We start from the raw sequence: 72,089 nt of genomic DNA, 5'->3' as shown, positions 1-72,089 counted from the left end.
TTAGTACAACCGCACAAAACACTCTTAAGAAAAAAGTGATTTGTGCAGTTCACCAAAAGGTCGCAATAGCAACGACGTGAAATGGATAGCCCTGTTTGCAAAAAAGAGGTAGAAAGGAAACAATTACTGGCCAATAACAGTTGATGACATATGCGACGACAAAAAAGAAGCATATTCCTTGTCCTAAGGGAAGATAACAACACGGTTGTGTTTGTCTAAAACGGTGTGAGGACGAGAATGCAATATAGAAAGTACGCCGGACGAGCTACGTTTTGGGTAAAGAACTATCGAAGATCCACATGCAGCGATGTGGGAAAACAGGCAGTGGAGCAAGGCCGGAGGGGATACCTGGAGGTCGTCGGGATGTAACTAGGTGAGCAGCGGCGAGCGGAATCTGCGAGCAGGTGGCATAGGCCCTGCCGCGCCGGAGCTTGGTCAGAGAGAACGGCGTGTACCACAGATCGAGACATGCTGCCTCGGCGCCGTCGAACAGAGAAACGATGCACTTCCTCCCTTTCCCCTGGCGTACAGGATGCGGCCGGATCAGTGACCAACGGTGAGAGAGGGAGAGAGGCCACTGCATTCCCTTTCCCCCGGCGGACGGGATGCGGTCGGATCAGTGACCAACGGTGAGAGAGAGAGAGAGGCCACCACACTCCCTTTCTCCCGGCGGACGGGATGCGCCCGGATCAGTGACCAACGGTGAGAGAGAGAGAGAGGCCACCAGAGCCTTATGTGAGATACTCTTAAGAGCGGACTACCTTTTCCTCCATAAAAATCGTTTTATATTCTGTGTACGTGCCATTGAGCGCTATAACTTTATTTAAAAATAACACGGCAACGTGTCAAGTCGAACTTTGTTTCGTGCACGCGTGGTACATGACCTCCCTAGGTAAACAACCGCTACAGGCGTTCAAATTAGCACGTGGGCTCCATTTCATAAAGAAATGAGCTCCACCGTGTACCCGCGCGGGTGTGGCTGGGCACGAAGCGTGAGTACATGCACGGTGCACCTATTCTCTTCTTGTATATGTACACCACCTGCGTGGGGTTGTGTGAGAGAGATACAAACCTAGAGAGATATAGTGTGTGGGTTCTTGAGAGTTTTTTTTTGTGGGGGGGTCAATCAAAATTTTTAACATATGCAATGTGTGTGAAATAGAGTCCTGGATATAACATATATATAGAGGGGGCGATCCACGAGAAGAGAGTGGAGGTATCATCGGCTTGAGGTGTCCATAGAATCGAAGAGAGGGATGATGTGTGTGTGTGCGCGCGATCGATAAAGAGTGCCATCGAATTTGTGTGTGCCCACGTCAAAGATATAGAGTGGTTGGCCTACTGGAACGTGAGATGGGACATGTGCAGTTTGTCTCTGTGGCATGGATACCTACCTGCAGCGCTCGACTATTGGTGTGTGGTGGGGGAAGAGGGAGGCCCAATTAACTATAGAGGTACAATGGCTGGTATATGTGTGGAGGAGGAGAGAGGCCTACCTCATGTATTAAGGAGATTGATCTGCCTCATGTATTAAGGGAAATCGATCGGCATCCATGCATATGTGCAGGAGATGAATAAGGTTGGGAGAGAGATAGAGCTAGAGTGTCGGAGGGGGTGGTAGTGGATTTGCTTCTAACAAATGGTGGGATAGGCTTGCTAGACAAACTGAGGGCACGCCCGCAATATCAATAAGAGAGGAGAAGGCTGCTTGTTGTCTGTGCACGTGCGTGTGAGAGACGGGTCAGGAGGCATGCATGAATGATGAGGGGGGACGATGTGGTTGTGGTAAGCAGACGTAACTACATAGGAAGATCAATCGCCCTTTGTAAGAGAAAGGACACACTGCAAGAATCTTGTTAATCCATGACGGATTCAGTCTGTCATGGACCAGTACAAAACCGTCGTGGAGGGGGGGCCGTGACGGATTTAGAATCCGTCATGTATATCGCGTCATAATTTGACAATTGCACCACCATGACGGATCCTGGCCGTCACCGATCTGTCCCAGGCCCGCCCCAGGCCCGGTCCTCTATGACAGACTAGTCCGTCATGAATTGACAAGACTGTACCAAATATGGACCTCACATGGCATCTATATGGCGCCAGCATGGATCTTACATGGCATCCCCAAAGTAGCCTTCGGCCCAATTATTTGTGGTAGTTTAGCCCATTTATTTTAATCCAGCCCATGATATTCATCCAAACAGCTATGGCACGACCCATTACAGATAATCAAACATGCTTTCACAATTTCCATTGAATAGACCATATTTTGTTCCATTTCACAAATTTCTATTCAATTGTTTCATTGAGTAAAGGCCTTTTAAAATGCGTCGAAGAACTCATCCAACATCAATTCACCTGACCTCAATAACAACTACACCAGATTACATCAACAAGTATACAACATTGCACAGGCCCTCTTAATCATCAACTTCACCTCTACAACTCAAACTTCCTTTGCGGCTCTCACCACCAAGGCAACCTGTACATAACAATATGCTTCTGTTACAAAATGGCAAGTTTATTACAACAACAGCAATAATAGTTATTATCATCTGAACCATCATTTTTATTTGATATGATTTGAACATCACTCATGAGGCATAGGTAAACCTATATACTACAATATCAAGAATAGCCAGGTGGACACTATATTACAAATATATATATATATATATATATATATCTTACAATGAATCGGATGAAACTAATTCTATGGTATAGATGTTCCTATAAACTTAGTCAAATTCAGTTAATTTGGAACTAAGGAAGCAAATTATAAATGGTAGAGAAAACAATAATTAAATGAATATTCAAGCTGGAGAAAATTTCAAAGTTATACTGCACTTAAAATAGTTTAATGAACTAGAACCACTACCACTCAATTTTGATAACAGATCCTGTAGTGTGAGCATGCAGTACTGACTGCCGTTTTTGCCGAAGGTCCTGAAGAATTGACACTCCAAGTTCTTCTATCTCCAGCATAGTTCTTTGGCTCTATAATTCTATCAGTGGACTGATTCAATTTGTCATCATCAACCTTCCTCACTAATCAGTGGATACCTGAGAAAGGAAATAATTCCCAAGTACATAACTGAGAAAGGAAATAATCTCCAAGTACATAACTGAGAAAGGAAATAATCTCCAAGCACAGCATGAGTACTAGAAACAACAAACATCAAGAATTTTGAGACACCGCTTAAGAAATCGGAACAAACATAACAATACTGTATTAATATATACACTTTGCATCAATAAAGAAATATGTCCGACAAGGAACACTGTTTTCGCAATACAGAAAGACAAAATGCTACCGTGGAACTTAAATCGACATCCAGTAATACATAAAAGTGCAACTCACTTTTCCTGATATATCAAGAAACCTTTTGGAAGTGATTAAAACAGTACTACATTCCCTTTTATTAGGCAGTAAGAAGAGGTACAATTCTCTTTTTCTCTTTTGGTTCTGGAAAGATACAGAAATGCACATCAGATATGATTTTGCACTCTGGAGTATATGCGCCAACAAAATGGTATCATAACAAACAATATCCATGATGCGAAGAACTAAAAATTTAATTTATTACATGGCTCATGTAATTACTTAATGGTTATTAAGGTACACGCCAAATCAACACACTTGGACACCAGGAGATGGTTGAATCAACACACATAAGCAAATAGAACCATTATATTCATTATTCAACATATCAATTGTTATCCAAAGACTTGGAAAACAAAATTTGAGGTTAATATAGCAACCTATCACTTAGAAATGTTACATGCGCCAAAAAAGTGCCTGTCCATCGGCTACAGAACTGAAACCTGAGAAATGACAAAGTTTTAGGCAACAATACATGTATGCAGATTTATGATGAAAGTAACACAATATATCATAAATCCACGATGCATTTGTAAGGCTAACACGGGCCACCGATCCGGTATAGTAAAATAGTAGATCGTGAAAACAGTGAGATTATCTTTTAGATAAACCACACAACTAACATTTAAAGCATGCCATTCTCTCTGCCCTCCAAACAAAAATACTGCTTTTCTGATGGAAACTAGGAGACAGACCTCTGTATCAATGTGCCCGTCATTCCATAGTTTGTACAAAGTTGAATGAACAATCTGCTTGTCAAGAATTGTTGCCTCAGTAATCTGCACATTTGCAACCAAGGTTTAGTATTGTGCACTGCAATTTGTAACAGGAAGCCATGTCCTCAAATGAACAATCATAAAACAGGATCACACAACTAAATTTACTGCATAACTGAAGCTTTCTTAACCCGAAGAGATTGACAATAATAACAAAGTATAGTTCTAGAATGTCCTCAATGTACAAGAGTGGTTACTTGATCTGTCTCAACTACACAACCTTGTACAACCAATAGCATAAAGATTGTAAAAGCCTCTTGCCAAATATTTCTTTTTCACAAGCGACTCTATCTATAATGCACACATAAAAAGATATGTGCATGTTAACTGTTAGTACGTAAAGGATAGGGGAGTGTCTTTTAACTCAAATAAACTTTGAAACAGTAACACAATCTGGCAGCGTGGCACCTCCTCATTTCTACATGCTTCAACCATTTTGCATAAATCTACAGAAAAACAGTATCACTGTCATGAGAATCTTACAAAAAGAACTAATGATGTACACCCAAAGGCTGACAAACTAAATTTGAACATGGACATGTTTATATGATATCCTTCTAGTCGGTTTTTGGTCCCCCTTTCCATAGTTGTTATCCAAAATGAATGATTGGGTCAATCTGCATTTAGGTCTAGAACGCGAATTCAGGCCTTCTGTGACTGTAGATCATGCACAATTTGCAGAGCTAGTAAGCTTTGCCCTGTGCCCACAGCTTCAGGTATCTATAAAATTTCAAATTTATGTTCACCATTCTTGTGTTAACACTACAATATCATCTCTGCTTGTTTCCCCCTTCTGTTATGTGTTGTGTGTTTGTGTCTGGGTTCAGTTAGCAGCAGTTCAGCACTCACTGCTAGCTGTTTGAAAACAACCCAAAAGGTCAACCAGGAACGGCCAGACTCACTGAGTGCTTCATTTGCACAATCTACAGGCAAGCGATTTGGATCAAAAACCGGAGGCGAAGACTCACCATAGAGGTCAACGAAGGACTAGACACACCAGGGCCGGAAGTGGCCGGAGGCCTGGAGCACGGTGACCTCGACGACGTACGACGGGCCACGCCTGTTTGCCCTGTCGACCTGCTGCCTCACCCTATCCATCCAGGGCAGCGCTGGCAGGGCCGTCGTTGATGAGCCGGACAACAAGCAGAGCAGCAGGACTAGCGGTAGGCGGGAGAGCTCAATGGCTGATGCTGGAAGAGGGAGTCCGGGTCATTGCCGTCCAGCCCAACGCACGCGAGTGCACCGAGCTAGGGGGTGCCATCCAAGAGGGGGAGAGGGCGCGAGGAGGAGTGATGCACGACGGAGAGGAGCCACTGGAGACGCGACAACGACGGACATGACGCCACGGCTGAAACCCTAGCCATGGGCTAGGGGTTGCGGGCGAGCGTCGGGGGCTGGGAGCGGCGGATCCAGCCGGACTTGAGGGCGGAGGGGTTGGAGACGAGCTCGTGAACGTGCTGCACGGTGGCGGACGTCGCCGGAATCGGCAGACGTTGGTGGCGGTGCGACGATTCGCAGGAGAGAGATGGGTCGCGATAGAGATGGATTAGTGGGGGTTGCGGCAGATCTATAAGTTGTCGGAGTAGCGAGGTGAGAGGAGGGGAAGGGCCGGCGACGAGCTGCGGGAGGAGCGAGGCGAAGTGGTGGTTGGTGGCGGCGATGTTGTGTGAGAAGATGGGGGAATTGAGTGGGGGCTGCGAAGAAGGGAGAGAGAGGAGGGACTTAGGGTTAGCACTTTATACGCGAATGGTTAGGCGGGCTTCGGCGGGCTTCAGCGGGCTTGCGGGGCTGTACTAGCACATTCATGACAGTTTTCGAAGACGTCATCCGAAATCTGTCATGAATTACCAAGTTTTTTGTAGTGACAGACATAACTTGTGAGGTACGTCGATCGATGGGGGGGTAGTTAAAGTCGATCTAGGTATATGTTGGGAGATCGATCGGTATACATGCGTGTGTGTTAGAAGCAAATGAGGCACGAGGAGAAGGATAGAGAGAGAGGGATGCATGTAGGAGGTGGTACGAGTATACTATATCGAGGGGGAGGAGTGTGCAAGTACGAGAATGATGAAAAGAGCGGTGGGAGTGAGGCATGGACGGTGACAAGAGAAGAGGGGAAGCTTGTGTTTGTGCTAGGCACACCTGGCTAGAGAGGCATATCGATCGATGTGTGCCATAAAGAAGGAGCTGGGGGGGCTACACACACCGTGGGTGAACGACCTAAAGTGAAAAGACGAATTTGCGCGATGGAGCTAGAGAATGCTGAGGGAGGGTGAGAGGGATGCGGGCGTGTGCATGCACAAGAGAAAGTTAGCGCTAGCTACAAAGATAAGAGGGTTGTGTGGGTGTAAAAGACGAATAGAGATCATATATACTTCATTATAAAAAGCGAATTCGGATATTTGAAGAATTTATCATAGTGTTTCAAACCGACGGATGTGTGAATATATATAACGGTGATACACATGGTGTGGTTATGAACATGGTATACTACATTTAATATATTTTATCTCTACTCTTATAAAAAATGGAGTTGTTGATGATGGTGTGCCTGCCATCCTGCATTATAGGCCGTCTGATTTATATCTGGCGGATAGCAAGGAAACTATGATGGTTGAAGTTGGCAACAATCATGATTGTAGATTCTTATTGAAATAGAGAAACAAATTCAAATTTAGTTCGAATTGCAGCGGTAGTATAGACATTTGGAATGCACTAAAATGTTGGTATGAGTAGGTTACATGCATTATACAGCAAGCGAAAAAATTTAATCGGACATAACATGGATTCATACTCCCTCCTTCCATCTCTATAGGGCGTAATGAGATTTTTAAGACCGCCTTTGACTATTGACAAGATTAATAGTACATGACATGCACAATGTGAAAATTATATCATTGAAAGAACCTTTCACAGACGAATTTAATGATGTGCTTTGTGTAAGTTGCATGTCATATATCATTGCTCTAATATTTGGTCAAAGTTAGCATCAAAAAACACATTAGGCCCTATTTAGATGGAAGGAGGGAGTAGCTTTGAATAGCATTTGTATAGTAAAACGGGGCAAGACTCTCTCTTTGTGTGGTGTGAATAGTTTTATTTTTTTCATTTTCTTTTTGGTTGAGGGAAGTGCGAATTGATTTGGTACGTGCAAGTACAATATTACTACACATTAGGCTTGTCCCTAAAATTCAACCCGCGTCTCGTTATATCCCGAAAATTCAGATATCGTGCTCCCAAAACTGGCGCCTTCACAACCCGCGCCTTGCTATCCCGAAATTACAACGCGCGCGAAAACTCCCTCCAGCTGCCAAATCCCGACATGCGAAATCCCCCTTCTAACCCTAAGCCGAAATGGCCGCTAGTTCAAATCGATGGGGGGTACTTTTGTAACACACCCTACATTTTGGACAAGCGCGTTCCTAAGTCATGCTTCACTCCCTCCCATCGCCCCTTTTCGCCATTCGAAATCCCAGGCCGCCATAACCTCTCCGCTCCAGCCACGAAACCCCACCCTCCTCCGTCCGCCACGTCACCGCTGCCCAGCCGGAGCCTCTTCCCCGACGACGTCGTCCACCGCAACAGCTCGATGTCCCTCGTCCATGTTCCCAGATGAGGATCCGTCGTCCATCTCGCCGTCCCACCGGTTCAGCTGCCCCGTCCTCCACTTCCAAGGAGCTACTCCGACGATCACCTCATCTATCGTGGCTGCTCCATCCCCACAGCGTCGCCTTAACCTGCTCCACCGGAACCGCAACATCCTCGCCGACTCCTCGGACGAAGCCGAGGCCTACTCGGCGCCACCAAAGAGGTTGTACACTCATCGCATCACACCTTCTCCTTAACTCAACCTCCCGGCGCCGACGATGCTCCATCCCGCACCCCCATGGAGTGGCTACCTTGAAGCCGGCACCGCGGGCGACATCTCCACGGCGGCTCTCCTCCAGTGCGAGGCCCCTTCGGCGGCGGCGTCCATACCAGCCGGATCTGCTGCTGCTGCTCCGGCTCTCGCTCGCTCGCCCAGCTGCTGCTGCTGCTCTCCCCCTCGCTCGTGCTGCTGCTCTGCTCCGATTAAGCCACACTTCAGTCGACTGAATCGACTTTTGGGTCAGTCGATTTTCAGGGGTTGGGGGGCTCACCGAAGTTAAGGAAGAACCACCCAGAGCAGGGATGGGGGCTCGCCGGAGAGGTACCCCACTATCTATCTTAGGGTTCAGGGTGGGGGCGAGGGGCCTAGAGGGCTGGCCGGGGCGGCGGTGGCGAGTTGTTTCGTGGCGGCGAGGCGGCGCTGGGGCCGGTGGTGGCTGGCGGCTCAGGGGGGTGTGCAGGTTGAAGATGAACTGCAGGCCCTCCCTAAAATACATGTCAAGTGCCTCTCTGCTACCATTGCGTTAAGTTTCGGCAGTAGCATTCAGATTCGACAGGAAATTTCAGTTTTGACAGTTAAGTTCAGAGTCAACAGTTTTTACCTCATCTGTTGTAGTCAGGTGGTTTTTGGTGATGTTAATTTTACATCCATTTTACATCATCTATTGGAGATGTTATTAGAATCCCACTTGAGATTGACGATGCCTGTCTTGTGCTGCTTCAGCCTTGACGTCTTACGGCTCACCGGAGCTGCTCCAACGACAGAACGATCCATCACAACAAAGCAGTGCCCTAGACGCCGTCTACATCGCCCTCAGATCTTCCTCCACACCTCCGACAGCCACCTCTGCCTCAACTGCTTCAGCGACCAACCCAATGATGCTGAGGTAGACACGGCTATGGCAAAGAGGTTGTACACTTGTTGCATCACTTATTACTATACATTCACGTCGATCCATTAGGGCTATTTTGGTTCAACGGAAAAACATCGATCCACTGGTTGTTACCATCACTCTAATTTCTGCATGCTCTCCTTACATAATCTCACCTTATTTTTTTCGTATGCATGTCAGATATTGTACACAGTCATGCTGAACATGTAGAGAAAAAGAGAAGAGTTTTGTGCGGCAATACAATGTCATGAAGACATCGCTCCATGGTGGGTTCAATGGCAAACCCTCCCCACCCCTCTTCAGATTGTAATCCAAAGGAAGATATCTGTTCTGAGGCGGATTCGGACGTCGCTGACCACTCCTATTTACCCCCCAAGGTGTTTGCTCTACCTTGGCATGATGATGTTAGTCATATCATGCATATGTTGCCTTGCAGTGCCTACTTTTGACATCATATATGTCATCTGCTTAGTTTAGACATGTTCTGTAATGCCACCTGTTTAGTTTCTATATCATATATGGGAATTATGCAGTCTCATGTCTTTTAGCCAGCCATAATATATGTGAAATGTGCAATGCCATCCTGTTTAACCAGGCATCATATATTTGAATGATATCTTGCCCATCCTTTTATTCATTACATTTCCATTTGTCGATAATGTTTGTACATTAAACTACTCTTCCTGTGAATCAGCCATTTGGGTGGGAGATGGAAAAAATCTGGAGTGAAAACAAGGCCTTCAGCGCAGACAATGCTACCTGTCGAAGCAGATCTCTTGTTGGGTCCCGATAGCTCCTCAGAGATGGATTCGGAGACAGATGACCAGTCCTATTCCCCCACTGAGGTGTATGCTCTAACTTGGCACGGTTATACTGCTCATATCATGCATACGGTGTCTTGCATTGCATAGTTTAGACATCATTTACACAATATTCAACACCATGTTCTTAGTTCATACATCATATCGAATGCCCTCTGTTTAGCATATAAATCACATATGTGAATTAAATGATGCGATCTGGATTACTTAGATAACATGTAGGTGAATTATGTCATGCGATCCTGTTTAGTTATTCATCATATCTTTGAATTATGTTATGCTATGCTATCCAGTTTAGATAGAAATCATATATGTGAAATTATGTCATGCTATCCATTTTAGTTAAACAATATACATGTCACCTATTTCATGCCCTCTTTTTTCCACACTATCTATTGCATCTGTCTCTCATACAATGTCTGTACATTCAACTATGTTTCCTGTTTATCAGCCATTTGAATTGGAGCGGGTGATGTCAGTATCTAGTGGACTAAAAACACGGTCTTCAAATAAAACAGTGCTACCTCTTGGTGGAGATAGCACCCCGGTTGTACATGCACAAGAACCAACCCTACCACATATAACCCAAACTCTCGCAGATTGTACCCCTACTATGATGGACAGAGAACTAGCTTCACCCAATCTAACCCCAACCCCAGCCGATAGTAACCCAATTCCTGTTGACACAGCATCATCTCCACCACAGAGCTCCCAAACAAGAGCAGTTAGTAAGGCAGCTCCAGTGCCCAAAGGGCCAGTACTATCACGGCGAACCCCAACTCCACCAGTTAGTACACCTATTCCTGTGGAGGAAGCACAACCAGCTAGTCGTAGTTTAGCATCTATCGCATTTGATGTTGTTAAATCGTATGTGCGTATCTTCCCATCTTGGAAATATTATACTAAAGATGAAGGGAAATGCCAGTTGCAGGTGTTTGTCCAGGAGTTATCTGTAAGTAATGTTATTCATGGCAATTACTTTGCTTCGTCCCATACATCCTACCTCCATGATGGTTATAATATAGCAAATTTTCCCATTTTTCTCTATAGAGAAGGACCGATTTGGAAACTCAGGATGAGGTAACTTGTGCTAATACCTCTGCTATCTTCAAGAATGCTTGGTGGCAGTACCGGAATTACCTGAAGAAAAACTACTTCACTGGCAAAGAAACTCATCAAATTCCCTTACGTTCTCCTGAGACACATTTACTAGACGATGACTGGGAATGCCTTGTTCTGTACTGGTCCCGAATCAAGAATGTGGTAAGGTCTATGAGCTCATTTTATATTTTTAAGTATTATATTCTTGCGTCTTACTGTACTCTGTTGATGTAGAACAAGTGCCTAAACTTGAAGAACAATTGTTCTAATTTAAGATTCCATTGCTACCATAGGACATAGATATATGTTTGTTTGATGCTTTTATTATGTACTAGTACTTGGCAATAGAAGATTTGGTAGTTTAATCCTGTCCACTTTACTAATGAACTGGTTCACCGAAACGAGTTTCATATACTAGTACATGCTAAACTTGTTATGTGTCTGCTTGTTTCTTCTTTTAGAATGCTGACAGAATATTGGGGAAGAGTGCCTTATTAAGCAACGGTAAAGGAAGTAATGCAGATAAGGTTCAGGATAGTGACACATCCTGTCTTGGTTTAGTGTTGGAGTTACTTTCCACTACCGCTTGCACAAGCTATTCAAACTCAATGTCTGAATCAGTTCAGTTTCTTGAGTCTCAACTACAAGCTGAAAGACATCGATCAGCTGTGCTGCGACAAGAAGCGGAAGGACTGCAGAAGTCCCTGGAGCATTCAGATGCATACTTTCTGGTGCAACAGCAAGCGTTGGAGGATTTTAGCGCCAAACAGGACAAAGCTAATCAGCTTGCTAAGCTTATTGCCAGAATGGTGGATACCCATGATAACGTTTCTTGAGCTCTTCTGAAGTTGTTTCAGTTATGCTCTTGTTTTGCTGCCGCGTTTATTTGCACTGGTGGCCAATTTTGACAGCCAGTGTATATGATATGCTGCTTTGTTCCCTATATTTGCACTGGTGGCGAACTTTGATGCCCAGTGAATGTAATATGTGTAATAGCCGTGATAGCCTAGCGTTAATTGCGTGCTTATTTATTTCCTTGTTGTCTTGTTTATTTGTTTGCTTGTAGTCATTGCAGTTCTTTTTCCGCTATTAACTAGTGGCTGCAATAACCTAATTTTTAAAACTAGGCCACAATAACCATGGGCTAATATTTACTGTAGTGACACTGGGCCTCCTACGGGCCGTAGAAACAGTGGGCCTTCTACGTGTCGTATCATCAATGGGCCTTATACGGGCCGTATGATCGATTGGCCAAACATGGGCCAATAACAGGCCGCATTATGGCCGTAAATGGGCTAGAGTTGGAATCGTTCGTTCATGGGCCGACCATAACGGGCCATCGTTAATAGGTCATATTTGATGACGCTATGAAAACGACCCAACGTATTAACGGACCACAAACGGGCTGACTGTAACCATGGGCTGAATTTGGCCCACAAGCAGAAAATGACAGTAACGGGCCGTAAGTAAACGAATGCTGGAAATGAGCCCAAGAATAAATGGGCTCTGAGAATGCCGAAAGATAACATGGGCTGGAAACGGCCCAACGGAATAACGGACCGTTAATGGGTATAAAGTGATACACTATTCATTACGGGCCAGTTTCACCACGGGTCGTTAATGGGTGTAAAGTGATACACTATTCATTACGGGCCAGTTTCACCACGGGTCGTTAATAGGCCAAGAGTTACATAGGGCCTCATATGGGCCGAAAGATGTCACGGGCCATACATGGGCCAGAAGTGAAAATGGGCTGGAATCATATTGGATGGCCCAGATGACGCTACTGGGCCTAATTCGGATAGGGCGTAATGAGCCTTGGGTTAGCGGGTTGTAAATGGGCTATATGCGAACATGCCGTTAACAGGCTTTCCATGGGCCGGCCCACCACCTTTTGACCAAGTCAAACGGGCCGGCCTTTTCACAGGAATGGGCCTCTGTTGGGCCATGCCACGTGTCGACGTATCATAGGCGCCTTCCGTCCAATGAGTGGTTGACATCTGTCCCAACGATGAGCCGACACGTGTTTCCTCCAGCCAATGATGATTTTACACGTGGAAAATCCCCATTGGTCGGGGCTGTTAAAGGGTTATCAGATCCAAAACCCGACCCGATAGCTTAACGGCGTTCCGTTACGGTGGATGCCACGTGTCGGTCACCCTTGACGAAAGCACTTCTGTGACGCGCGATTTATCGTCATGGAAGTGGACACTTCCGTGATGATAATTTTGGTAATGTCATGGAACACTTCTACGACAGCACAGGTATGACTATCTTGATTCTGTCATAAATTTGTCATGGATGTAAATGCATGACAAAAGAAGCGACCTACTGTGACAAACACGTATCATCACGGAAGTGTATTTTTTTTGTAGTGATAGTCATGTAGACTGACTAAATTCCTCTTCTATACCATCCAACAGGCGGTCTAGCCTACAATCCTGTTGAGAATACTTTGCGGCTAATTCTACTTGCCCATAGACTAAGCTAACGGGGATCTCTTTCCCGTCGGGCCCCACAGGTCTGACCTCGGCCATGTGATTTGGGTCAGCCTTGGTATACCGCGTCTTCACCATGGCACAGGCTTCCCTGGCACCTTGACGGCAGGCAGATATCTTCCATAATCGGAAGCACCGCCGTGCTCCCTTGAGCTTCTCCACAAGCTCCCCAGCGCCTTCTGGCAGGGAGACGGATGGCCACAAGGCCTGGGCAATACCTTGCATCACCTGCCGAACTTGTTTGTGCAGTTGTGAGAGCTCGGATAGAAGATCACCCGCAGACCCGGGCATCTCCCCCGCGGGACGACCCGTCAGCATACCTGCAGACATAACTCTGTTAGCCGGCTTCTCCGTCGTCCCCTTTATTAAGGGTTCGTTCAAGCACTTACTAAATATGTCGCGTCGAAGCCACTTATTCTCCTTCTCGGAGTCCGCAAGCTGGGCTCGAACATCTTTCAGTTCCACGCTCAGCTTGGTATTGGCGTCTTGGAGATTGTTTTTCTCCCGCCTGACCTCAGTCAGCACACGTTCGCCAGCCTTTAGCTGTCGTACGGCGTGCTCCTCCTCCGGATTCGTCTGCAACATCTATTATTAGATCTGCAGCCATGCCGCATGCTATATGGTACCTATCATTCTTTGAAAGAAATGTTACCAGTTGGGGACTTTTTAGGTTCCTTCAATGCGGCAACAGCGGCCCGAAGTTGGGTCTTGCATTCCTCCAGCTCCTGTGACAGTCGACTATTCTTCTTTGAAAGAGCCTGCACAATAAGATGATCCTTAAATCAGTTCTGCTAACTGTTTCAAGTCTCAGGGGCTACTGATACATATAATCGTCAGATTTTCTTACCCATACATCCTTTACATACTGGTCTGTGGCTCTGGCTAGACCATTTTGAGCAGCACGGAGGTACGCCTCTCTAGAATTGAAGGCATCAAATGCCTCTGGTGAGAAGCAAGCGTCACGAAGTACGGCCCGGCGACGCCTATGATTCATGGCGCTCTCCACTTCTAAATGTGTAGCGGATAGCCTATCCGCATCCTCTATAGGGGAAGTATCCGACGTCCGCCCCATGTCGGCTTCCGCCTCTATGTCCGGTCCTGGAGCCCGATTGGTGGAAGCGTGATCGGCAGCCTCACCGGACATATTCCGGCGAGCGTTTTTTCTGTTAAAGAAACATGGATGTCATTACATTTCAAGAAAGACAACAACCACGGAGCGGGGTTTCTGTCATACCTCTACGTTGGCGTCTCCGTCCTGACCGCCTTCCTTTTTGGCCTGCCCGGCCTCGGTGCCTCTTGTTGGCAAGTTGCTGTGGGTTCGGCACGGTGTTCCGAATGCCTTCCCTGTAAAACACCATGTGTATATGGTAGGTGAAGTGTCTAAAATGGGATCCTAGTTTTTGGAGTTGGGATTTTTGGTTTTTCTTATGTGCGATGCAGGAAGCAGTCTGGGATAGTCGGCCGTAATGGCCACCATGGCGTCATCACAACTTAATTGATAGAACTGCCGGTCTATCAGCTCCACGAATATGTCCGGATCTTCTTCTAGTCCGGGATTGAGGGCCCGATCAGGGTTCTCTGGTTGTGGAGATGGGCTGCTAACCTCCCTTATGGCTTTTCGCAGTTCCTGCCGCAAAATGGCAAGGTGAGTACCTACGATAAAGAATGCGGGAAGAATGGGAGTAAGGAGATATAACTCACCCAGCTTGGAGGGTTGTACATGGAGAATCCATCCCGTGGCTTGATGCGGATGAACTCCTCTTCCTCTCCCTTGAACAATTCGGACAGATTTTTTTCTAAGGCGGCAACGTTGTCCGGACCCTTATGCCCGCAACGAGTGGCGTCATCTTCCCCGTTAAAACACCACAAGGGGTGCCCTCGATATTGAAGTGGTTGCACTCCCCGCATTATGCATATGGACATAACCTCGGTTACTGTCAATCTTGATTGAGCCAGCGCTTTAATCCGGTTCATCAGGTAAAGGACTTCCCTGTTGTCTTCCGCCTGGGGGCTCCGTGGGCGCCAACTTCAGCGTTTCTTCAGAGGAGCATTGCTGAACTCAGGAAGACCCCGTCGAACAGGGTCCGGAAGGGGGACGTCCTCCATATAAAACCATTCTGAAGGCCTATCTTCGGACTTCTTTGGAGTGCCGGACAGGTATCCGGTTTCGGTGATGCGCCATATTTCGGCTCCGCCCACTTGATAAAGTGACCCCTTCTATGTGCGAGGGACGAGGCAAAATAACCTTTTCCACAACTCAAAATGAGCCTCGCAGCCCAAGAATAACTCGCAGAGGGCAACATAGCCGGTGATGTGTAAAATGGAAGTAGGGGTGAAATTATGCAGTTGGAGGCCGTAAAACTCCAGGAGCCCGCGGAGGAACGGATGTATCGAAAATCCGAGTCCCCTCAATAAATAAGGAACAAGGCATACCCGCGCCCCCGTAGAGGGGCTGGGGAAGCTCTCCGCTTGCTCCCCGCCATTGTAGGTGGCGAGCCTGGCTCGGACGGGCACCATATACGCTGGAGGGAGAAATCCCTTAGTCTGCAGTTCGACTAATCGACTGTGTGGGACTGAACACCTCTCCCAATCATCGGGCTTAGGGCTACGGGGGCGGGAGGAGGAGTTGCGGAGGTCGGCCATGCTGAAGTGGATCTTTCCGAAGCGCGCTTCGATGGATTCTCGCTGGGGAGAATGGTATGGACTGGATCTAAGAATCCCCATCCCTTTAATAGACAATTTATTTATCTGGCTAGGGGGGCGAATGTAAAAATGCCCTGGCGCCTCGCATTCATTCGACGCATGGAAGATAGCCCTTATTGGGCGCAGAAGCCAAGAGGTTCAACATTTATGGGACCGGACACTGCTTAACAAACGTTCGAAATTTGGAGAAGAACCCGCATTGCAATGCCGAAGACAACACTGCGCGCCAGACTCGTCGTCATTGAAGCCTGGTTCGAGGGCTACTGAGGGAGTCCTGGATTAGGGGGTATCCGGACATCCATACTACATCGTGTGGCCGGACTATTGGACCATGAAGATACAAGATTGAAGACTTCGTCCCGTGTCCGGATGGGACTCTACTTGGCGTGGAAGGCAAGCTAGGCCATACGGATATGTATATCTCCTCCTTTGTAACCGACCTTGTGTAACCCTAGCCCCCTCCAGTGTCTATATAAACCGGAGGGTTTTAGTCCGTAGGACAACATACAATCATACCATAGGCTAGCTTTTAGGGTTTAGCCTCTCCGATCTCGTGGTAGATCAACTCTTGTACTACTCATATTATCAAGAATAATCAAGCAGGACGTAGGGTTTTACCTCCATCAAGAGGGCCCGAACCTGGGTAAAACATCGTGTCCCCTGCCTCTTGTTACCACCCGCCTTAGACGCACAGTTTGGGACCCCCTACCCGAGATCCGCCAGTTTTGACACCGACACCCATCAATTGATGTTAATGCAAGGAGTAGGGATTGCCATGCAACGAATGCACTAGAGCTATAAATATATGAAAGCTCAACAAAAGAAACTAAGTGGGTGTGCATCCAACTTGCTTGCTCACGAAGACCTAGGGCATTCGAGGAAGCCCATTGTTGGAATATACAAGCCAAGTTCTATAATGAAAAGTTCCCACTAGTGTATGAAAGTGACAAAACAAAAGACTCTCTATCATGAAGATTATGGTGCTACTTTGAAGCACAAGTGTGGTAAAAAGGATAGTAACATTGTCCCTTCTCTCTTTTTCTCTCATTTTTTTGGGCCTTCTCTTTTTTGGCCTTTCTCCTTTTTTTCCTCACTTGGGACAATGCTCTAGAAAATGATGATCATCACACTTCTATTTATTTACAACTCAATGATTACAACTCAATACTAGAACAAAGTATGACTCTATATGAATGCCTCCGGCGGTGTACCGAGATATGCAATGAACCAAGAGTGACATGTATGAAAGGATTATGAATGGTACAAATAATATGTCAACTACATGATCATGCAAAGCAATATGACAATGATGAACGTGTCATGGTAAACGGAACGGTGGAAAGTTGCATGGAAATATATCTCGGAATGGCTATGGGAATGCCATAATAGGTAGGTATGGTGGCTGTTTTGAGGAAGATATAAGGAGGTTTATGTGTGAAAGAGTGTATCATACCACAGGGTTTGGATGCACCGGTGAAGTTTGTACCAACTCTCAATGTGAGAAAGGGCAATGCACGGTACCGAAGAGGCTAGCAATGATGGAAAGGTGAGAGTGCGTATAATTCATGGACTCAACATTAGTCATAAAGAACTCACATACTTATTGCAAAAATCTACAAGTCATCAAAAACCAAGCACTACGCGCATGCTCCTAGGGGGATAGATTGGTAGGAAAATACCATCGCTCGTCCCCGACCGCCACCCATAAGGAGGACAATCAAAGAACACCTCATGTTTCAAATTTGTTACATAACGTTTACCATACGTGCATGCTACGGGACTTGCAAACTTCAACACAAGTATTTTTCAAATTTACAACTACTCAACTAGCACAACTTTGATATCACTACCTCCATGTCTCAAAACAATCATCAAGCATCAAACTTCTCTTAGTATTCAATACACTCATAAGAAAGTTTTTACTAGTCTTGAATACCTAGCATATTAGGATTATTTAAGTAAATTACCATGCTATTTAAGACTCTCAAAATAATCTAAGTGAAGCATGAGAGAATAATAGTTTCTATAAAACAAAACCACCACCGTGCTCTAAAAGATATAAGTGAAGTACTAGAGCAAAAACTATATATCTCAAAAGATATAACTGAAGCACATAGATTATTCTAATAATTTCCGAATCATATGTGTCTCTCTAAAAAGGTGTGTACAGCAAGGATGACTGTGGTAAACTGAAAAGCAAAGACTCAAATCATACAAGACGCTCCAAGCAAAACACATATCATGTGGTGAATAAAAATATAGCTCCAAGTAAAGTTACCGATGGAAGTAGACGAAAGAGGGGATGCCTTCCGGGACATCCCAAGATTTGGCTTTTAGGTGTCTTTAGATTATCTTGGGGTGCCATGGGCATCCCCAAGCTTAGGCTCTTGCCACTCCTTGTTCCACAATCCATCAAATCTTTCATCCAAAACTTGAAAACTTCACAACACAAAACTTAAAGTAGAAAATCTCATGAGCTCCGTTAGCGAAAGAAAACAAAACACCACTTCAAGATAATGTAATGAACTCCTTATTTATTTATATTGGTGTTAAACCTACTGTATTCCAACTTCTCTGTGGTTTATAAACTATTTTACTAGCCATAGATTCATTAAAATAAGCAAACAACACACGAAAAACAGAATCTGTCAAAAACAGAACAGTCTGTAGTAATCTGTAGCTAACGCAAGATCTGGAACCCCAAAAATTCTAAAATAAATTTATGGACGTGAGGAATTTATCTATTAATCATATTCAAAAAGAATTAACTAAATAGCACTTTCCAAATAAAAATGGAAGCAATTCTCGTGAGCACTAAAGTTTCTGTTTTTTACAGCAAGATTAAAAAGACTTTCCCCAAGTCTTCCCAACGGTTCTATTTGGCACAAACACTAATTGAACACAAAAAAACAAAACCAAAACAGAGGCTAGATAAATTATTTATTACTAAACAGGAGCAAAAAGCAAGGAATAAAAATAAAATTGGGTTGCCTCCCAACAAGCGCTATCGTTTAACGCCCCTAGCTAGGCATAAATAGCAAGGATAAATCTAGGTATTGCCATGTTTGGCTTTTAATTTTTTAGCGGAATCAAGCTCGAATCCGGGAGGTTCTTTATGTTTCCCTTCATATTCAAAAAAATTTATATCTAAAGAATCCAACCGCTTGTTGCAAAGGGTAATCAACATATTCATGCGGTGAATATTTCTGCTAACACTCTGAAGAGGTTCAAGAGACTTTTGTAAAATCTTAGTTACTTCGCAATTTTTTTCAAAAACTTGTGTCTCTTCCTGGGTATGTTGTGGCCCCTTTTGTTGAGGTAGTGTTCCCACTACCCCATCTATGATTTCATGCGCAACACTGGGATCAATTTCAATAAAATTTCCTTTGGCAACACAATCCAATAGTTGTCTATGGGACATATTTAGTCCAACGTAAAAACTGCGAAGCAAAATTCTAAAACTCACCTCTAAGGTGCAATTACGATAAGATTCCATCATCCTATACCATGCATCTTTTAAATTTTCTCCTTGTCGTTGTTTAAAGTGAAGAACTTCAAACTCAGGGGACAAAGGAACAGATAGGGGACTAGCCATAACGACAAGCAAGCGAAAAAGAGGCGAGCGAAAAAGAGAGGGCGAATAAAACGGCAATGGTGAAGTGGGGGAGAGAAAAATGAGAGGCAAATGGCAAATAATGTAATGCGGGAGATAAGGGAATGTGATGGGTACTTGGTGTGTTGACTTTTGCGTAGACCTCCCCGGAAACGGCTCCAGAAATCCTTCTTGCTACCTCTTGAGCACTGCGTTAGATTTCCTTTGAAGAGGAAAGGGTGATGCAGCAAAGTAGCGTAAGTATTTCCCTCAGTTTTTGAGAACCAAGGTATTAATCCAGTAGGAGGCCACGCACGAGTCCCTCGCACCTACACAAACAAATAAATCCTCGCAACCAACGCGATAAGGGGTTGTCAATCCCTACACGGTCACTTACGAGAGTGAGATCTGATAGATATGATAAGATAATATTTTTGGTATTTTTTATGATAAAGATGCAAAGTAAAATAAAAGGCAATAAAAATAACTAAGTGTTGGAAGATTAATATGATGGAAAATAGACTCGGGGGCCATAGGTTTCACTGGTGGCTTCTCTCAAGAGCATAAGTATTCACGGCGGGTAAACAAATTACTGTTGAGCAATTGACAGAATTGAGCATAGTTATGAGAATATCTAGGTATGATCATGTATATAGGCATCACATCCGAGACAAGTAGACTGACTCCTGTCTGCATCTACTACTATTACTCCACACATCGACCGCTAGCCAGCATGCATCTAGAGTATTAAGTTCATAAGAACAGAGTAACGCTTTAAGCAAGATGACATGATGTAGAGAGATAAACTCATGCAATATGATATAAACCCCATCTTGTTATCCTCGATGGCAATAATACAATACATGCCTTGCTGCCCCTACTGTCACTGGGAAAGGACACCGCAAGATTGAACCCAAGCACTTCTCTCATTGCAAGAAAGATCAATCTAGTAGGCCAAACCAAACTGATAATTCGAAGAGACTTGCAAAGATAACCAATCATACATAAAAGAATTCAGAGAAGATTCAAATATTGTTCATAGATAAACTTGATCATAAACCCACAATTCATCGGTCTCAACAAACACACCGCAAAAGAAGATTACATCGAATAGATCTCCACAAGAGAGGGGGAGAACTTTGTATTGAGATCCAAAAAGAGAGAAGAAGCCATCTAGCTAGTAACTATGGACCCGAAGGTCTAAGGTAAACTACTCACACTTTATCGAAGGGGCTATGGTGTTGATTTAGAAGCCCTCCGTGATCGATGCCCCCTCCGGCGGAGCTCTGGAAAAGGCCCCAAGATGGGATCTCATGGATACAGAAAGTTACGGCGGTGGGATTAGGGTTTTGGCTCCATATCTGGTAGTTTGGGGGTACGTAGGTATATATAGGAGGAAGGAGTACGTCGGTGGAGCAACAGGGAGCCCACGAGGGTGGAGGGCACGCCCAGGGGGGTAGGCGCGCCCCTACCTCGTGGCCTCCTGGTTGATGTCTTGACGTAGTGTCCAAGTCCTCTGGATCATGTTCGTTCCGAAAATCACGTTCCCGAAGGTTTCATTCCGTTTGGACTCCGTTTGATATTCTTTTTCTGTGATACTCTGAAATAGGCAAAAAACTAGCAATTCTGGACTGGGCCTCCGGTTAATAGGTTAGTCCCAAAAATAATATAAAAGTGTATAATAAAGCCCAACAATGTCCAAAACAGAATATAATATAGCATGGAACAATCAAAAATTATAGATATGTTGGAGATGTATCAGACACGTGGTGTTGAAAGAAGGAGTTGAGGTTTCTGTACTCCCCTCCCCAATCAGATTGGAGAGCTAAGATTTTGTAATCAAACTTTCTTTCTACTAGTGCTTGAAAGTTGTGGAAAACTTGAAACACATCAGATTTCTTTTTGATGAGATAGATCCAGGTGTACTTGCTATAGTCATCAATAAAAGTTACGTAATAGGTGTGTCTACCAACTGAAGTAGGGGCAGGATCCCAAACATCGGAAAATATGAGCTCAAGAGGTTTAGTGGAAATGCTTGTAGACACAGGGTAAGGTAACTGATGACTCTTAGCACACTGATATGAATCACAAACTATTTCACAATCATGCTCACCAACAAACGGGAGCTTATTCTTTTTAAGCAAATGTTCGACTAAGGAAAAAGATGCATGTCCTAATCTATCATGCCACCGTGTTGAAGAGACTTCGGTGACACCATAGGCTTGTTTATTCAATCTCCTAAGCTCCGGAATCAACGGGTAAAGCCCTCAAACGCATCTACCTCGATACAGGATTTTCTTCGTGACCTGATCCTTGATCAAAAAGAAAAAGGTATGAAACTCAAGGAATACATGGTTGTCAATGGCAATGCGATGAACTGAAAGGAGATTTTTCGAAGCACTAGGAACATGCAAAAAATTTCTTAGACGGGTATTTCTATGGGGAGTTCTAAGCACTGAATGACCAACGTGGCTAATGCTCATACCTTCTCCATTGGCAGTGTGAATTTGGTCTTGCCCGCAATACTTCTCACGAACTGTCACCTTTTCTAGCCCGCTGGTGATGTGGTCAGTTGCGCCACTGTCCACATACCAGTTCGTGTCGATGCCGTAGGAGCCATCGGCTGCGCTGCGCCTGCAACCTTCTCATCTTGAGACGACTCATCGTCGTCTTCGTAGCGGTACCAGCAATCGCGTGCGGTGTGGCCTAGCTTGCCGCAGATTTGGCATCATGGTGTGTCAGGGTTGGCGCGAGGTCTGCCGCCACGGCGGCCCTTGTTGTTGTTGTTGTTGTTGTTGAAGGATCGCTTGCTGCTGCCGCGCCACCATGAGAGGAGTTGTCGCCGCTGCTGTTTCCGCCTGCTGGTGGCTTGCCCTTGCCGCACGGTAGTCCGCGGTAGCGTGAGGAGCCGCCACTGCCGCCGCCGCCACGAGCGACCACGTTTGTAGACGACTTAAAACCCCCGCCCGAGGTGTTGTTGTAGAGGGCGAGGCACTGATCAAAGTTGCTCATCTGAGCATAGAGATCGTCGAGGCTGATGGTGTCGGTGCGGGCGTCGGCGGAGACGAGGGGCTGGTACTCCATGTCGAGGCCGGCGGTGATGTAGGAGATGAGCTCATCGTCATTCCAGCGGCCGCGAGCTCATCTACGAGTGCCCTCATGTGGGCGAAGTAGGCAGCAACAGATTGCGTCCCTTTCTGCGCCATGGAGAGAGCAACTCGGATGTTGTCGACGCGGGCTCGAGATTGCGACGAGAACATGTGGGCAAGAGCTGCCCAGAGCTCGTGCGGCGTGGCGATGGAGGTAACTTGCACGAGGACCTCTTTGGTGAGGGTATTAAGCAAGTATCCGAGTACTTTCTGCCCTTCTCTGAACCAGATTGGATGGAGAGGGTTCGGAGTCTGCTCTTCTTTCCCGTCTTTGTCCTTCGTGGTGAGGATCTTGACAGGTTCCAGCATGGTGCCGTCGGCGTAGCCGAAGAGGCCAGCCCCCCTCAGCTGCGATGTCACCTGCGCACGCCATAGGACGTACTTGGTGTGGGTGAACTCCTCTGCAACCTGCCCAAGGGAAGCCTGGACGATGCTGGAGGAGGACGACATGGCTAGCGATGGGTGGTTTGGCTAGATGTGATGGAATGATGGATAGAGGAGGCTCTTTATACCATATGAAGAAGCGGAGAACGTCGTACCTCTCTCAAGGCGACGGTTCCGTATTAATATAGGTAGGGGCATATCCCTTATAAGCATACAAGTTTGTTGAGATTACATCTTGGGGTTCAAGAAAAGTAGAGATAAGATAAAGATGAAAAGATTACAATCATATACTCTAACAAACCTAGACCGAGACTTATCTCAACATAACCGGTGCGTGGTGCGCCCCTTGGACCTGACCATCATGTTGTTTAACACCGCGTCATCGGTTGAAGCTTTTTGAGTTCCCGTTTGCAGCTTTTGCCAACGCCGGTCACATGCTCACAGCTATTGCTGGTAGCCCAGTAGCCGGCCGCATGTCCCGTCGCCTATTGAAGCTTTTTTCATGGCCAGTTGTAGCTTTCTCTATTGCCGCTTGTAGCTTTCTTCAGTCGCGTACTACTGGTTGCAGCTTCTGTCATCTACAGTTGTAGCTTTTATCATCGCTAGTGGTAGCTTCTACGGTGGCCGGTTGCAGCACAGTCGTCCCCAACGACATACATGCTCTCGAGGTATGCGGTGCAAGGATAACAACGGCAGGGTGGTGGCCGCTCGCAATGTCGCCAGCAACCTTGCCGGTATAGTTTGTTGCGGAGGGTATGGGTATCACGCTTCGTGGCATGCCTTGGTACCTTGGAGCATGGATAAGAGCTTGCAGCGGCGGAGCTATGGGGCGGGGCCAGCTCGTCCGTGCGTAGCCAAGGGGAGGGTGCCGTTCCGCGGCGGTGGCGGCTTGCCGGCGTGGCGTCAGGGGAGGGAGGGGCCTGGTTGCGCGGCGGCTGATTTCATTGGATTCTCGATCTGAAGTCAGGAAGACGAGAGAGAGAGAGAAGCGAGACATAGTCTCAGACGACGCATGATGAGATTGGATCGCACGATGTGGTGTGACCGGCAAATCGTTGGGCCGGCGCACCGTTGTTAAAGGTTTCCCTAGTAAGTTGTGCCCGATCGACATGCATTGCCTGACCGCATGCCGATGAGAAAATAGCGGGTAAAACATCCGAATTCGATTGAGATTTCAGAGCTGGAGGGGGACGCACACGTGCGCTCGCTCAGTCTTATGTCACCCTGGTTAGGTCGCGCTGGGTTTGCCGGCCGTAACATCGTCGAACTGGCCTTGCAAGCTGTCCTCTTACTTTTACGGTTTTGCTATTTTTCAGCCGGATGAAAACAATTGGGGTTCATCCGTTTTTCTGTTCGTCCGATCGCTTTGTTGAGATTTGTGCTATTCCTTTTTTTCCTGATCTCTGTCTGTTTGGTTGCTACCGGGCCCGCATAATTTGTCGGGAGAGACCCGTTAATTGCGCGCGCCCGCCCGCCCTCTACTCGCTGAATGCCTTTTTCATTTCGAATTTTTTCTTTTCGCTTTCTCGCCCCCTCGTCTCTTCCCCTTCCTATTTTTCCAGCGGCGGATACCTCGGTGAGTTAGAGATCTGGAGTCATGGCGATTTTGATTGGGAGTTCTCCTTCGATGCTCGCTTGAGGGCTTGGTGGTCAGGCAGCCGGAGTTCTTCTCTCCCCGTCGCTGCATCTCTCCTCTGTTGCTATTTCCCTTTCGGTTCCCTGTTGCTCAGATCTGTGGGTTGCTCGGGTGTTATGATCTGTAGGGTTATGTGATGTTGTGCTTTGGGGATCGAGTGTTGTGATCTGTGATGTGATGTGTTGGGCTCTTGTGATGTTTCCCCTTTGGTTAGGCGCCCGTGTGTGTTTGCCTGATCGATTCTGTTTGCGTCATAGTGATTCTTCAGTTAGTTCATTTGGATCCTAGTTGTAGCTGCTATTTTTCTTTAGTTGGTATCCTGAGTTTTGTTTAGTTATCTCCGGTAGTAGCTGTTAATTTTTAGATCTAGCATGCTTTGGTACGAGTTGAGTTTGATTTTGGTCTCTGATGTGAGGGGTTGGTCTCCCATAGTACGTTGCGCTGTTGTATTGCTTGGAGAATTATAGGTCCTCATAGTACTTGGCCAGCTCATGCTGTAGTTTTTGCTGCTGGGTAGTAGTACGTGGCGCTGTCGTAATTCTCATTTGTCTCTGTCATGGCATGGTAGAGGGTTCAGTTTCTCCAGTGTAATAGTTGCTTGCCATTTGTTCTCTAATGTACTCCATGTAGGCAGGGGTGGTAGTTCTATGGGAATTTTAGGTGCTTGCCATTTCTTTTAGTATTTACTGAAGCTTTGCCTCTGTAATTTAAGTTGGTTTGCCACTGTATTATATGATGCCTATAACTGTACTAGCCTTGTGATTCTTGCTTGCTAGTCATTCTAATTCAAGTGTATCAGAACTGTAATTCTAGTAGTTTGTTTTTTTAGACCGGCACCGAATCGGTGCCGGACTCTCTTGTTTGGGTAGGAGGGCCTCTGTCTTATTTTGTATGTCACATACACGGCAGGTGGTCTCCTAGATTTAGTTAGGTCCAAATTAAGTGGTTTTATTCAGGTTGGATGTGAGAAAGCCGCATCAATGTTCAGGCTGGGTTCGTTCAGTAGCTAGGTTTGGTTTACTAATTGGCCATTGCGAGTTGCGACTAGAGTTAATCTTATGCTCTGTATGGTCGCTGGATTTCTTGTGCATTTGTTTGTTAGTGTTGGCTTGTTTCATCTCAAATTTGTTGTTTATTACTGAAGATGAAGATTGTTGGACTTGACTGATCTTTTGAGTCCTATTTTTTATCTACTGAAGAAAATGGCATGCTCCCTTTGGTAGGCAAAGCATATAATTGTGGTGTGTGAAGTTGTAAAATGGAATTAACGGGATAATAAGAACGAGAACATGGAACAGTACTAGGTACTTGTATTTGTGATTAAATCGGTTGATGTGTATGTTGATTCAGTATAACATTGTCTGTTTGTGTTGATGCTAGCTATGCCACAATTATATATCATAGGTTATGACTGTTTAGTCCTGATTTCCTAGTTTTTTCCTGGTATGTACTGTAATTTATGTTGTCTGCCATTGTAATTTCAATTGTTCACTTTTGTAAATTTTGATTGCTTTTAATGTAATTCGAGTGATCTAGCTTTGTAATTCCAGTGGTGTTATGAGTGTAGTTCTAGCACTTTTTTTCTTGGTTTCTACTGTAATTTTAGGGGAGTTCCATTGTAAATCGTTTGTAATTTTTTGATTTATTTCCGCAGTGATATCTCTATATTTTGCAGTGGCTTACTAGTGTATTTTTTATCAATTACGACTGTAATTCCAATGGTTATAGGGATCTAGCTCTGTAATTCCAGAGATGTAGCTTTGTAATTCTAGTAGTTTTAGTATTGCTGATGATTGTAATTCCAGTAGTTTTATTCCTGGTTACTACTGTAATTGTAAGTGAGTTCTATTTCTATACCAATGTAATTCTAGAGATGTAGCTCTTTATTTCCAATAGTATATTGTTTTAGAGTGTAGTTTCCAATAGTAAATAGTCAGCTGTATTTTATCAGTATTTTTAGTGTAATATCAGAGTTATTTTATTGTGATTTCAGCTTGAACGTGTGTAAATGTGAGATTGCTCCTGAGTGTTGTTTTCTTATCACTAGATTGCTCCGGACTGCCCTTTTCTTATCACTTTATTTACTCTGTAAATCTTAGTTTTTGCTGTTATTTGTAAGTGAGATCACAGTGTTATTGTTAGTATAATTTTAGTCTTTTTACTATAAGTTGTAAGTGAAATTACAGTGCCAATTGTAGTGTAATTTTAGGTTAGTTACTCTATCTTTGTCAGTGTTTTTACTCTTTAATTCTTAGTGGATTCTTTTAGTGCAATGACTCCTAATCTTTGAGTTTACTCAGCAATTTATAGTGGATTTCTTAGTGTAATTACTTTATATTTGTAGTGTAATTACTGTATAATTCTAGTGTAATTACTCTATCTCGTCAGTTCTTTTCACACTGCAAATTGTAGTGGAATTCACACTGTAATTGAGTGTGATAATCTCTGTTTCATTGATTTACACTGTAAATTCTAGTGGAATTGTAGTGTGGTGTCACCATAATTTTATTAATGTAATTTATTCCCCTCGCTGCGTGCTTGAGCAGGTTGGTGGTCAGGCGTCCAGCGCTCTCCCATCAGTTGCGCCGCCGCATCTCCCGGCCGAGGTCTGCCGCCTGATCTGTGCTGTATCTCCCACTCACCCCGCACCCCACCCCGCCCCTCCAAATCTCTCCCTCCCCTTCTTCTTTTGCGGGTTTTTTGATGTGTTCTTTGGGTCCTCAGATCGATTTCGAGTAGGTTGCTGCCGGTGATGTGTGCATCGTTAGGGCACTCAGATCCGTTCCCGTTTGGTTTTGGTAGTTAAATGTGATAGCCCCCGCGGCCTCTAGTTGTCCTGTTCGTGCGCTTTGATTAGGCTTCAGGAGAGATTTGTCTGCTATAGGGGATTCATCTTCTATGTGTGGTCGTTTGGATTAGGGCGTGTTTGTTTTGAATCGGCTGGACCGTGTCCTGCTGCTTCTTCACATGTATGATCTTGACCTGCAGTCCAGGCTGCAGCGCGCCAACGCCGCTGGCTTCTGTACCACCAGACCTAGTAGAACCCACATCTGAACAAACAAAACATCTGCCATGTCCGGAATCTACATGTTCCTGTTATCTGTGTTTGATTAGGCAGCTTTGTTTCTTGCTCTGTTATTGTAGGGTCATTTAGGGTTCCAAATCCCATTTAAGTTACCTATTCACTTTATCATGTACGTAGGTAGTTTTCAGTGTAACTTTAGTGGTAGTGGAATTACTGTGTGTTGTCTGTTTATTTTACAGTATATTTTAGTATGTATCTTATATGTAATTGCACTGTTATTTTGAGTGTTTTTATCAAATGTATTTTTTAGTGGTTTAGGTGTTGCAAATTATTCCAGTGTACTTTTCAATGCATTCTCATTTGTAATTGCTACAGTAATCTTGCTGTAATTACTTTCTTTAGCTATAGTCTTTTTGTTGTAGTTACAGAGTAATCTCACTATAATTAGATAGTAATCGCACTGTTAATTGGAGCATATTGGGTAGAGTTTAATATCCTATCTTTTGTCAGTGATTATGTAGTTTGTAGTGGGTTTTTAGTGCATTTAGTGCTGATATTGTAGTGTCAGTTTTCGAGCTTTTGTCGGTTGCTGGAGACGATTGCAAGAGCATGGGTTTTTAGTTCTTCAGTGTTGCACCTATGTGGTATCTTTTGCTTGAGGCAGCTGGTTTGGCCATCCAGAGCAATTTGTGTTAGTTAGGTATATGCCCTAGAGCTTGTTAGCCTAGGTCGATGTTCCTATCTCTTGTTATTTTTTCTTGAGCTCAATAGCAGTCCATTTATGTCAGGCAGAATGTGTTTCTAGAGCTAGGCCCCCTTTTTTCTTTGTTTAGTAGGTCTTTTTTTAGGTTCATTTTCTATGATTTTCATTTTTTGTGATGTTGGCTTTGCCCATTTTTCGGATGCTAATGCTGGCCGTGGATTTATTTTGCCCCATTTCAATGTCACTAGCATCCCACCGGCCTCATTCTTCACAAATAAACTCAATTCTATCTCTGAAGAACTGCCTGATGAAGATATTTTCATCTGCTTCATGTGTGTTGCTTTCTCCACATTCTTGTGTCCAAATTCTAGCCTTTCGCCCAGCCCCAAATATCTCCATATCTTCAGAGATTGTAGCTCCGCGAAGAATTTCGATTTATCTAGGCTTGTCTATGAGTGACTCCTTAGCAGTATTAAAAAGTTTAAGGATTCTACAAAGGTTGCTTCCAAGAGATCAATCACAGATGGCGGCTGTCACTACGCTTGAGCTGTGACTTATTTCTTTTCTTTTATTCCCTTTTTATGCTGCTTCCTTTGTTTATTGTTATTTAATTATCTTTTCTTTATTTTTCTGCTAGGTTTCTTACCTTGACCATGTGCACTCTGGGTTGAATTATCTTCCTGACAGCAAGCCTAGAATTCTGGTATGGAGAGGTAACAAAGTTAAGGATTTCTCGGAATTACATAAGAGCAACAGTCGTTCGTATGGCAAGAGGCCGTTGAAGCGTTTATCACCATCAGTTTACGCACAGGTTAGTCCTTGTTTGTCTTTTTCTTAACTTTCTTTGTCAACTTTTTTTCATAGTTAGCTCTCACCGAATATTCTACCTTTTTTTTGTGTTCAGAAGTCTTGTGAAAAGTTTTCATGTTCAGTAACAAGTGGTGCAGCTACCTATAGTATCCCCTTTGCCAATAAGATTTCAACATCAGAAGTTCATGCTCCAGCTGTTGATAATGTCTCTTTTGCCTGTAAAGTTGAAACGGCTTATGCTTCACGGTTTGGAAATGAGGTAAGCTTTTTTCTTGCCTTTTTTGCTGTTTTCTCCTCCTTTTTTGTATATCATTTTTTCTGTGCCTCAGACTTTTCAAGATTGGTCGGGGTCCCTTGTTTCAAGATTTATACTGGATTTACAGTGTCCAGTGTAATTCTAAGTGGATTTACACTGTAATTCCTACTGGATTTACACTGTAATTCTAGGTGGATTTACACTGTAATTCCTACTGGATTTACACTGTAATTCTATGTGAATTTACAGTGTAATTCTTACTGGATTTACACTGTAATTCCTACTGGATTTGCAGTGTCTTAGTGGATTTGAACTGAAATGCTTGGTGTAATATTTAGTGAATTTTACAATGTTTTACGGTGGATTCATACTGGATTTACAGTGTTTTCTTAGTGGATTTACAGCGGTATTTATAGTGTAAATCTTAGTGTAATTTTAATGGATTTTTACATTGTAATTCTTAGTGGACGTAAAGATTTTTACAGTGCATTTTTACAGTTCTTTTCCAGATTGTATTTTTCATTTCATTTTGGTCGTGTGTTGTTAGTTTTAGAACAGTGGACATGGGAAAGTTTTGCCTGTAACGTTGGGTTATTTTTCTCCTTTCTTGCTGCTTTCCTGTACGGGTTGAAAAGAGTTGGGTGTAGACCCGTTAACATGATGATGCGAGTGTGTTTAAAAGCCGGACAACAAGGAGCAAACAGAGGACAGGAGACACGGGACAGGGACACTTGTCATCCTTGAACTGGCGGAAAAAATATGACTGAAAGCAAATTTATTTTCATCCAGATGTAAAGTAGACAGTCCCTACTTTTATCTTGTAACCACTGATCTACACTTTGTTACTCTCGTTGAATTAACCACAGAAGACCGGTTCAGAGAAAAATGTCAGCGCGCGTCGCTATAGGGGTGAGCGGCATGCATGGTTCGCTAAAATGCACCAATCTTGAGCTTGGACCTCGTTATCACGCTGATGGGCAGTACGTCAGTGCAGAGATTTTGTCAAACTAAACTCCATGGCAAGTTGCATTTTCCTTTCTTAGACGATTGCTTCCATGAGATGGTTACCTACTAATGAACAGACAGTTCTGTTTCCTCAAGTTGTTAATCGAGCGCCGAGGCCAGGTCAATCCAAGCACTAAATTGTGTTAGTTGTTTTTCTCTGCTATATAAGTACGTACACGAGTCATTTGTAGCAGAGAACATAAATGCTTCCAAATTTGCACGATTGAACATTGCAGGAGCAGAAGAGTACCATGGTGATCAGCTTCAGTTGCCCGGCAAGTAGTAGAAAACTGACATGGTTTTTGGCCTTACTGTTCATAATGGCTCGAGTCTATGGCCAGTCTACTTCTGGTAATGTGCTGCAGCGCACTTCTCAGTTTACTTCAGCTTCCAATTAACACACTTATTTCTGAGTATCTGTCACACTAGTCATGATCTTTCCGTAGATTATAAACTTGAAACACATGAAACTGATACATATTCTCCATGTGCAGGGTTCATAAGCATCGATTGTGGAAACAGTAACACCTACAACGACATCACAACAGGAATACAGTACCAGTCAGACGTTGGATTTGTCGAGGGCGGTTTGAGCTACAACATTTCAGCGGAGGCTCCTGTGGCGAATGAGCAACAAAAAACCCTGAGGAGCTTCCCTGAAGGATCACGAAATTGCTATGCGCTGCCATCCAGCATTGGTAAGAAGTATCTGTTGAGGGCCACATTTACTTACCGCAACTATGATGGGTTGAACAGGACTATGGACGGGTCACCGTTTCTGTTTGGGCTACATATCGGCGTCAATTTCTGGGAGACGGTGAACTTGACGAATTGGAATGATCCGCTAATGAAGGAGGTGCTCACCGTTGCTCCGGGCGACTCCGTGTCGGTCTGTCTGATAAACTTCGGTACAGGGACTCCATTCGTGTCTTCGTTGGAGCTGAGGCCACTGCAAGATGCGATGTACCCTTTTGTGAATTCTTCGGTGTCAATCAGCTACTTTAAACGGTTCAGATTTGGTAACATCACTGACCATATCACAAGGTGAGACAGGACTGACATCCATAATAGTTTTTGGATTGGATCATAATTATGGGTGTTAGTGGTTTTAAATTCGTTCGGCTAGCTAGCTCAACGCATTTCAATTGTGTGCTTACTTGTTTCCTGCATCCTGCAATAGGTTCTAACAATAAATCAATACAGTAAATTTCAACATGACAAGAAATTGGGACTGCCAGTTCCCATATGTACAAGTAAAGACCAAAAGAGTAGTGAGTTTGTGCTATCTATTTACTTGTTTTCCCTTGTCATTGTGTGTGGTGAAGATTTTTTTTTCCCAACCGGGCTCGCACCCCTTTCCATTAATTTTGCAATCAACGGAAATACAATGTTCCAATAGTTTTACCAAGCCAACCACATCCAAAATAAGACTGAAAGGGGAGGAGCGAGCTGGAGCATCGACAGGAAACCCACCGCAAGAGGACCCTAAAACAGATCAACTGCCATAGGACGAAAACCTGACAACACCGACTAGCCACTACCCTAACCTCATCCACGAAAATAGTGCACCACCTGATAGACTACATAGTCTACTCAGGCATAAAGAAGCAACTCAGGCATAAAGAAGCAACTCTCCAAAAGCATATAAGACTCCAGAACGGGCATCAAACCCCAGTGGACTGTAAACCAAGCAGGTTAGCCGATCTGGATCCCCTCTCCATCCTTCAGTCGCATCACACCTCGCGAGTGAGTCCTGTCTGCCAGAGCTGCTGCCACATACGCCAATCTCTTCACGCCCGCCTGAAACTTCGACCTATCTTCTTCCTTCAGTAGTCCTGTCCAGTACAACATAAAAGAACATGCACTGAAAACAGCCTCCAGCGGAGAACGAGCATTATAATTGTCAAAAGTAACTTTGTTTCGAAGACACCATATCCCCCAACACAAAGCCGCAATGATCATCATGAAAAATTGTTTTCCACCAGGGAAAAACTTATACAACCACGCCCAGCTTTGCCAAAGGGAACGCGGGCAACAGGATACTCCAGCCGTAAGTCCCAGGCCCCCCCCAAATTGTTCGAGCAAGAGGACATGTAAAAAATAGATGGTTCGCAGTTTCCATGTTCGTGCAGAAAGAGCAAACAGGATTCTCGGGCCATTTTCTCTTCCTCAAATTATCCCGGGTAAGCACAACATTTTGGAATAGCTGCCATAAGAATATTTTGATTTTCAGTGGGATACTAGCTTCCAGATCCACTTATAGTTAGGGCCAGCTAAATCCCTCTCCAACCACTTATACACCTATTTAGTGGTAAGTCTCTTGTTCTTACACAACTTCCAAAACACTGTATCAGGGATATTGTCCAAAGTATATTTCTTTGCCTCAGAAACTACCCATTCCCATTGATCATTGATCCCCCCAAACAGCCTACGCATGAAACCCAGGCTATAGTTTTTTGCCACAAAATCTGCAATAGTCTCATCCTGATCCTGACATATACTGAATAAGACGGGGAATTTTTCACATAATGGCACAGCATCTATCCATGGCTCATGCCAGACCCTAGCCAAGTTCCCACTATTAACCTTAACGGCCCTCCCAGCCATATATGTCTCTTTAACTTTCATAATTGCTTTCCAGCAAGGGGAGTCTGAAAAACGACTACGAATATTAGCCACCGTTTTATTCTTGAAATATCTGGCCCGAATAATTTGTTGCCACAACCCATCTTTAGTTTCAAGTTTCCACCACCACTTGGTCAACAGGCTAATGTTTTGCTTGTGGAGGTCCTTGATCCCCAACCCACCGATTCTTTTGGACCTACAAACCCTAGTCCATTTCACCATATGATACGCCCGTTTATTGTTCTTCCTTTTCCAAAAAAATCTTCTCCGGTGTTTATCCATTTTCTCAATAAAAGTCTTGTTGAATAGGAACATAGACATAAGATAAGAAGGTATTCCATCTAGGCTCGAGCCTAATAGGGTAAGCCTAGCACCAGACGAGGCTGCATAGGCTATCCAGGCGTCTAACTTTTTTACCATCTTAGCATCCAGAAATTCCAACTCTACATTTTTTAAAGTGGAGTAAGATATCGGTGTACCCAGATATTTCATAGGTAAAGAACCCACCTGACACCCAAACATGTCAGCATATGCTATATCAATCTCATTATCCCCTCCTATAATAATGATTTCGCTCTTGTCAAAATTGATTTTCAATCCGGACATGAGTTCAAACAAATAAAGTAGTAGTTTCACATTAACTGCTTTATCAATATCATGCTCGAAGCAAATGACAGTATCATCTGCATATTGCAAGATCCCAACTCCGTCTTTTATAAGATCAGACGCCAACCCTTTGACAAGGCCATTTTTCTGGGCTGAGTTCATCATCTTGGTTAGACATTCTGCCGCAAGATTGAACAGGAATGGAGAATGTGGATCACCTTGCCTTACCCCTTTAGCACTTTGTATATAAGGTCCCATCTCGTCGTTGATTTTCACACTGACCGTCCCATTTCTCAGGATCTGGTTTACCCAACCACACCACTTTTGGTTAAACCCACGTTTAACATGACATTCTAATAAGAAGTCCCAATTGACTTTGTCATATGCCTTCTCAAAGTCAAGTTTGAGTATCACCCCTTTTTGTTTTTTGACATGAGTATAATGCATAATCTCATGCAAGGATAAAATGCCGTCTACTATATGCCTCCCTTTGATAAAAGCATTTTGTTGTATGCTAAACAGTTTGTGTGCATATTTTTCAATCCTGAGGTCCATGACCTTGGTAATAAGTTTGTATGGACAGCGTAGTAAACAAATGGGTCTATACTGTTGTATCCTATTAGCATCATTTGATTTGGGCAGCAGGGTAATAATGCCATAGTTCAGCCTTTGTACATCTAGTTTCCCCTCATAAAACCATTCAAACATAGCAAATAAATATGGAGCTACGACCTCCCAACAATGTTGATAAAACTCAGCCGGGATGTTGTCAGGCCCAGGTGCCCGATTAGATTTCATGTCAAATAGAGCTTTCTTAATTTCTGCAATAGAAAAGGGTTTAGTCAGTTCCTCATTATCTTCAGAGGAAATTTTTTCTTCCAGTGGCCACATATCCCCATCAATCTGACACAGGTTTCCAGGAGCAGGTCCGAAGAGATTTTTGTAATATTCAGTGGCATGCGCCAAGAGGTTTTTGGTCCCCTCAATAGTGACCGCACCGCACTCCAGTGAGATCATAATATTTTTTCTCCGGCGGCCATTTGCTACTTTATGGAAAAAGTTAGTATTATTATCACCTTTGATAAGCCATCTCTGAGTAGAGAATTGGTGCCAATACAATTCCTCCTCCACATACATGTTATTCAGCTCTAACAAAATTTCCAGTTTCCTGGTATAGGCCTGTCCACATAATCCAACAGTCTCCTCAAGCCCTTCCAGCTCTTGTAGTTTGAGTTTGATAACATCTCTCCTAATCTTGTTGTGCCCAAAAATATTGGACCCCCATCCTTTAAAAAATTTCTTTAATCTCTTCAGTTTTATGTTCAGGATATCAATAGGGTCTTTGGTATATATAGATCTCGACCAAATATCAGCAACCAGAGGTAAAAACTCTGGATTATTAAGCCAGTTGTTATCAAACCTAAAGCACCTACAACCTGGTGCTCTAGATGAAGCCAAACCTCCATTCAAAAGCAAAGGATTATGATGTGATAACTCTCTCACTAGCTTTTTAACTGAAACAAGAGGATACAAGTCCTCCCAATCCGATGACATCAAAATCCTGTCCAATTTCTCCAGGGTAGGGTTTTCCTGCTTATTAGACCAAGTATAACATTCACCTGACATACTGATCTCTCTCAGACCAAGCAGGTGGATGACAGAATTGAACACATCAGAAAAGTGGGACATGGAAGTTTTCTTGTTCTTCTCTCCATTGTGTCTAAGAATATTAAAGTCTCCTCCCACCAAATAAGGAATGTGGGTCCTATTACACATATTAGACAATTCTGCAATAAATTCTGGTTTGTTTTCATCCTGGGCTGCTCCATACACAACCAGCAGAGCCCAGTTGCATTTCTTGCCTTTATCAAAAAGATCCATTTGAAGGATATATTTCCCATGTTTAACATTAATAAGATCAAATTTGTCCTTATTGATACCACCCAAAATACCCCCTGATTTACCCCTAGAAGGAATCCAATCCCATTTGAATTTACCTTCAGGGTCCAATTTCCTAAAATAGGAAGGATTATAAGTTTTTTTCATAGTCTCTTGAAGACCAATAAAGTCCACATTATCAGCACAAATGATATCAGTGAGGCAGGTAGACATGCCTTTCTTGCCTGCCCCCCTACAATTCCAAAGCAATCCTATCATTTATATCTTGCAGGTTTCCCCCTCTCCCTAGTAGGTCTGCCAGGATTCAGGGTAGACTTACCCTCCTTTTTTTTTCATCTGACTTCTCGTGGCAGGTCTGTCCATATCATGAGGGGACAAGACCTTCACTTTTTTTCATTGATGGGCATGTTTCTTTTTTTGCCTGGACTGTACCAAAATATAAGGTTCATCCTCATCCACATTTTCGTTATCCCAGGTTAATAACAAGGGAATATCATTACCCAGCCCATCATTTACTGTAATAGGAGCAGTGTTAGTTTCAACCCTTTTATCATGTAACAAGGTCCTAGATACCTCTAATTCCCGCAAAATATCTATCGTATCAAAGCTATCATCAGGAATATGCACTCCCATCATAGCAGCCCGAGCAATAATAACAGTATCATCCAGCGCAGAAAATTGATTATTCGAGTAAGACATTTTTTTTACCTTCAGCATCACGCTTCTTCAGTCTGTTGGTTGCCATCTCCTCCACTCGCTCCATTTTCAGAAATTGCCTGCGCGAAGCCCGTCCTTCCGGAGCCATATTGTCATGCGTTGGCGATCCAGAGGGCGATTCAACAGTGTAAATACTGTGATTATCCCCTCCTTCAGTTGACCCTTCATCAAGAGGCACAATATGAGGCAGAGATGGCCACACCACATAATCTGACAAGGGAGGAAATTTTTCTCCATAAGATTTATCAACATGTTGCATAAACATCGGAGATGGAGGAATAGGAGTTTGGATAATATCCCAAGCACCTTTTTTCATATTGCCAGCCGCAATAGGAGACCTCTCCATCTCACTCTCTGATATCTCATCATTTTTTTCCTCATGATCTTTTTCAGCAGGTGATTCAGAATAAGTCATTTTATCAGCTGCATATTCCCTGGCCATAGATTCGAGCAAAAGCTCCGTATGGTTCCCCTCATCACTTTCCCCTTCCTCCTCACTCTCAGCCACTGCAGATAATCTCTGCGACCCCTTATCATAGTTTTGAGAAGAAAAATTTCCCATCACAGATGCACTGGTTTCCCCTTGTCCATCAGACGAAGCAGGATAGGAATTCATCCTGGCTTTCTTCGGGAAGGAAGGGGATGCACTGCTATCCACAGTGACAGAGGTCTGATTTTTCTCTCCTCCCCCCGTCACAATTTTTTCAAGCTCATAATAAAAATCATAGAACTGTTCTCCCAACATGCCCTCAGCGGTAGGGGGAATTTTTCTCACCTCCCTACAACCCAAGAGAATTCTAACGTACTCAGGTTTATGCAGAGTAGATTCATCAATCTCAAGAGTGATGCCTACCAGTGCTCCTGCATATGCAGCATGTTCAGCACATCTCTTCTCTAAAGGAACGTTGCTAACTCTAACCCAAGCCTTTTCCATTTCCCCCTTAGCACCAACAGATGCGGACCAGGGTTTTAAATTGACCACCGCAGCCCCATCCTTCACAGGTAGGTGTTTCCCATAGCAACAGGCCCTCTCCACCTCACTAGCATTAGGAAATCTCATAACAAACTGATTATGGCCTATGGAACGAGCAGTACAACTCCATTTTTTCTTTCCGGGCTTATGAGCAAAGAACCCATTAAATTCAGATTCAATTTCTTTAGCTGTTGCACTCCCTTCCACAATAGTAATCACTACATTGTTCGTTTTCTCACTTTTCCTAGCAGCACACATATCAGGGATATAGAAAAAACCCTGTCCAGGAGATTGGAAACCACACATAAAAGGAATGCATTCCCACGGCCTCAGATTTTGACAAAGTTGCACCATATGTCCCAGCTTATTGCATTTTTCACAGCGAACCGTAGGGCAGCGAGGAGCAAAATGACCTGGGAGCAGTTGAGGCAAAGCTTGTCGTTGGCCTTGGCCGCTGGATCTGGAGTATCCACCGCGGCCGATGAAGTCGTCTGGGCCGTCGACGTCGTCGTGTTCGCCCGCGCCTTGGCATCTCTGCCCATCGCCCTTGCCGCAGCTTCCCATCGGTCGTCAGCACCTCCGCCAGATCCAGCTCTCCCAGATGATGGCGGCGGCGGATCTAGGCGCTGCCACACCATGTGGTGAGAGGAGGTCGCCTGCGCCGTCTTGCGTCCCCCGCCGAACCCACCGCGCGTCGAAGAATCGCGCCACCCGCCAGATCTGCCTCCTCCACGATCCCCCATCGATGTGGATGAGGCACCGTGTCCGCTCCCGCGAGCACCCGCCACCTGAGCGAACGAGCGCTCGTCGCCGCCCACCTTGCCTCGCCACCACCCGAAGGAATCTCTCGTAGGAGGAGAGGAGGGACGGCAAACCCTAGATTTCTCCCATAGATGCCCAAAAAGCGAAGCGAGATGAGAATCGCGGCTCTCAATAATGGGGGTAGGTGGGGGTGGGGGTGGGGGACATGATGCGTCTGCTCCCTCTCCGCACCTCGCGGCCCCTCCCTGATCTCTGGGCCCGCTATGGCGGTGAGACCGCCATGGATCCGCCTCTCTCACGCTGCCAGATGTACCGCATCCAACCGCTGCATGGTCCCTCCCCTCCTCCACCGGCATGCATGTCCCCACCTCGCGAGTCTCCGTGCGGTGAAGATATCCAACGGACGATTACGACCGGTTCTGGGAGAGGTTTTCCCTCAAGTCCGAAAGCTTGCTCAGCCGGGCCACCAGCAATGAAGTGAGGAGCACCCCAGGCGACGACGACTTCAAGGTACCGCAAGCCATCCTCCAACATGCCACGACCATAGACACGAACTACTCCTACTTCAGCCTTAAAATTGAAGCGGGTCCCAATCAGGACCCAAAGAATCTGCAGCTTCTCCCGATCTTTCACTTCGCGGAGATAGTTGACAACAGTCCGAATAGGACGTTCGACATCTTCAGCAATGGCGAATTGCTGTTCCCGAACTACTCCCCGCCACCATTCCAGGTGCGCAGCATGCAAAAGAGCGGGCAGTTCTTGCATAACCCCGCAGCGTTCTTCAGTCTGAACAGTACACGCAGCTCGAGGCTCCCACCACTGATCAATGCGTTCGAGCTGTACTCTCTCGTCCGGATGGAAAACCTCACCACCGACTCCAACGACGGTGAGATACAACACAAGTACTCCGTACATGCTGCATACGCATTACATATTTACCATGGCTGTGGCAAATTCGCATTATCGTTATGCAGTGTATTCTGTTGGTTGAACAGCATCTCTGGCTCCCTGCTTTTAAACAAATGTTATTGCCTGTCTAGACCCCTGAGCTCCCTGATACCATTTAACAATTTGGCAGGCCCTTCACCAAAGTATGAACCAAATGTTTTAGTAATACACTCGACTTCTGGGTAGGACATCTTTTAGAGGCCTAGCCAGTATATTAGAGAAATGAATCAATAATTTTATTCAGTTCTACAGAAAGATAATGCTTGCATACGAAATATTTTCATAGCTTCTTGATTTACAATTTTCGTCTCTTTAGAAACATATAAGCCCCCATGCCCAAAATATACAGATTTTTTATCCCATTCCAACTTGTTTCCATCGTCTTTTTGTTGTTGTAGTCAATTACATGAAAGAAGTCAAGAAGCACTACAATTTGGCACGAATAAAGAGAGTATTCCTGGAAAGGTTTGACTTGCGACTACCCTAAGAGCAACCAGAATCCAAGAATTGTTGCAGTGTAAGAACAAAACCAGGACTTGTAGCATATACATTTTGAAATCTAAACATCGCAGTTCGATCTTTTTAAACCAGAATCTGAGAATCAAGCTAACCAAAAAATGACATTTTGAATTTTGAAATCTAAACCAGAAACATTTCCAGCGAACCCCCCCCCCCCCCCCCCCCCCCAATAATTCTGAGATTTTCCGAAAACCGGTTTTCCCGGCCCCGCCCGGAACACACACACACATATATATATAGTAAGAGACTCGATCACGTGTTTAAGATCTTGAAAACACATGTACTTTAGTGTAACCCGAACCATAGAAAGGTACTTAAATAATATTAAAAATGCATGTTAGCTCGAGGCTATCACTAAAATTAATGACTTGTATTAAAATGAGATGTTTTTGCAGAAATCTGTCTACCAGCGGACTGAAAGGTGGATTTTCCGTATCGTTCATGAACATGTCATCACTGGAAAACTTGTAAGTGGTGCCTACCACATATAATATTGATAGGCTAAATGAGATTATGTTTGCCATCTTCATGACCCTAAGCGAAAAACATATATAGGGATTTATCTTACAACAATTTGACGGGAGCAATTCCAGACTACCGAATACGGTCACTCAGAGTCCTGTAAGTCGATGTGCTGATTACATATTTGGTTGATGATATTAATTTTAGATAATGATTTTAAGTATTATTTCACAGCAACTTGTCAAATAACCAGGACCAATCCCTGATTTTGTTCTTCAAGGTTTTCAGGCCGGTCTGCTTGACTTAAGGTTTGGCATTCTCTGTTGCACAATACTTAAAAATATATGAATGTTACAAAATTCCGTACTACATATAAGAGAAAAATAGATCAGAGTAAACAACCACACCTAAAAGAAATAGGCTCAATCGGAAGTTAGTTATCATTGGGAAAAAATCAAGGTTTAGCAATAGTCTTTGCACATACAATATAATACATTGGTTAAAAATTATTTGGTTCATAGCCACGCTTCACCAAACTAGAATTACTCAGGGTTCACTTTCTCCGCACACTATTTGGTTAGTGATATACTTGTGGCGCGCCATACTGTCTTAGCGCTAGCCCCACTTGTCATAAACATGAGCTCTTAGGAAATTTGATTAAGTTGTGGTGGCCAATTTGGGTGCCACAAGAAGAGTGTGAAGCCACACTTCCGCATGGCATTGCATTGATGCAAACATGCCCTCAATTGCACGGCTAACATCTATCAGATATAAATGCTTTGTTATCTATGGGGTTTTGACAAGAGAGGTAGTAAGCACTTTAGTAACTGCACATGATTTACAAACAATATAGTGTTCCTTTAAAGTGCATAGAAGAGAAACTATAAAGTTGTTCTTTTAGACTGCATAGATGTTTAGCAAACAGGCTCAACTTCTAATCATAATTTTATACAGCTGTTGTAGCCAAGATCTTCTGAAAATGCAGGCCTCTTCTAATCATAATTTTATAATCATATAATTGATAGAGCAGTTGTAGCTGATTTTTATTTTATATGTTGTGTAATCGCCTCACAAGATTAGAAGGCAATCCCATATGCTCAAAACTCAAAGATACATACTGCTCAAATAAGAAGAACACGATGCATATTATGCTAACCGCAGTGATAGTTCCTGTGGTAGTGGTATCCCTCCTAGTAGTGATGTGCATACTCTGGAAGTTATGCTGGAAAGGTAAACAAAATTCTATGCTCTAAAATTTCTTTCATCATGCAAGGTGGTAAACAACTAGACATTATAGAGCAGGTTCTTACCTAAACTTCCATGGAAAACAAAACTTTGACTCTGCAGCGAAATCAGGAGACCATGAGGATTATGCTATGTATGAAGAGGAAACTCCACTACATATTGATATCAGGCGGTTCACATACGCAGAGCTGAAGCTAATAACAAGTGACTTCCAATCAATCATTGGAAAAGGAGGTTTCGGTATAGTTTATCATGGCACACTAGAAAATGGTGATGAAGTAGCTGTGAAGGTGCTTATGGAGACATCAATAGCAGAGGCAACAGACTTCCTCCCTGAGGTATACCAAAAAACATCAATGCTTTCTTCGATAGAAAACACACAATAAGGCTGCAAAGCATCTAAAACCCTTTACAAGTTCATATCAAATAAAATGATGCAATTGGATTCAGTTCTAGGATATTTGATACTTATATCTGTTGCTGCAGGTGCAAACCTTGTCCAAAGTTTATCACAAGAACCTTGTGACTTTACAAGGATATTGCCAGAACAAGAAGTGCCTAGCACTCGTTTATGATTTCATGCCCAGAGGAAATCTTCAACAGCTTTTAAGAGGAGGTTTCTCTCTTAACTCCTCCTAATGTTTATATCAAACATAGTTGACTTCTCTTAGCTACAACCAATCCAACATGCAGTTTCTTATTATCACTAACTTGTATTCGACATTTACAGAGACCATTTGTATTTTAACTCATAAAGTCAAATCCTTTAATCAAAACTAAAACCTGATCAATCTGAAAAGCAAGTTGACCAGTTCAGAGTTTTACTTTCACGCAGCCTTTCCCCCTACATTTCTGTAAGAGGCTGTTTCCGGGACTTGAACCCATGACCTCATGGTCACAAGGCGGCAGCTTTACCACTGCGGCAAGGCTCCCCTCCGTTATCAATATATTGTGCACCCACAAAAATAAAATTTGACAGGAACTACTTGTAAGCAGTACTGCTTGTAAGTATAAAAAGAAAACTCTAAAACCAAACTATTCTGGCCATGACATGGTAGTGTAATCAGGATTTTCGAAACTGGATCTCCTTGTTAAAGGTATAGTTGATTGCCTAAAGTGTTACTGCTGCTGCTAGTCAATATGGTTGAGTTGGTAGACTTAATTCCCTCTGCCTAGATACTCGACTAACAAGTAAGGCAAACATAGCTGCATCCTAGAGCTGCATATACTTAAACTCCTAACCATGGCATGGTCATAGATATTCGGTAAGAAATTTGGGCTACCATGGTTAAATTCTTAGTCAAAAGCATGGCATGTTAGTCACAAAATATAAACATGTACATCTTTCAAAAACTAGTAAGAAACAAAGCAACTAGAGAGATATGTATTCACTATTCAGAGAATACTTCAATAGCTTGGTTTTCTTGTTAATTGGATTTGTATATTTAAAATAGTATTCAAATGACACTTACTAATTTGGCATGTATTAATACAGGAGACGACTATAGTTTGAATTGGGAACAACGACTTCATATTGCACTGGATGCTGCACAAGGTACGGATCTCAGTTGCATGTTTGCCTTTAGGCCATCTTATGAATGTGTGTGTTTTCTTTCTTTTGAGGTGATGCATATATGTGTGTTCAAAGTAAGAGTTTTGTTGAACTGCAGGACTGGAGTATCTACATGAGTTATGCACCCCATCAATAGTGCACAGAGATGTGAAGACCCCAAACATCCTTCTGGACAAGAATCTAGTGGGGGTAATATCTGATTTTGGGCTTTCACGGGCTTTTAATGATGCTCACACACACATATCTACTGTTGCTGCTGGCACTCTTGGCTACCTCGACCCTGAGTACCATGCAACTTTCCAGCTCACAGTCAAGACAGACGTTTACAGCTTCGGCATCGTGCTCTTGGAGAACATCACCGGCCAACCCCCAGTATTTATGGACCCTCAAACTGTCCACCTACCAAATTGGGTGCGGCAAAAGATAGCTAACGACAGCATTCACGACGTTGTAGACAAGAAACTGCTGGATCTGTACGATGCCGGTTCCCTGCAGAGTGTAGTGGACCTTGCCATGAACTGCGTGGGGAATGCAGCCATCGACAGGCCGACCATGACCGAGGTTGCTTGAAGGCTTAAAGTGTGGTTGCCAGCGGCTTCTGGGACCCCTCGACGTACGTACTCCATGGATAGTGAAATTCCAAGGCAATTCCAGCTGATGATTTCAGGAGCACGTAACGAGGGGAGCTCTTTCCAGTCTGGCTATACCAATGGGATGTCACAAATGAGCCTCTTTTCTGGACGTTGAAAGGGAAACGCCTACTGTGTTATTGTTTTATATACTTGCTTAGATAATGTTTGGTAATTTGCTTTACTGCATCGTCATTGACTGTCTCGCAAATCGGAATTCAGTACTTGTATCATTTTCAGTTTGTAACGAAATTCAGTAACTTCCCAGCAAAAAAAAAAAGAAACTCGGTAATAGGAACATTTCCAGTTTCTAATATTGCTCGTTTACTGCCGGTAATAGTTTTCAGGCATGAGGCATCCCCTTCCACTTGAGAACTCGGTGGTCGACAAATCCGTGCTCGTACATTAAGTCCACACCAAACCTAGGACAAGTGGTCTGCTTACACATTTACCGCTTACGAATTCCGCCATTCATTCCCCAATCTCTCTCGCTAGGCCGTGGATTCAAATCAAAGTACGTACTTGTTTGTTTCTACCAAATCATCCGGGCATCTCCGGAGTTTGTGGACTAACACAAGTACACGAGTTGGCACCTGAGGACCTGAGCTATCAAAAAAGGGAAGAAATGCAATCACATCACATACCGAACACTCGGCGCTGTTCGTCGATTTGTTCGGGAGGTGCAGCACCTCCGCCCCCTCGCAATCGGCCTCCGCCTCGAAAACGGAGCTGGACAAGAGAAGAGATTGGGGGCAGCACAGCAAAGTTTTCCCCGACTGATGGCCGTGGTGCGGTTCTCTGGTGTGGAGTCGAAGTGGGCGGCGCCGGCGACCAGTGCCGCGCCTGACGGCGAAGGGGCTACGGCCTTGTAATGGGTCTTCCCAACTAGGCCGATGCCCTTTTCTTCCGCCAGAGCTATTTATCGCCTACTGCGAGGCAAGAGCTCCGGCTCGCTTCTGCTCGGGGGCTACCGGGCCGGCCCAATACTGTAGCTGAGTACGCGTGTTTTTTTCTTCCCTCTGTGGTTTCATAATGATTTTTTTTCACTGTTTACAGCGGTTTTATTTTATTTTCTCTGGTTTTCTTAGATTTTTTTATCCCTTGGTTTTCTTCCTTTTATTTTTTTATTTTCTAACACATGTATACATTTTCTGTACACATTTTTCATATACATCAGGAACATTTTATTCGCGTTTAAAATTTTCCAATGAATAAGATTTTTTTTCAAATATATGTTCTGATTTCTATTTATATATATATAAATTGTATATTTTTATGTTCATAAAAATATTTTCTCTACATTTTTAACATTTTCAAATACATGATTAATATTTTTTTCAAAAATATTTTTTTGAATAAGTGTTCAACATTTTTCAAATACACGTTGAATATTTTTTTTAAAATAATAGTACAATTGTTTTTACCGCAACGTCGTTGAACTGGCCTTGCAAGTTGTCCTCTTCTTTTTGTCTTGTAACTAGTTGAACTGGCCTTGCAAGTTGACCTCTTCTTTTTGTCTTATAACTACTGAACTACACTTTGTCACTCTTTTTTTTTAATTTAGTACAGAAGTACAGAAGACTGGTTCGGAGCAATGTCAGCTCGCGTGGCTATAGCCTCTAGGAGCGAGCTGCATGCATGATTCGTCCAAATGCACCAATCTTGAGCTCGTACTTCATTATCACGCTGATGGGCAGTACGTCAGCGCAGAGATTGTCAAAGTAAACTCCAGAGCAGGCTGCATTTTCCTTTCTTAGATGATGCTTTCATGATGAGCAAACCGTTCTGTTTCCCCACATTGTTAACCGAGCGCCCAGGCCAAGTCAATCCAAATACTACTAAACTGTGTTACTTGTGTCTGTCTGTCTGCTATATAGCTCGTACACAAGTCATTTGTACCAGATGCGAAGCCTCTTAGTTTTTGCATGATTGCTTCAGAACACTGCAGGAACCGAGGAATACATGGTGATCAGCTTCAGTTGCTCGGCAAGTAGAAGACCGACACGGAGCTTGGCCTTGCTGTTCATCCTGGTCGTGATGAAGACTCCAGTCCATGGGCAGTCTACTTCGGGTAATACAAGCTTCACTTATCGATCCTCAACCTCTTCAGCCCCTGCTCCATCTGCACATTTCAGTTTACTTCAGTTCAGCTCAGCGTGTAACTTAAGAAATCCCACTTAACTGAAATCTTAACAATAAACGTATTTACTAGCTACTCCTACTGAATATCTAGTCACAGCAGTCATGATCTTCGTATAGATCTTAAACTCGAAACGCACGAAACTGATACATATTCTCCGTGTGCAGAGTTCGTAAGCATCGATTGTGGAAACAATAGCACCTACTACGACACCATAACAGAAATACAGTACGATTCTGACAGTGGATTTGCCGAGGGCGGTTTGAGTCACAAAATTTCAGCGGAGTTCATGGCTGGTGCAGGGAATGAGCAACAAAAAACCCTGAGAAGCTTCCCTGACGGTCCACGAAATTGCTACACGCTGCCATCCACCATTGGAAAAAAGTTTCTGTTGAGGGCTATGTTTACTTACGGCAACTACGACGGGTTGAACAGGACTATGGACGGATCTCCGTTTTTATTTGGGCTCCATATCGGTGTCAATTTCTGGGAGGCGGTGAACTTGACAAGTGTGGATCCAACACTCACGATATGGAAGGAGGTGATCACCGTTGCTCCGGCCAACTTGGTGTTCGTCTGTCTGATAAACTTTGGTACAGGGATTCCGTTTGTGTCTGCTCTGGAGTTGAGGCCACTTGAAGATCTGATGTACCCTTTTGTGAATACTTCAGTGTCAGTCAGCTACTTTAGACGAATCAGATTTGGTCAAGCCACTGAAATTATCACAAGGTGAGACAGGACTGGCGTCCATAATTTGATTGGATCACAATTATAAATGTCAATGGTTTTAAATTCGGTTTCCTGAATCCTGCAATAGCTTCTAACAAAAAATAATACATGCTAGTAGTACATTTTAAGGTGACAAAAAATTGGGATGCCAGTTCCCATATCAAGTGCCTTTAAGTAAAGACCAAAAGAGTAGTTTGTTTTTGGCTTTGTGCTAGCTATTTACTTGTTTTCCCTTGTCATTGTGTGCAATAAAGATATCCAACGGACAGTTACGACCGGTTCTGGGAGAGTTGGCCCCAAAACTCCTACCCCTGGATCAGCGTAAACACCAGCGGTCGAGTGAGGAGGCTACCTGGCAACCATGCCTTCCAGGTACCAGAGGGCATCCTCCAGCAGGCCACAACCCTAGACACGAACTACTCCTACTTCGAGATCAAAATGGGAGTGGGTCCCAACCTGGACCCTAAGAACCTGCAGCTTCTCCCGATCTTCCACTTTGCCGAGATCAACCTCAGCAACCAGAACAGGAGGTTCAACATCTACAGCGACAATGACTTGCTGTTCCGAGACTTTGCACCTTCGCGACTCAGAGTGGACAGCATGTACGGGAACGGGCGGTTCTTGCACAATCCTACAGCGACCTTCCTCCTGAACAAGACACGCAGGTCAAGGCTCCCTCCGCTCATCAACGCGTTTGAGTTGTACACTCTCGTCCGGATGGATAACCTCACCACTGACTCCAACGACGGTAAGATACAATGTACTATATAATGTGTGCATTACAACTTGCCATGTCGGTTGATTCACATTATTATCATGCAGTTTATTCAGTTGGTTGAACTGCTTAAACAACACCTCCGGCCATCTTCTAGAGGATGTTTTTTTTCTAATCCACTTGTCGATGATTTGGCCTCGTTGCCTTGCATCAACTTCAGTAAAGATAGTAGTGTGCGTCACATGGATGCAGAGGCCAGGGGTTTCAACCTCCTTGGAAAATACCAATCTTACATCACAGTTTCGTCTCTTTTAAAAATTATAAGCTCCCATACCCAACATATACAGTTTTTTTATTCCGTTCCTATTTATTTCCTCTTTTGTTTCTATAGTGCACTACATGAAAGAAGTCAAGAAGCGCTACAATTTAGCAAGAAAAAACTGGAATGGTGATCCATGCTCCCCAAGAGAGTATTCCTGGGAAGATTTGACTTGCGACTACCCTAAAAGCAACCAGAATCCGAGAATTGTTGCAATGTAAGAACAAAACCAGGACTTGTACCATATACATTTTGAAATCTAAATATCATGATTCAGTATATATATTAAGAGACTCAGTCACAGGTCTTACTGGCTAAGATCTTGAAAACACATGTAATTTAGTGTAAACCGAACCACAGAAAGATACTTAAATAATCTTAAAATGGATGTTAGTTCGATGCTAGCACTAGATTAATGGCTTGTATTACAATACATTGTTGTTTTTGCAGAGATCTGTCTGCCAATGGACTAAAAGGTGGTCTAGCTATATCATTCATGAACATTTCATCGCTAGAAAACTTGTAAGTGATGCCTACCGCATAATATTGATGGGCTAAATGAGATTATGTTTGACATCTTTGTGACCCTAAGTGAAAAACATATATAGGGATTTATCACACAACAATTTGACGGGGGCTATTCCAGACTACCAAATAAATTCACTTAAAGTTCTGTAAGCTTCTCTCCTCATAAAATCTTTGGTTGAGCATATAAATTTTAGAAAATGATTTTATATATTATTTTACAGAAATTTGTCAAATAACCAGCTCGATGGACCAATCCCTGATTCTATTCTTCAAAGATTTCAGGACGGCCTGCTTGAATTAAGGTTTCGCATGCTCTGTTACACAATCGCTTCTTTTAATTGCAGGAATAGGCTCAACCCATGATTGGTTACTTGTCATTAAAATAATATCAAGATTTAGCAAACATTCTTTGCGTATACGATGTAAACACATTGTTTAGAAAACATTTGGTTCGGAGTCACACTTTACCAAACTAGAGTTAACAAGTTTGACCTTTTCTGGCCACTGTTTGGTAGCATCATACTTGTGGCACGCCACACTTTTCTAGCGCCATGCCACAGCTACTCCACTTGTTGTATGAATGAACTCTTACCAAATTTCACAAAGTCATGCTAGCCAATTTGGGTGCCACAAGAAGTGTGTAAAGCCATACTTTCACAGAGCATTGTATTGTTCCAAACATGCCCTCAGTTACATGTACTCCTTATCTACTATAAATGCTTCGTTATCCATGGGCTCTCAACATAAGTAGATAAGGACCTATGTAACTGCATGTGATTTTCAACCACGAAGTTTATTCACTTAGAGTGCATAGATGAGAAATAATGAAGTTGTTTGTTCATAGTGCAACATGTTTAGTAGGTTAGTTGTGTTAGAAAACGTAGGCACCTTCTAATCATAATTTTATAAAACTATTGTAGCTAGGATCTTATGAGATGATTTTTGTTGTTGTATATGTTGCATAATTGTGCCACCAGATTACAAGGCAATCCCATATGCTCAAAAGTCAATGATACATACTGTTCAAATAAGAAGAACACCACACCTACTGTGCTCATTGCTGTCATAGTTCCTGTCGTACTGGTATCCCTCCTTGTAGTGATGTGCATACTCTGGAAGTTATGCTGGAAAGGTAAAAGAAAATTCTATGTTTTATTCCCTCAATTCGATAGGTGGTAGATATTGGACAACAGATTCATACCTAAATTTCATGTAAAACACAACATTTTGACACGGCAGGGAAGTCGGGAGACCATGAGGATTATGCTATGTATGAAGACGAAACTCCCCTACATATTGATATTAGACGGTTCACGTACGCAGAGCTGAAGCTCATTACAAGCAACTTCCAATCAATCATTGGAAAAGGAGGTTTCGGTATCGTTTATCATGGCACACTTGAATATGGTGATGAGGTAGCTGTGAAGGTGCTTATGGAGACATCAATAGCAGATTCCACAGACTTCCTCCCTGAGGTATACCACAAAACAAACTAGGTCAAATCAATGCTTTCTTCAATAGAAAGCAAATAATGTCTGCAAGACATCTAAAACCCTTTAGGCCATACTTGGATCGCCGTTTCGGAGCGCAATACGCCCGTATTAGTCGGAACCGGAAAATGAAACATACGATTCCGTAATTGGCGCTTGCTTCGTCTTTTTTTGTTGTTTCCTTTCCGCCCGGTTTTAGTGTTATGCCCGGAAAAATCGTCAAACCTTGGGAGCTCCCACTTAAAATCTCGGCTGTTTTGGTTGCGGCAAGTACATTACCGGTGTAAAAGTAATACGGGTGGAAAGTTATGCCATGCTCCCAAGAGGGTCCTTGCAGAGTCCATATCAAATAAAGTGATGCAATTGGCATCATCTCTAGGATATTTGATACTTATATCTGTTGCTGCAGGTGCAAACCCTGTCCAAAGTTCATCACAAGAACCTCGTGACTTTGCAAGGATATTGCCAGAACAAGAAGTGTCTAGCACTCGTTTATGATTTCATGCCCAGAGGAAATCTTCAACAGCTTTTAAGAGGAGGTTTGCCTCTTAATCTCTCCTAGTGTTTATATGAAGCATAGTTGACTAACTTTTATTCGACATTTACAGAGACCATTTGTACTTTAACTCGATAAATTCAAATCACTCAATCAAAACTAATATTTGTTCGCTCTGAAAAGCAAGTTAACCAGTTCGGAGTTTCACATTCTAAGAAACCAACTACACAGGGACCCAGATGCCAACAGCTTTCATTAACAACTTGGGAACAACAAGAACAACAAGATCTCGCAACCAATAGTCCCAAACAATTTGGGGTAGGCTAGAGCTGAAACCCATAAGATCTCGCAACCAACTCATGGTTCTGGCACATGGATAGCTAGCTTCCACACATCCCTGTCCATGGCTAGTTCTTTGGTGATACTCCAGTCCTTCAGTGCTCTCTTTATGGACTCCTCCCATGTCAAGCTCGGTCTACCCCGACCTCTCTTGACATTATCAGCTGCTTTAGCCGTCTATTGTGCGACTGGAGCTTCTGGAGGCCTCCGCTGAATATGCCCAAACCATCTCAAACGATGTTGGACAAGTTTCACTTCAATCGGTGCTACCCAACTCTATCCCGTATATCATCATTCCGGACCTGGTCCTTGTGTGGCGACACATCCATCTCAACATGCGCATCTCCGCTACACCTAACTGATTCTTTGTCACACTTGTCATTCTTCTGAAGCGGTGCTCAATGACTCTTTCTCATAGCTTCATTGTATGGCTCATCAACTTAATTCTATGGTAGTTAGTACAACTTTGAGCATCCCCTTGTTCTTGAATATTGGTACTAATATACTCTGTCTCCATTCTTCTGGCATCTTGTTTGCCCGAAAAATTAGGTTGAAAAGCTTAGTCAGCCATACTATCGCTATGTCTCCGAGGCCTCTCCACACCTCAATGGGGATACAATCAGGGCCCATCGCCTTGCCCCCTTTCATCCTTTTTAAAGCCTCCTTGACCTCGGACTTCTGGATTCGCCGCACAAAATGCTTGCTAGTATCATCAAAGGAGTTGTCCAATTCAATCTTTGAGTTCTCATTCTCCCCATTGAACAACTTGTCGAAGTACTCCCGCCATCTATGCTTAATCTCCTCACCCTTCATCAGGAGTTGGTCTACTCCATCCTTGATGCATTTGACTTGGTCGACATCCCTCATCTTCCTCTCTCAAATCTTGGCCATCTTATAGATGTCCCTTTCACCTTCCTTCGTGTCTAAGCGCTGGTAGAGGTCCTCATACGCCCGACCCCTTGCTTCACTCATAGCTCGCTTTGCGGCCTTCTTTGCCACCTTGTACTTCTCTATGTTGTCTGCACTCGTATCAAGTAAAGGCGTCTGAAAGAAATATTTCTTCTCCTTAATAGCCTTCTAGAGATCATCTTTCCACCACCATGTATCTTTAGCTATGCTTCCACTTCCCCTGGACACTCCAAACTCCTTTAACGCCATCTTACGAATGCAAGTTGCCATCTTCATCCATGTATTGTGTACATCACCTCCTTCCTCCCAAGGGCCCTCCTTAATGACCCTCGCCTTGAACACCTGAGCCACACCCCCCTTGAGCTTCTACCACTTCATCCTAACGACTTTGGTGCGCTTATCCCGCTAGACACGAATACACGAAGTCAGCCACCACAAGCTTAGGCTAAGGGACAACACTCTCTCCAGGTATCACTTTACAATCTAGGCAAGCACTCCTGTCTTCTCTTCTTGAGAGGATGAAATCAATCTGGATAGAGTGTTGACCACTACTAAAAGTCACTAAATATGATTCTTTCTTTTTAAACAAGGTGTTGGCTACAATAATGTAGTAGGCTAGAGCAAAGCTTAAGACATCTTCTTGATTCCCAATGCCATAGCCAAAGCCCCCATGCAACCCTTCAAAACCCGTGTTAGATGTACCCATGTGGCCATTGAGGTCTCCTCTTATGAAGAGCTTCTCGCCAATAGGTACACTCCTAACCATGTCATGGCCTTCCTAGAACTCCCTCTTGGTGTTCTCATTGTGGCCTTCTTGCGGAGCATACACATTGATAACATTGAGAACTAAGTCCCAACTACTAGCTTGACCAAGATAATCCGGTCCCCACGCCTCTTTACGTCTATCACTCCATACTTGAGGCTCTTACTGATCAAGATACCTACTCCACTTCTATTTGCAGTTGTCCCCATGTACCACAGCTTGAAGCCGGTATCCTCCACCTCCTTCGCCTTCTGTCCCCTCCATTTAGTTTCTTGGACGCAAAGGAAATCAACACCTCTCCTCACCGCTGTATCAACTAGCTCCAGAAGCTTACCTGTCAGGGACCCTACGTTCCAGCTACCTAGGCGGATCCTCCTAGGCTCGGCTAGCTTCCTTAACCTTCGCATTTGTCGAGTCAAATGCGAAGACCCTTGCTCATTTTCCACTACACCCGGGCGTCGATGTAGCGCCCCACTAAGGATACGACGACCCGATACTTGCTCACTTGCCACCGTATTTAGATCTAGATATGGCGCGCCACCAGGAGGGTGACGGCCCGGCCCTTACCCATTTGACACCACACCTGGGTTCCGATATGGCGCGTCGCTTAGATGGTTCCGTCCCAACGATTTTCTTTTGGGAATCACCATCAATATATTGTGCATCCATAAAAATAAAATTGGACAGGACCTAGTTGTAAGTACAAAATTGGAACTCTAAAATCAAACTATTCTGCCTTTGACATAGTACTGCAATCAGGTTTTTGAAACTGAATCTCCTTGTTGAAGGTATAGTTGATTACCTAGATTGTAATTGCTGCTGCTAGTCAATACAGTTGAGTTGGTAGGCCTAACTTGCTCTGTATAGATATTTGACTAACAAGTGAGGCAACCATAGCTACATCCTAGAGCTGCATATACTTAAAGCCTTAACCATGACATGGCCATCGAACAAGTTTGGGCTACCACGGTTAAACTATTATTTCAAAAGCATGGCATGATAGTCACAAACTATAAACATGTACATCTTTCAAAGGCCAGTAAGAAACAAAGGAACAAGAAAAATATGTATAATTGGATTTGTATAAAAAAATGCTCTGGTAAAGCGAATAAAATGTTGTGGACATTAGTATACATTGACTCAAAGCAGAATCAAATGCACTGAGGTCGGCTGGCTGGAAATATGTACAATTGGTACGAGAGACACCCAATCAGATTCAAAAATGAAGGACTTGACTAGGAAGAGTTCAGGAAGGAAACAACTTGAACTGGGAAAGATGAGTTACAGATAGAATTATGAAAGCTTAATTAGGAACAGTAAGGATTAAGAAAGTATGAATTCAGATATTCATATTAGAGGGTTTCTAGTTAAGAGTACAACACCATGGGTGTCAAGTTAGGAGGTATTATATTCGCAAAAAAATAGGAGGTACTACCCCTGTTCCTATATTCACTGCAAGATGTCTTATATTTAGGAACAGAGGGAGTATTATATTCTCAAAAAAAAAGTTAGGAGGTCATGTATGGTTTGGGAAACAGTCAATAATGATCAATCTATTCTCCAAGTTATTCTCTTGTCTAAACCTATGTCTACCTAATCCCTCACAGACATGCCGTCTGACTATCTTCGGCATGGTAGTTACCTTGTTGTGGATCAAGCTTCACAGCAGAAAAGGACTTAGATTTTAATAGGACAATGGATGCTATGGACCTATGGTTAATCATTGTGTGTGTGTCCATCATTGCCAGCTTAAATATGTGCAGAGAGTCAATCTAAGAAAATATGTGCAAGTATTAGAAAAACTGGTATTTATGCTATCATGCACGAATGGCAGTATGGCACTTACATTAATTTGGTATGTACTGATGCAGGAGATAACAGTCTGAATTGGGAACAACGACTTCATATTGCACTTGATGCTGCACAAGGTCCGTATTTCAGTTGCGTGTTTGCCCATGTATGTATGTGTGAGTTTTCTTTCTTTTGAGGTCATGTGTGTGTTGACAAAGTACGCGTTTTGATAAACTACAGGACTTGAGTATTTACATGAGTTATGCATCCCAGCAATAGTGCACAGAGATGTGAAGACCCCAAACATCCTTCTAGACAAGAATCTGGTGGGGGTAATATCTGATTTTGGGCTTTCGCGGGCTTTTAGCGATGCTCACACACACATATCTACTGTTGCTGCTGGGACTCTTGGCTACCTCGACCCTGAGTACCATGCAACTTTCCAACTCACTGTCAAGACAGACGTTTACAGCTTCGGCATTGTGCTCTTGGAGATCATCACCGGCCAACCCCCAGTCTTTATGGACCCTCAAACTGTCCACCTACCAAATTGGGTGCGGCAAAAGATAGCTAGCGGCAGCATTGACAATGTCGTAGACAAGAGGCTGCTAGATGGGTACGATGTCAGTTCCCTGCAGAGTGTGGTAGACCTTGCCATGAACTGCGTTGAAAACGCAGCCATCGAAAGGCCAACCATGACTGAGGTTGTTTCAAGGCTGAAAATGTGCTTGCCGGCGGTTCCAAGGTTGCTCCAGTTAACGATTTCCGGAGTTCCAACAATAAGCAACGAGGGGAACTTCCACTCTGATCATGCCGGCAGGATGTCAGAGACAAGCCTCTTATCTGGACGGTGAAACGAAAACGCCTATTATGTTATTGTCGCGTCCGCTTAGATAATGTTTGGTAATTTTCTTAACAGCATCGTCATTGATCGTCCTTAGACTGGAGTTCAGCAATTATCAGTTTCAGTTTCAGTTTCTAATACTGCTCATTTACTACCGGTAATAGACAAGCATGAAGCATCCCCTTCCATTTGAGAACTCGGTGGTTGATTAATCGGTACTCGTACATTAAGTCCACACCCATCCGGATAAGTGGTCTGCTTACACATTGTTGCTTAAGAATTCCGCTTTTTATTCCCCAATCTCTCTCGCTAGGTCGTGGATTCAAATCAAAGTACTCCCTCCGTTCCGAATTACGAGTATTTGTTTGTTCTACCAAACCATCCAAGCATGTTCGGAGTTTGTCGGCTAACACAAAATTATATGGCATGGTACGCGAGTTGGCGCCTGACGGCCTGAGGACCTGAGCTATCAAAAGGGAAGAAATGCAATCATATCACATGCCTAGCTCTCGGCGCTATTCCTCGATTTGTCCGCGAGGTGCAGCACCTCCGCCCCCTCCCAATCGGCCTCCGCCTCGAAACCGGAGCTGGAAGAGATTGGGGGAAGCACAGCAAGCTTTTTTCCGACGGATGGCCGTGGCGCGTGCCCTGGGGTGTGGAGTCGAAGTGGGCGGCGCCGGCGACCATTGCCGTGCCTGACGGCGAAGGGCCTACGGCCTTGTAACGGGTCTTCCCAAATCTGGGCCGATACCCTTTTCTAGCGCCAGAGCTATTTATCGCCCACTGCGAGGCAAGAGCTCCGGCTCGCCTCTGGGGCGGGGGCTACAGGGCCAGCCAATACTGTAGCAGAGGACGCGTATTTTTTTCTTCCCTCTGTGATTTCTTAATGATTTTTTTCACTGTTTGCAGCGGTTTTATTTTTATTTTCTCTGGTTTTCTTCATTTTTTATTTTTTTAATCCTTTGTTTTTCCTTTTTCCTTTTTTTCTTTTCTAATACATGTATACATTTTTCTGTACACATTTTTTGAATACATCAGGAACATTTTATACAAGTATTTGCAATGAATAAGATTTTTTTCAAATGTATGTTTTGATATCTATTTATTCATACACATTGTATATTTTTGTGTGCATATAAAATACATTTTTATACATGTTTAACAATTTTCAAATACATGAATAATATTTCTTCATAAACATGTTTTTAATTTTTTTTAATAAGTGTTCAACATTTTTCAAATACACGTTGAATACATATTTTTAAATAATACGAGTACAAAACATTTTTTTACCGCAACGTCGTTGAACTGGCCTTGCAAGTTGTCCTATTCTTTTTATCTTGTAGCTACTGAACTACACTTTGTCACTCTTTTTGTAATTTAGCACAGAAGACTGGTTCAGAGAAATGTCAGCGCGCGTCGCTGTAGGCTGTAGGAGCGAGCTGCTTGCATGATTCGCCAAAATGCACGAATCTTCAAACTGGCACTTCGTTATCACGCTGATGGGCAGTACGTCAGGGCAGAGATGTTAAACTAAAATCCATGGCAAGTTGCACTTTCCTTTCTTAGATGATTGCTCTCACGAGATGGTTACCTACTGATGAACAGACCGCTCTGTTTCCCCACATTGTTAATGGAGTGCCGATGCCAAGTCAATCCAAATCCTGTAGTACTAAACTGCGTTGCTTGTGTCTATCTGCCAAATAACTCGTACATAAGTCATTTGTAGCCTCTTAGTTTTGCATGATTGCTTCAGAACAGAACATTGCATGAACCGAGGAATACCATGGTGATCAGCTTCGGTTGCTCGGCACGTAGAAGGCCGACATGGATCTTGGCACTGCTGCTGCTCATCCTGATCACGATGATTCGAGTCCATGGCCAGTCTTCTACCTCTGGTAATGCTTTTCTCTTCTAGATCCCTGCTCCTCTGTAAGCTCTGCATGCACAGTTCAGTTTACTTCAGTCCAACTTAAGAAATCTCAGTTTACTAAGATCTTAACACTCACATATTATTAGCTATTGGGTCCCTAGTCGCACAGGTTTTGATCTTTGAGCATATCTTAAACTTCAAGCACATGAAATCGATACATATTCTCCGTTATGCAGGATTCATAAGCCTCGACTGTGGGTACAGAAACACTAGCCCCTACAAGGACAGCGTCATACGAGGAATACAGCTCCTGTCCGATGTTGGATTCGTCGAGGGAGGTTTGACCCACCAAATAGCAGCAGAGTTCATGTCTGGTGCGGTATATGAGAGCCAAAAAACCTTGAGGAGCTTCCCCAACGGCTCACGGAATTGCTACACGCTGCCATCCACCACTGGTAAAAAGTTTTTGCTGAGGGCCTTGTTTACTTACGGAGACTACGATGGGTTGAACAGGACTGTGGACGGGACTTTGTTTCTGTTTGGGCTCCATATCGGCGTCAATTTTTGGGATACGCTGAACTTAACAAATATGGATCCATCAAACACATTATGGAAGGAGGTGCTCACCGTTGCTCCGGGCGACTCTGTGTCAGTCTGCCTGATAAACTTCGGTTTAGGGACTCCATCCGTGTCTGCGTTGGAGCTGAGGCCACTGCTAGATGCGATGTACCCTTTTGTGAATACTTCCGTATCAGTGGGCTACTTTAGACGGATCAGATTCGGTGAAGCCACTAACTTTATCACAAGGTGAGACTGACATCAATCATATTTTTGGATCATAACTGAATTATGCCTGTCAATGGTTTTAAAATCTGTTGGCCTGTCAATGCTCTTATGCTTTCTGAATCCCACAACTACTTCTAACAGAAAACAAAGTACATCTCAACTTGCCAAGAATGTGAGATTACCAGCTCCAATGGAACCAAAAGGCAGTGGTATCGTGCTAGCTAGCTATTTACATGATTTCCCTTGTCTTTTGTGTGCGATGCAGATATCCAGTGGACCCTTACGACCGGTTCTGGGAGCAGTGGGCACTCAATTCTTACCCCTGGATCAACCTGAACACTAGCAGTCAAGTGGAGATTCTCCCTGGCGACGACTACTTCAATGTGCCGATGGCCATCTTCCAGAAGGCCACGACCCTAGACACGAACTACTCCTCATCGTGATTAACGCGTCACTGGGTCCCAATGTTGTTCCCGAGAGCGTCCGCCTTCTCCCAATCTTCCACTTTGCTGAAATCAGTGGTAACAACATGCAGAGAAGCTTTGACATCTACAATGCCGGCGATGTACTACATCGGGGCTTCTCCCCGTCGCGATTACAGGCCAGTAGTTTGTACAACAGTGGGCAGTTCTTGTATAATGGCGATGCAGTGTACACCCTGAACAAGACGCGCGGCTCGAGCCTCCCCCCGCTCATCAACGCGTTCGAGGTGTACTCACTCCTTCGGAAGGAAAACTTCACCACTGACTCCGAGGATGGTAAGACCGATCATCGATCTGGATATTGCACACTTATTACACATATACATTTATGACACATATGTCATGTATGTGGTACATTCGCATTATCATCATGCAGTATATTCACCTGCTTAAACTGCCTGAAGAGTATCTACAGATTCCTGCTTTTAAACAATCTAGCACAGTTATTTGCGTGGGCTATGCTTTAGTCACCTCTTACTTATAGTTTTAATAATCTAATTCTTAAAAGAAGAGTATATACATTTGAGATGCCAACGCGGTTTCTTGCTTTTGTTGCAAACTGTTACATAGTTATTATTGTTAAGGAGTATTAGTATTGGTCTAGGAGTCCTTATTAGTCTATGTTTAGTTTCCTTGCACCTCAAGTCATGTGTAATATATATATGCCTCTTGGGCCTTCAATAAAGATAAGTTGCTTTCCTAACATGGTATTAGAGCCTAGGTTTAGGTCTCCGGACGCCGCAACTCGTCCTTGCGATCCATTTTTTTTTCTCGATCGATCTGTTTTTCTCTGGATCGATCTCGTCTTCCATGGCACCACCAGCCCCGCGATCCGCCTGGCGCCTTGACTGCTCGCCCAGCTGCTTCGGCGTGGGCACCTCGTGGGCCGCTACCTGCCCCTGGATCGATGGCGGCTGCCTCAGATCGGGACCATCGCCTCCTGTGCGCTCGGCTGGGGCGCTCGGCTGGAAGCACCTCCAGGCTCCAGGAAGGCTCCGCTCCACGTGCAGGCCCGCCCGTACAGCTCCAGCAGCCTGCGTGTTGCTCTCCTGCAGCTGCAGGCTTCTGTCCGCACACGTTTGCCTGCAGCTGGATCTCATCTTGGCCAACGCTGCTGCTTCCTGTCGACCGCGTGTGCCCCTGCTGGCTGGCTGCTGCTCTGCTCCCGCACGTCCATCTGCGTGCTGCTGTTGTTCCGCTGCCCTTTGCTGCTCTACTCAGCTGATGCGTTCTGCTAGCCTACTTGCTAGTTGATGCGTTCCTGCTAGCCTATTTGCTAGCTGCCGCTGCTGATCTTTTAGTCATTGCATTAGTCTGGCATGTGCTTTTTCTATATTTTTCGCTGCGTCCACCAAATTCGTTGATATTTTGTGTTTTCTCATGTCATGTGAGTCCACCATACCTATGTCTGTCAGCCTTTTTCTGGTCATTGTCCTCTCTATAGGATTTCTGTGGCCTCTCTTTGCATTGTTGATCTAAGCCCATTCCCTTGCCAAACTATGAATGACACATTTCCAAGAGAAACCAAACTAATCCTAGAGAATCCAAGAAAACCTAGACATGTACATTTAAACATGCCAAGCCCAAAAAATAGTACTTTGAGTATGGCATAAGATTTAATCGTATTATATCCTTTGATTTACAAAAAAAATGTTTGGTATTAACGTTTAGATTTAAGCTGCTTTGGATATTTTTAATATAGACTACGTACGGACTGAAATAAGTGAACACACTAAAATGTGTCTACATACATCTGATTCAGGAAAAGTTAGACCATATTATAATTTGGAACGGAGGGAGTTGTTTTAAAGTACCACACTTTTGTGTGTGTGTGTGTCTGTTGGGTGGGGTGGGGGGCCTTCAATGTTGTGTTGATTGTATCTATTACTTTGTGCTGGGGTCATTGCTTGCACTCGGTTCCATCCATTTGTGCTTCATTTTCATCCCTAGATAGTATCATAGACTAGTATCATGCACAAAATCTCAATACCAGATTGTAGCTAGGATCTACTAATTAACTTTTCTTGTTTGACGTGTTATGATACTAGAATCTTCTCACATCCTTAATTGCAGTGCCACATCCTCTTTTTGCTTAGGTGGCAGTGTACTCTTGTGATAGTTCGCAGCCCTACCTTTTACCTTCGACAAAAGAAAATATTGGGTCACTGTTGCAAAAGACTAAAATCCACCATGTAATGTGCAAAGTATATCGTTTCATGTTCTACAATAGCTTGAACAGAGAAGGGTCTATCAACTTAATTTAGGAACAGCATATAGATCCACAAAAATGTAGAGAGAGAAAAAAAGTCATAATTTATGTTCACTTAGTTCATGTCATAGTTTCATGTTCATCAGATGAGGATAGGTAGACTGCATCGCCTTCCAGAAAACATATGATGCATCCCTCTTTTTCTTTCTTTCCCAAAATTTGCAATTAACTGCAAGTATGGTACAAAATTATCATGTGTTGCCACTAGGAGACATTGTAGTGTACAATTGGGAAATCATCTGAAACAAATTTAATGCCAACATTTGGACCTTGCTGGAGCGGGCATTGAGAGATCAGTTCAATGATGCACTAACTGAAAGAGGTGGTAAACCCGTTGTTGAAGTATTACAAGCACTAACCCACACAGGCAGCGGACAATTAAATGACAACTGTGCACCATCTGTGCATGGAAGTAATCCAGTACCACTCTGAGGGACTGTGGATCACCAAACAATTTTGTTGGCACATATAAACATAAAATAAGAAAGCATACATATTTGGAAACGAGACAAATTCTCAATCCTAAAAGGGGAACTGATTATGCTAAAATCTAGTAGCAAGGAGAAACTCCAATAGAAAAAAATGGTTCACTTTCAAGAAAAATCTTGAATTTACAACTTTGCATTGACCATAGCTTTTGTGATTTTTAGTTCAGTATCAAAGTTGTAGCAACACAAGAATTTGACACTATTATGTAATGAATAATTGAGCATACACCTCAAGCTTGTACTATTACAAATTATTAACCATCTAATGGAGATCATTTGGAGATTTATTGCCAAGTCAATCATAGTCCCTTCGTCCCATATTAATTGACACTCAAACAGATATATTTCAGTGCTAGATACATCCGTTTGAGCGTCAATTAATATGGGACGGAGGAACTACTAATTAGAAAATGAACTTGCAATCACATCTCTGTACATTCTTATAGCCTCAAATAGATAATATAAGAACAAACGTACACATGGTATCTTTCTATCAGAAGATGCCAAGTGAACAAAAGGCTGAGTTGTCGTCCCTCAGTGCTAAGTCAAAAAAGAAATGTATTGACTGCTGCGAGTCCAATAAACTACATGGAAATCACAGTATCATCTCCGTCTGCGGTACAATTTGCACATGACACCAGCAACAGTTAACTTTGAATGAAAATACATACAATTAACGCTGAAACAAGCCTCATTAAATACTAGCTGTGGCATCATATATGAGAGATTTTTCTAGTATATTATCGATTTCAATGTTATGTTATTTGAGTGGTCGTAGACAGCAAGCTTGAAGAAAGCGATTTTTGTTTGTTTGTTAAATTTCCTAAAAGTGGTGGTTACATACATGATATAGTGGCCAATGTGGTGATTTGTTGTAATGTACTCATTGTTATATGTTTAGGGAGAATTATGCAGATCTCTGGGCCTGGTTTGTTTAGGTGCGAAGATCTATAGTTGTGATATGTTTAAGTGCAATTATGATAATCTAATGGCTGAGATCTGTTTAGGTACAATTATGGAGATCTAGTGGTTGTGATATGTTTACATACAGTTATGATAATCTAATGGCCATGATCTGTTTATTCGCAGTTATGAACATCTAATTGTCATGATCTGTATAGGTACGTTTATGAAAACCTAACGGTCTTGATTATAAAAGTGCCACCAGACCAATGGCCGAATGTTTTGCCTTTTTTGTGATAGTTTTCGTGTTCACCTTTTTTTTGTATCGTGCTATTTTTCTGTTGTGGTATACTTTTAGTACATAATAGAATAGATGTTAATGACCAAGTTCTCGGTGTGTAGACCCCTAAGGATTCCCGACTCCATTTGACATAGTCAAGATCTTCTTCACTGAAGTTACAGAAACAAGATTATCCTAACTAATTTGTGCACTCAACTTTTGAGTAAACTATATTCTACTCCCTCTGTAAACTAATATAAGATCAGTGATCTACTAATTTGTGCACTCAACTTTTGAGTAAACTATATTCTACTCCCTCTGTAAACTAATATAAGATCAGTGATATATACGATCTTATATTAGTTTACAGAGGGAGTACATGTCAAATGCTAATTAGCCACGAGGAAGACCATAGTAGATAAGTAAACTTATACAATTTATTCAGCCTTATAAAATGAAATGATAATGTATCTTCTTATGCTGTTATTATATCATGCTTAATACTACAATAATCTTATGCCCAACATATATATTTGCCATTAATACAGTCATGTTTGTTTTCATTCTCTTTTTGTTATTGCAGTCAATTACATGAAACAAGTAAAAGCACACTACAATTTGACAAGAATAGACTGGAACGGAGATCCATGCTCCCCAAGAGAGTATACCTGGGAAGGTTTGACTTGCAGCTACTCCAGTAGCAACAAGAATCCAAGGATTGTCCGAGTGTAAGAATGTAACCAGGACCAGTACTCTTATTCCTAATAAACTATATTACTATATACTCAAGTGAGTTCTATAAAAAAACATTTGGTCCATATATTTCCTTCGATTTGCACATATACAATTTTTCTATACATAAAAGGGGTATATTGCAAAAACAGAAAGACTAAGGGCTCCCATGATATTATTTTTATTACACTTGTATTGAAGTATTTTAGAATAATTGATGAGGTATATTGATAATGATAAAAAAAGTATAATCAATTCAGTTAAGAGGTATATCAAAATGTGGGATTACATAGTCCCTTAATTTGGTTCAAACCTGAAGCACAGAAACAATGTCTTAAAAATACATATTAGTTCGGCGCTATCAGAAATGAATGTGGGAGTACTTATTAAGATGAATATCTTGCAGAAATCTGTCTAGCAGCGGACTGGAAGGTGGATTAGCCATATCACTTTTGAACATGACATCACTGGAAAATTTGTATGTGATACCTATGACATAATATTGATGCGCCAAATGAAATCATGTTGGCATCTTTTGTGACCCTAGTAACAAATTATATAACAATCTGGTGGGCACCATTCCAGACTGTCAAATAAAGTCACTAGCAGTTCTGTAAGTCCCTGTGCTGAGCAGTATTTGATTAATGACATAAATTTTACATGAATGATTCCAGCTACTATTTTTCAGTAATTTGGCAAATAACAAGCTCGAGGGACCAATCCCCAGTTATATTCTTCGAAGATTCCAGGCCGGTCTGCTAGACTTAAGGTTTGGTATGCTCTGTTGCACGACTGCTTACTCGATATGATCTGTTGTAACAAGCTGAACAACTGCATCAAAATGAAATTGCTCAACCCAAGGTTGGTTTTATAGATTAATGATGCATACCAATTTAAGGTTTAGCAACAGTCTTTGCACATACAACGTATTAATGCAAGTGCATTGGTTAAAAACAGTTGAGAAGCTAAATGCGTGTTTGGTTCATAACATACTTTGCCAAGCTAGAGTTAGGCAAGTTCGACTTTCTCTAGCTTAATGTCATGCCCCACTTTGTCATACACATAAACTCCAACCAATTTTGAGCTTTTGACTACGTTGTGGTGGCCGATTCGGGCACCACAAAGTGTGGCAAGCCACATTCTGGAGATCATTGTATTGATCCAATCATACCATCAGTTACATTTACTAGCATCTAATAACTACAAATGCTTTATCACCTATGGGCTTTCGATACGAGAGCCAGATACGAATGTACCAGTAATAGTGATCTAGAAACCATGCAGTTTGTTCTTTTAGAGGTTAGTTCTGTTTAGAAGTACTATCAGAAGGTTAGTTGTGTTAGAAAATGGAGGCGCGTTATAATCATAACTGCATAGAGCTATTGTAGCAGATTTTGAGATAACTTAATTATACTTTTATATGTTGTACAGTTGTGTCACTAGACTAGAAGGCAATCCCATATGCTCAAAAGTAAAAGATATGTACTGTTCAAATAAGAAGAAGCACACCACACCTGCCGTGCTCATCGCAGTGATAGTTCCAGTGGTATTGGTATCCCTCCTAGTAGTGATGTGCATACTCTGGAAATTATGCCATAAAGGTAAGCAAACACTCCTCCCCTAAATTCCCTTTTCATCAAGGCAGTGTGCAATAGATATTAGACAATAGCTTCAAACCTTTACTTTCTGACTTTGCAGGGAACTCGGGGGACCATGAGGACTATGCTACATATGAAGAGGAAACTCCCCTACACATTGATATCAGACGGTTCACATATGCAGAGCTGAAGCTCATGACTAAGGACTTCCAATCAATCATTGGAAAAGGAGGTTTCGGTATTGTTTACCATGGCATACTGGAAAATGGTGATGAAGTAGCTGTTAAGGTGCTTATGGAGACATCAATAGCAAAGTCAACAGACTTCCTCCCCGAGGTATAATACGAAAACAAGCCATATCATTGAGTTCTTTACTAGAAAGTAAACTATAAGTTTGCAAGCCATCTAAACAGTTTCCACACTCCATATTCAATAAATTGATGTAATTGGCTTCAGCTCTAGGATGCTTCTAATTATATCCGTTGCCGCAGGTGCAAACATTGTCCAAAGTCCATCACAAGAATCTCGTGACTTTGGAAGGATATTGCCAAAACAAGAAATGCCTAGTACTCGTTTATGATTTCATGCCCAGAGGAAATCTCCAACAACTTTTAAGAGGAGGTTTTTCTCTTAACTTTTCTTAGAAGTTTCTATTCAGCATAGTTGACTACTTGATATAGGTATGGCCAACCTACTTGCAGTTTTGTTATGAACTTACGATCACTAACTTGTATTACAATTTTTACAGGGACCATCTGTACTTTAATTTAGTAAAATTGAATCATTGAATCAAAAATAAAATTTGTTCAGTCTAAAAAGCAAGTTAACCAAGTCAGAGTTTTATTTCCTGCAAAACCAACTAAACAGCGATTCAGATGCCAACAGCTTTGGTTAACCACCTACTACATTTCATATATATAGGGACCATCTATATGCTTTGACATCCTACTGAGCTAAAACTGAATCTCCAGGTTAAAGTTGTAGTTGATTTCCTAGACTGTTATTGCTGCTACTTGTCAATGCAGTTGAGTTGGTGCTGGCGGGCCTAATTATTGTGTTATAGACACTGTACTAAAAGTGAGACGACCATAGCTGCATTTTTAGAGCCGCAGGTTCTAGTCACATAGACTGATAACAAATTGGGGCGACCACAGTTACACTCTCAGAGAAATAACCATGACATGATAATCACAAATTATAGACGTGTAGATCTTTCAAAAACCAGTAAGAAACATAGCAAGAGGCACGTCTTAAATTAATACTTCAATAGCTTAGTTCTCTTGCTAATTAAATCTGTATATAAAGAAGTGCCCTGGTAATGAGAAGGAAAGGCAGTGACCTTTCAAAGATCAAAGGGCCTACGTATGCAGAGTTTTTTTATTCTTAATGCACCAATTGATGGTATGGTTATTGGTGAATAGTTGCATGTGTAACATATCAGCTGTTAGCTTAAATATGTTCAAGCATTACAAAAAACTGATATTTATTCTACCATGCATGTGTCAAACGGTACTTGCATTAATTTGGTATGTTTTGATGCAGGAGATGATCATAGTTTGAATTGGGAACAGTGACTTCATATTGCACTTGATGCTGCACAAGGTCCACATTCAAATATGTGTTTATTACATTTATTTCGTGTATATCTGTGTGTGTTGACAAAGTATGTGTTCCAATAAACTACAGGACTGGAGTATTTACATAAGTCATGCACCCCATCAATAGTTCATAGAGATGTGAAGACCCCCAACATCCTTCTGGACAAGAACCTGGTGAGGATAATATCTGATTTTGGGCTTTCACGGGCCTTTAATGAAGCTCGCACACACATATCTACTGTTGCTGCTGGCACTCTTGGCTACCTTGACCCCGAGTACCATGCAACTTTCCAGCTCACTGTCAAGGCAGATGTTTACAGCTTTGGTATCGTACTCTTGGAGATCATCACTGGCCAGCCCCCGGTGCTGGTGTACCCTCAAACCATCCATCTAACAAACTGGACGCGCCAAAAGATTGCTACAGGCAGTATTCACGAAGTTGTGGACAAGAGGTTGTTGGATCAGTATGATGCCAGTTCTCTGCAGAGTGTGGTAGACCTTGCCATGGACTGTGTCGAAAACGCAGCCATCAACAGGCCGACCATGACTGAGGTTGTTTCAAGGCTCAAACTGTGCTTGCCTGCGGTTCCAAGGTTGTTCCAGTTAGCGATTTCTGGAGTTCCAGCGATAAGCAACGAGGGGAACTTCCAGTCTGATCATGCCGGCAGGATGTCAGAGACAAGCCTCTTATCTGGACGGTGAAACGAAAACGCCTACTGTGTTGGTAATTTGCATCTGCTTAGATAATGTTGGTAATTTGCTTAACTGGCATCGTCATTGATCATACATAGACTGCAATTCAGTAATTATCATATCCAGCTTCAAATACTGCTTGTTTACTACATATACGAGTTTTCAAGCATGACGCGTCCCCTTCCACATTAAGTCCACACAAACCCTAAGACTGCTTACACATTACCGCCTAAGAATTCCGCCTTTTACTCCCCAATCTCTATTGCAAGGATGTGGATTCAAATTGCAGTACTTGTTTCTTCTACCAAATCATCCAAGCATGTCCATGGTACGCGAGTTGGCACCTAAGCTACGAAAAAGTCAGAAATGCAATCACATGACATACCTAGCTCTCGTTGCCCGACCGCCCGCCCGACCGCCCGCCGTCCGCGCCACGGGCAGTTCCCTCGATTTGTCCGCGAGCTGCAGCGCCAGCGCCTGCGCTTCCTCACCCTCTGCCTCCGCCTCGGAACCCGAGCTGTACGGGATATTGGGGCAGCACGTCGCTGCAGCAGAGCAAAGCTGTTGCCAGATCGATGGAAGTGGGGCGGTGCCCTGGGGTGGTGTCGAAGTGGGCGGCGACGGGGGCGAGCCGACCCCGCCGTGCCTGACGGCGAAGCGGCGAGGCCTTAGGGCATCTCCAGCCGCGTCCCAGGAAGGCCTCTTCAGGCGTTTTTTTTTTTTGCACCGGCGCCGAAAAATTGGCCCAGTCACGCCTCCAGGAGCCCGATTTTCGCCGGCCTGGGCTGAAAACAGCGCCGGCGGACCCAGGCCGAACCCGGCACGCTGGGGGGCGTCCGGGGTGCCGGGGCATACTATTTTGGCGCGAAACAGCCGCGGGCCCGCTGCGTCAGCGACACGGCTCTCTTCTCGGCCCTTCGTCATCCTCATCGCCTCGTTTCCCACGGCGAATCAATGCCAAAGCTGCCGCGCTGCCGCGCCGGTCAGTCTGCGTCATTGATGCCTCACGGGCGGCGCAGTGAAGACCGGATGACGCGCGTCCCTCACCCTCCCTCGCCCACCACGCGTACACACGGCGGCACGCGCACGGGCGGCGCCTCGGCCTACATAAGACGCGCCCCAACGCACTCGGCGATCTCACACTCTCTCGTCGTCGTCATTCCTCCCTCTCCTCTCTCTCGCCGTCTCCAGTTCATCACACCAATGGCCGAGCGCTTCCCAGGCGACGGCGCGGCGGCGAACGGCTTCGGCCGCCGCCATCTCCACGAGAACGAGGCTCGCCTCCTTTTCGAGGCCGAGTACCCGGTCCCGCCGGACATGCGGGTGCCCGGGGCATGGAGGATCAGCGCCGGCGGCGTGCCGGTGCCCCCGGTACCCATCGGCGCGGCGCGGCGTGCGGAGATCGCACGCATCCGCCCGTCCCTGTCGCGTGCGACGAGGGAGGGGCCACGGTACGTCCCCGACAGCCCGCTCTGGGAGCCTTATTTCCGCCGTCGTTACGCCGAGCAACTCGAGGCCACCAACGGCGTCGTGCCCTCCGACAGGCTCAACGCCGCCGGCCGGCGTCGGTGGTGGGGCGTGCCCGGGCGCACGTTGGAGGCCGTCCTCAAGTACATCGAGGGCGGCAACACGCCGCGCCTCGAGTACCCCGCTCCCCCGTCCTTCTCACGCCGCCGGGGAAGCTCCTGGACCCCGAGGCGCATGGAGACCGGGGGGGGGGGGTCCTCCTCCTCGTCCGACGGCTCTCCCTGCCTCCACCTCCGCGTCGTCAAGCCGGAGCCCCAGGGCACGCCTGTCAGCGCACGCACCCGCAGCTCCGGCGTCCGCATCGGCGACAACGCCTCCCCCACCGGCCACTTCGTCCTTGTCGAGCCCAAGCCGGAGCCCGGCCTCCCCTCGGAGTACGAGGAGATAGCCCAGCGCGGCTTCTCCGACGAGGACGCCCTACGGTGGGCGCGGGACGACTACCTCCGCGACGAGATGGTCCGGCAGCGCCGGACCCTGGAGGAGATCGCCGCCCGCAAGCATGGGCGCGAGGACGAGCACTGCATCATGGTCCTCGACAGCAACGACGACGACGACGCCCCCGGACCGTCCAACCCGCCGCAACGACCGGGGGAGGGATGCAGCAGGGACGGTGGAGGCGTAGGCGGGGGCGACGACGACGACGGCGGTGACTACACACGGTTCTACCGCCTCCTCGGCATGTAGAACCGCGTGGGCGGGCGGCGAGGGAGACGGCGGGGGTAGCCCGCGGTAGTTTTTCCCTTTTTTGTAAAGTATGTTTAAATTTGAACGAACTCGCCGATGTTTGCATTAAATTTGAGTCATGTTTGCGCCGTATTTGACTTTTTAAAAAACTCGTGGGGGGCCGCGACTGGGGGGCATCACGCCCCCAGTGCGCGGTTTAGCGCCGGTGCGCCCCCAGGGGGCGATTTTTTGCCCCTCCTGGGGGGCCAACGGCTGGAGATGCCCTTACGGGCCAGCTCAAGTAGTTACAGCAGCGCATGCGTCAAAGGCCCAGCCGACAGGCCCAATCTACAGTCACAACACCGAGACCCGACAGGCGTCCTGGTCGGGACATCATGTCTTAGAGGGACTGGGATCAGGTGACATGCGCTACGGTGACATGCACGGTGATATGCGGCTCAAATGCAAATTTAAACATTGCGAAAAAATCTGAAAAAAAATCATGCATGTTCACAGCACATATTAAGATAACCCCTAAAATTTTCAGATCAAAATTCGAAACATACATCGAGAAACGAAAAAGAGAAACTCATATGTGAATAGTCTACAGAGAACCATTCGGGATCTGAAATTTTTAGGGATTATCTTAATATGTGCTGTGAACATGCATGCTTTTTTTCAGATTTTTTCGCAATGTTTAAATTTGCATTTGGGCCGCATGTCACCGTAGCGCATGTCACCTGATCCCAGTCCGTCTTAGAGCATCTCCAGCCGCGTCCCCAACAGACTCTTCCCATGCGTTTTTGCCTCGCCGGCGCCGAAAAAACGGCTCAGTCACGCCCAGAAGCCCGTTTTTTGCCGACTCGGGCCGAAACTGGTGCCGGCGGACCCAGGCCAAACCCGGCGCCCTGCGGGGCGCCTGGGCGCGCCGGCACAAGCGAAAAGGCGCGTGGATCCACCCTGTCGGTCAGTCGAGCGCCTCTTCCCGCCGTTTCATCCCGCTTTTCCCCCACTTTCCTCCCATTCTCTCCATTCCTCCCGCCAATCTTGTGACGTCCGGATAATTAAGCTACAGTGAACCTCTACTAATGATGTCACGTCACCATGATTACTGTGTCAATCTCGTGATGATTTAAATCTCGTTCGAATTCAAATTTAATTTGAAGTCAAATAATCAAAATTTTCAAAAGTTAAAATACAAATATAGGTTGGGTTGCAAATATTCACCAATAATTATTATGAAAGAATTAACATTTTTCAAAATATAAAATTGCCCTTGGATATTAAAACAGTGGAGCAACAACACCTTTTTATCCCACTTGATTATAAACTCATACTAAATAAATTATTTTGAAACCAAACTTGTTGTGACAATGCAAAATAATGTGTGGTAATTAAATGACAAGCTTTTACATTTTTCAAAAGTATTTTTATGCAAAAGGAAAGTGCAAAACAGTAGCTAAGTAAATAAACAGAAAAGTAAACGGAAAATACTAGTAAAAAGAAAAGAAGCCTAATCTACAGGGCCACTAGGCCCAACTAACTAAGCCGGCCCAACCCCGCACTGTCTCCTACCTCTGTTCATCAGGGGAGAGGTGGACGACGACCGACCGTCTGTGGCCGCGGATGGCCACGGGGCGGCCATCTAGGTCCCATGGCGTCCTACTAGGTTGCCCATGCACGCCCTACTAACCCTAGAACCCCAGGACCCCTTTCCCCTCGCTCTTCTCCTCAATCTGAAGAGCCACCCGGCGCGGTTGTCACCATCGCCGCATCGATCCCGCGGCCACCGGCCGCCTCTCGCCTCGCCGGCTTGTCCTCGACCTTCGTCGCCGTCTCATACGCCCTCCGGTGCCACTAGACTGAGTCGGGAGCCACCGCGTCGAGACCCGCACCACCTTCTTCTTCCTCGGCCCTGTTGAGCTTCGCCGACGATTTCGGCACCTCCGAGCCTTCCCGGAGCCCACTAAGCACATCTACAGGCTCGATGTGAGCTCCTCTTTCGATTCCCCTTCTCACCCCCCCTCGAATCTCCTCTTTTTCGTCGTTGTTTTGCCGTGGCCAAAGCTCACAATGGCCGGACTGCCGGAGCTCCGCTCCTGTGCGTACTCGCCCGCTCCCGTCACGACCTTGGCCTCCCCGTGCGTGCCCACTGCTGCGCCCTGCCACACGCCCGGCTCCCTGCCCGCGCTCGTTGCACCCCTGGTTGCAACCGAGGAGACCTGCGCTTGCTGCTGCTCGTCGCGTGCTCAACCACCATGGATGGGAGCTCGAGCTCTTGTGTGTGTGCGCGTACTACTGCCGTGTAGCTGTTGTTGGTGCTTCTTCGATGCTGATGTCTCTTACTGCTCATGTTGCCGCTAGCTCCGGCACCGCCGCCCAGCCGTGCCCCAACCGCCTCTCCCTTGCCGCGCTGGGCCACGCCCCGACCTCACGGCCACACACGCCCACGCTCCGGCCTCGCTGGCCTCACCCGCCTCGCGTGCCCTGCCGCCTCCCACCTGCGCTCCTCCTGGCCGTCATGGCCGCCGGCGCCCCGGGCCACCATCGTTGCCTGTGGGGGCATCGAGCGCTGCTCGGTGGTCGTGGCTGGCTTGGGCCACTACCCCATGGGCCCGACCCCAATTAGTTTAGGGGATAACCCCAATCAGTGCTAATTCCCCCTCCTAATTAATCTATGACATATGGGCCCCAGCGCCCTAAAAATAATAATAAGATTAATTAATTGATAATTTAATTAATTAACTTAGTTAATTGCCTAATTAACTAACTAATTAGTTAGTAACTTAATTAAACTAATAGATAAACCTAAGCAGTCAATGACAGGGGGCCCACCCCTGTTGACCAGTCAAACATTGACTGGTCAACTAGGTCCCCCCGGCCCACATGTCAGCCTCTGTACACACTGCTGTGTACACAGGGCAAGGTGCATTTAGCATTTAATATTTAATTTCGAATTAAATTAATTTCATAAATGAATTTAAACTTTGAAAATTAATATAAAATAATTCGTAACTCAGATAAAAAACTTTGTACATGAAAGTTGCTCGGAACAACGAGACGAATCCGAATGCGCAGCCTGTTTGTCCGCCACACACCCCTAACATAGCGAACACACAACTTTTCTCCTCTAATTCATCTGTCCGAAAACGCGAAACACCAGGGATACTTTCCCGGATGTTTCCCCCCTTCACCGGTATCACCTCTTACTGCGTTAGGGCACACCTAGTACTGTTACTTGACATGTCATGCATCGATATGCATCTGTTTGCATTGTATTCATTGTTTCTTCCCCCCTTCTCTCCGGTAGACTACGAGACTGACGTCACTGCTGGTGCCCTGATCGACTACGTTGTTGACGACCCTAATTGCCAGAGCAACCAGGCAAGCCCCCCTATCACCAGATATCGCCTATTCTTCTCTCTACTGCTTGCATTAGAGTAGTGTAGCATGTTACTGCTTTCCGTTAATCCTATTCTGATGCATAGCCTGTCATTGTTGCTACAGTTGTTGATACCTTACCTGCAATCCTAAATGCTTAGTATAGGATGCTAGTTTATCATCAGTGGCCC

At 44.3% G+C, this 72,089-nt stretch overlaps 1 protein-coding gene, 1 long non-coding RNA gene and 2 pseudogenes across 21 annotated transcripts; 3 read left to right on the top strand and 1 right to left on the bottom strand.

Annotated features, from left to right (window-relative positions):
* The first annotated feature begins 24,638 nt into the window (after positions 1-24,638).
* On the top strand, positions 24,639-43,878 carry LOC123062366 (probable LRR receptor-like serine/threonine-protein kinase PAM74). 20 transcript variants are annotated; one of them, XM_044485832.1, is made up of 15 exons: positions 24,655-27,411; positions 29,171-29,344; positions 29,438-29,602; positions 30,466-30,724; positions 30,841-30,955; positions 31,099-31,648; positions 39,533-39,651; positions 40,049-40,120; positions 40,209-40,274; positions 40,350-40,423; positions 41,191-41,345; positions 41,463-41,698; positions 41,847-41,976; positions 42,856-42,915; positions 43,031-43,878. In XM_044485832.1, the coding sequence occupies exons 11-15, from the start codon at positions 41,255-41,257 to the stop codon at positions 43,501-43,503; spliced, it is 990 nt and encodes a 329-aa protein (XP_044341767.1). In that variant the 5' UTR covers positions 24,655-27,411; positions 29,171-29,344; positions 29,438-29,602; positions 30,466-30,724; positions 30,841-30,955; positions 31,099-31,648; positions 39,533-39,651; positions 40,049-40,120; positions 40,209-40,274; positions 40,350-40,423; positions 41,191-41,254; the 3' UTR covers positions 43,504-43,878. The 20 variants fall into 20 exon arrangements, with proteins under 20 accessions (XP_044341775.1, XP_044341768.1, XP_044341781.1 ...); XM_044485846.1 differs by lacking the exons at positions 39,533-39,651; positions 41,463-41,698; positions 41,847-41,976; positions 42,856-42,915; positions 43,031-43,878 and having other exon boundaries at positions 24,652-27,411; positions 30,466-30,508; positions 30,594-30,618; positions 30,686-30,724; positions 41,191-41,241; XM_044485840.1 differs by lacking the exons at positions 39,533-39,651; positions 41,463-41,698; positions 41,847-41,976; positions 42,856-42,915; positions 43,031-43,878 and having other exon boundaries at positions 24,639-24,745; positions 27,352-27,411; positions 29,441-29,602; positions 41,191-41,241.
* Positions 43,879-45,426: 1,548 nt separating this feature from the next.
* LOC123062364 (probable LRR receptor-like serine/threonine-protein kinase At1g51810) lies at positions 45,427-55,720 on the top strand (annotated as a pseudogene).
* A 557-nt stretch (positions 55,721-56,277) lies between these two features.
* LOC123062369 (uncharacterized) lies at positions 56,278-67,064 on the bottom strand. The gene is made up of 3 exons (XR_006429640.1): positions 66,713-67,064; positions 56,411-56,564; positions 56,278-56,321 (listed from the first exon to the last, which is right to left on the bottom strand). It is a non-coding gene; the product is annotated as an uncharacterized lncRNA (long non-coding RNA).
* LOC123062365 (probable LRR receptor-like serine/threonine-protein kinase PAM74) lies at positions 56,412-66,493 on the top strand (annotated as a pseudogene).
* Positions 67,065-72,089: the final 5,025 nt, after the last annotated feature.

The sequence above is a fragment of the Triticum aestivum genome, chromosome 3A, assembly GCF_018294505.1.
Source record: "Triticum aestivum cultivar Chinese Spring chromosome 3A, IWGSC CS RefSeq v2.1, whole genome shotgun sequence".
Classification (NCBI taxonomy): Eukaryota; Viridiplantae; Streptophyta; class Magnoliopsida; order Poales; family Poaceae; genus Triticum; species Triticum aestivum.
Note: the sequence above shows the minus strand (reverse complement) of the source record. Positions and strands in the feature narration are given on the sequence as shown.

Excerpts from the sequence above, each read along its gene's own strand:
- LOC123062366 (XM_044485831.1), top strand. The coding sequence starts at position 41,168 with ATGTTGTGTAATCGCCTCACAAGATTAGAAGGCAATCCCATATGCTCA. Across the intron at positions 41,699-41,846 it reads CAACAGACTTCCTCCCTGAG|GTGCAAACCTTGTCCAAAGT; the intron begins GTATACCAAAAA and ends CTGTTGCTGCAG. Across the intron at positions 41,977-42,855 it reads TCAACAGCTTTTAAGAGGAG|GAGACGACTATAGTTTGAAT; the intron begins GTTTCTCTCTTA and ends GTATTAATACAG.